A 72089-nucleotide genomic window follows, 5' to 3' on the forward strand; every position below is an offset into this window, starting at 1 on the left:
CTTGAACTGATCATACAATGGCTTGTATGTAATTTTCATTTCATCAACAGGTTCAAGTTTGTATGGGGTTTCACCCTCATAACCAATGCCGACTCTTTTGTTTCCAGACACAGCATATATCATAGAAGCTAGCTGACTTCTGCCAATACTTCTAGATAAGAACTTCCTGAAACTTAAATCATATTCTTTCAGAATATGGTTTAGACTAGGAGTGGATTTTTCTGAATTAGAAGGAGATCCAACATTATTGGATAATTTTAAAAGTTTTTCTTTTAATTCAGAATTTTCCAACTCAAGCTTCTTTGTTTCAAATTCAAATAGCTTTTTCAGCTTCTTGTATTTGATACTAATCTGAGACTTGAGTTCCAGAAGTTCAGTTAGACCGGAAACTAACTCATCTCTAGTAAGTTCAGAAAATACCTCTTCAGAATCTGATTCTGATGTAGATTCTGATTCGTCATCTTCTGTCGCCATCAGCGCACAGTTGGCCTGCTCATCTTCTGAATCATCTTCTGACTCATCCCAGGTTGCCATAAGACCTTTCTTCTTATGAAACTTCTTCTTGGGATTCTCCTTCTGAAGATTTGGACATTCATTCCTGAAGTGTCCTGGTTCATTGCATTCATAGCACATGACCTTCTTCTTGTCAGATCTTCTGTCATCAGAAGATTCTCCATGTTCAAATCTCTTTGAACTTCTGAAGCCTCTGAACTTCCTTTGCTTGCTCTTCCAGAGTTGATTTACCCTTCTGGAAATCATGGACAGTTCATCTTCTTCTTCAGATTCTGATTCTTCAGGATCTTCTTCTTTGGCCTGAAAAGCGTTAGTGCATTTCTTGATATTAGATTTTAATGCAATAGATTTACCTTTCTTTTGAGGCTCATTTGCATCCAGCTCAATCTCATGGCTTCTCAAGGCACTGATCAGCTCTTCCAGAGAAACTTCATTCAGATTCTTTGCAATCTTGAATGCAGTCACCATAGGACCCCATCTTCTGGGTAAGCTTCTGATGATCTTCTTCACATGATCAGCCTTGGTGTATCCTTTGTCAAGAACTCTCAATCCAGCAGTCAGAGTTTGAAATCTCGAAAACATTTTTTCAATGTCTTCATCATCCTCCATCTTGAAGGCTTCATACTTCTGGATTAAGGCTAGAGCTTTAGTCTCCTTGACTTGAGCATTTCCTTCATGAGTCATTTTCAAGGACTCATATATATCATAGGCCGTTTCCCTGTTAGATATCTTCTCATACTCAGCATGAGAGATAGCATTCAGCAAAACAGTTCTGCATTTATGATGATTCCTGAAAAGCTTTTTCTGATCATCATCCATTTCTTGCCTTGTTAGCTTTACGCCTCTGGCATTTACAGGATGTTTGTAACCATCCATCAGAAGATCCCATAGATCACCATCTAGACCCAGAAAGTAACTTTCCAGTTTATCTTTCCAGTATTCAAAGTTTTCACCATCAAATACCGGCGGTCTAGTATAACCATTGTTACCGTTGTATTGCTCAGCAGAGCCAGATGTAGATGCAGGTGTAGGTGTAGACTTTTCACTTTCATCAACCATCTTTTACTGAAGCGTTTTTCTCTTCCTGAATCTTTTCTAAACACGGTTAAGTGCTTGCACCTTAGAACCGGCGCTCTGATGCCAATTGAAGGATAGAAAAACACTTAGAAAGGGGGGGATTGAATAAGTGTGACTTTAAATCTTGGACGATAAAAATAAATTGCACAATTATTTTTATCCTGGTTCGCTGTTAACGAAGCTACTCCAGTCCACCCCCGCAGAGATGATTTACCTCAACCTGAGGATTTAATCCACTAATCGCACGGATTACAATGGTTTTCCACTTAGTCCGCAACTAAGTCTTCCAGAGTCTTCTGATCACACACTGATCACTCCAGGAACAACTGCTTAGATACCCTCTAAGACTTTTCTAGAGTCTACTGATCAACACGATCACTCTAGGCTTAGTTCACTCCTAAGACTTCCCTAGAGTATTCTGATCAACACGATCACTCTAGTTCCTTACAACTTAATGTAATTCTAAGAGTATTACAAATGCTTCTTAAAAGCGATAATCACAACTGTGATATTTCTCTTAATCGTTTAAGCTTAATCTCACTAAAATATTACAACAGCAATGTAGTGAGTTGATGAAGATTCTGAGCTTTGATTTGAACAGCGTTTCAGCAAGTTTGATATAAGTTGTTTTGGTGCAGAATCGTTAACCTTGCTTCTCATCAGAACTTCATATTTATAGGCGTTGAGAAGATGACCGTTGAGTGCATTTAATGCTTTGCGTGTTCCGTACAGCATTGCATTTAATGTTATACGCTTTTGTCAACTACCTCGAGCCTTGTTCACGCTGTGTCTACTGACGTTGCCTTTAGTAGCTTTAACGTTCCTTTTGTCAGTCAGCGTAGTCTGCCACGTGTACTTCCTTCTGATCTGATGTTTGTGAATACGACGTTTGAATATCATCAGAGTCAAAACAGCTTGGTGCATAGCATCTTCTGATCTTCTGATCTTGAAGTGCTTCTGTTGCGTGATACCATCTTCTGATCTTCAGTGCTTCTGATCTCATGTTCTTCTGATGCTTCCATAGACCCATGTTCTGATTCTGCTTCGACCATCTTCTGATGTCTTGCCAGACCATGTTCTGATGTTGCATGCTGAACCATTTGAGACACAACTTCTGAGCGCTGAATTATGCGTACTCTTTATATATATTTCCTGAAAGGGAAATTGCATTGGATTAGAGTACCATATTATCTTAAGCAAAATTCATATTATTGTTATCATCAAAACTAAGATAATTGATAAGAACAAATCTTGTTCTAACAATTACATCCATCATGTTCAAATTAAGCCCTTCATGTGTTTCAAGACTAATTAATGATCAAAAATCGATTAAATCCACTACAGGTGAATATGTTTTTATCAAAATCAATCTTAGGTCTTTGTGAAAATCATTGAGCAATAAATCAAACTTTATATCATTCTTATTTTTCTTTTTCACAAAAACTCATTTATATCCAATTAGTTTCACACCTTGAGGTGTTCGGACTACATGTCCAAAAGTGAGTCACTTGTAAAGTGAGTTTAATTCTTCTTCAATTGAATAGATTTATTTTGGCCAATTCTCACTTAGTCTACAATCTTTAATAGACTTTTACTCATGATCCTCGTTATCATTGATCACATTTAGCGCTATATTGTATACAAAGACATTGTCAATATTGACTTTATTTGGTTATCTCAATTTCGGTTCCATTCCATTTCATCCATGACATAATTTATCGAGATCTCTTTATTTCATATTTCAAGTACTTGATTTGTTCTTCTGGAACTGAAAATTAAATTAGGTCAAAGTGCTCTTAGCATTTTCATATCCTCACTTGGGTCATCTTTAGTTTCTTTTCTTAGTAGAGGACTTTTAACATTAGAACCGACTTTCATACCACGCTTCAGGTGCAACAACAACTCATTTGCAATATTATATTATCCAATAGGAGAATCCACTTTGAGTGGAGTATTATCAGTTGATAATTTATTTCATAAACCTTGCAAATGAATAATATTTTGAACTTTGGGTTCATATTGATTTGTACGAGGATCAAGTCAACAATTTATTTTAAATTGTTCATTTGAACTTCTTGTTCATGATTTCAGCTGCTTATTTCCTCCCCCTAATATTGGGAAAATTAATTTATCAAGTGATAATCAACCTACTGGCTGCAATCAAGTATTTGATTATTTTCTCAAATTATATCCTCAAAATTGAGAGTCATTATATTTTTCCAATATTCTTTCATGACTCGTCTTAATATATTATATTGGAGCAATTGGAATATACACAACACATCCAAATGTTCACAAATATTAGAAGTATTAGAATAAATTAGGGAGGACTAAGATATAGTATCTTGTTGGCTTGATGCGAATAAATATCTTAATATCATACTTTGGGTGTTTCAAATATATAATTTAGAATTGATGATCTCATAAGTATCAACCATATAATTAACTTTAGACGTCTAAAGAATGGATCTTCGGGTCCATTTTCTTTTTATGAATATATATTATATGATATTCAATATCAATTTTAATAATATATGTTATACTTATACAAGATTTTTTTTAAAAAAATCCAGAAAACAAGATCTTAGTCTAATTAGTTGAGAAAATAATTTCACAAACTTCTGGTTGTGAGTAGAGACATATGCATGATATTTTAGTCGATGCAACAATTAATGTCATAAAATCGTAATTTCTCAAATTTTTATTTTCCTTTAGAAACACACAAAAATTGTCTGAATTGAAGAAACTTCTGGTTCTTCAATACAAATTATTCGCATCATATTAAATCCGAGATGACCCAACCGGTTTTACCAACGACACATTTAAGTGTAATTTGTAAACTACTGGTTTACAATGACATGTGCTTAAATTGTACTAATATAAGTGTAGTACAAGCCCGAGGGAAAAGCCGATAGCTTTTCTACTATACATTTTATGTCCAAATTCATTTGTGTAATACATTTTATGACGAAAAAATATTTGGCAAGACATAAAAAGAACACACAAAAAGAAAATATAAAGGATTACTTTCGTGTGCCTTTAAGATGGACTAACAAATGTCATCCATACACTATACTTGTAAAAAGAAAAGAATAGTATAATTAAGATTTATATGAAAAATCTAAGCACTATTATAACAACTTTAAAATATGTAGAAACTTTAGACTATTGATATATTCTTTAATAGATTGCAATGTTTTAATTCTTTTGTTAAAATATCAATATTTAGAAATAATATGAATAAAGAAATTGTATCACCAAGACTTTGTTTAATATGAGGTATTACAATTGAGTACATAAATTAAACACTGATCATCCTAATTTTGGAGCATCAAGAACTATATCTAATTTGTGTAATGATTGGTAATATATTCAAAACCAATATAATAGTATCCCATGATTAATAATTTTAATCATACACACGCATATGCACATATTAACATATAATTATCAAAATTATACAAAATCATATCATCATATAATTATGTTGTTTTACTATCCTTCAGGGATGTTTGATAAGATCTTCAGTAACTATATAAATAATTTGTTATATATAATGATCGAAGACATATAACCATCCTGCTGGGATGCATTAAAATTATTTGTGTTATTCTTCTGGAATAACAATCTTTTTATGAGCATATTACAAATTATAAATTTTTAGATCGATACAACAACAAAAATTTATGAAATCCTTCAGGGATATTTTAATATTACTCTTGCAATATTTTTGGGATGCATGAAGATCACAATTGATATTATTCTGAGAGTTTCGTTTTACTTAGAAAATTACAATATTTGCAATCCTTCATAGATGTATACCATTAAATTATGAAAGAAAATTGGATCATTTTTATGAAATTTTATTTCTCAAAAATGTAGATTACAAATCTTTACATCATCAATAAAAGAAAAATAAAATTTCTTTGTGAAATCCTTCTAGGATACTTCACTATTATTGATTCAATCATCTAGAATTCGATAATATAGGGGATGCAATTATTTTTCAAATTTGTAACATAACAGATGCAATCGTTCTGGGATATGTTATTAGTATAGATGCAATCCTTCTGGGATTCATTAATATCATGAAGAAATCACAATTTTTTATATAGTTCTTCAGGAACTCAATCACATTTTGTAGTTCTTCAGGAACTCAATCACAAATCTTTTACTAATAAAAATAATAATATTTATAATTCTTCTAGGATTTAATAATATTATAGATGCGGCATTTTAAAGGTGATTAAAAGTTGAATTCTTCTGGAATTCATCAATTATTGATAAACACAATAATCGATTAAACTCAATCTTTGAATAATAATTTAGAGATAGTTTAATATTAATCTTTAGTTCAACAAATATCACATCACAAACTATTTCCATAAACAACGGTCGAGAAAAATTATTCTTTGTGCAATCCTTCAGGGATACTTAAATATTAAAATAACACTTTTATGTGTTAAAATTCAATTCCGGGCAAACATATAGAAATGCCTTAATGTTAAATTCTTCCGGAATTTAACAAGAATGATCAAAGAAATCTAATATTATTGTACAAGGTAAATCAATTTCTCTACAAAATATATATAAAAAAATAAACATATTTATATGAAGGAAAAAAAACAGTAACAAAAACATGAATTATATTATATTGGTTCAAATATATTAAGATTAGAAAAATAACGTAGAACCTGACTATATCATCACCCGCGTTGTAGAGTATCGTGCTGATAACGTGTTATGAAATTAACCAAAACAATATAGAGATAAAGGAGAGATGAATGAGAGAAAAAGTAATATTGTATTATCATCTTCTTTCAAGTTACCTTAACATTGCAACATGATCCATATTTATAGTACATGACCAATAACAACCATTAACTCAAGGAATACACAAAAGTTAGGAACTTAATTTATAGGAGTTAAGGAATATAGAAAGATTGAGGAAAATGAACATCCACATCTATTTACTATTATTCATAACAATTTTTTATTTTTTTTTAAAACTAAAAATTAAGGGACACAAATGTAATTTAAGTTTTAAATTAATTATATTTTCATGAAAAATGATGACTGCCAATTCTCTCTTTCTCTTTCTTGTTTCTCTACTCTTGCAACATTTTAGGTTCTCTTGCTCTAATATTGCTTTTGAAGTTCCAGATTATACTTTCTACTCATTACATCACGTTCTCTACTAAAAAAGGTATTCTTGTAATGATTTTTTTTTTTATTTTTCCTTTTCACGATTTAGCATGTGTATATGTAATATGTATAAGTAGTAGTTCTGATATTATTTTGTTTACTTTCTTTCTATTTGATTCAAAAAGTTTGTATTTGTTTATTGTTTATAGTAACTTTTAATTGTTTTTGGTATAATTATTTGTTTTAAATACTACTTGCTATTCAGATTTGAGCTGAAATTATTATGCCATTTGAAGAAAGAAATGAGGTCATTTATTGGTCTTTGGAACTTCTTACAGAGAATAATTTAGTACATGAAAATGATGAAAAAAATATATTCTATGACCTTTCAAGAGCCACAACAGGGACCTTTGCCTCAAGTTAAATGAATTGATGATTTTGATCTTTATCAAGGAAAGGTATTTAGTAGTGATGACGAGGCTTACAGCTTTTACGGGGTTTGCACGAAAAAATAGGTTTTTAATTAGACGTCATCATGTTTACATATCTATTAAGAATCTGATGATAATCCCTTAGGTATTTATAAAAGAGAGTTTGTTTGTCATCGTGCTGGTACTATTAACCAACATAAAGATAATGAAATGGAAGTTCAAAGGAAATGAAAGTCGTCAAGATGTAATTGTACTACAAAATAGTTGGTGGCTAAAACAACAATTAACTCTGAGAAAAAGTGGGTGGTGAAATATTTTAATAATAATCATAACCATAAGTTATTAGATGATAAAGAGGTTTAATTTCTTCCTACTTATCGAAACATTCCAATTAATGATCAAAACCGCATTCTTTTGTTGTCAAAAGCTGGTTGCTATGTAAGTTTGATAACAAGAGTGTTTGAATTAGAGAATGGAGTAAATGCAGGAAATTTACCATTTTTGGAGAAAGATATTAGAAATTTTATTCAATCTCAAAGTGGTATTGGTAAAGAATGTGATGCTTCAAATGTTCTCAAAATATGTAAAAATTTGAAAGACATAGATGATGCATTTGAATTTGAATTTTCAATAGATGAAAATAACAAATTGGAGCATATTATTTGGGCATTTGGTGATTCAATTCGAGCATATGAAGCGTTTGGAGATGTGGTTGTTTTTTATACCATCTATCGAATAAATCGTTTTGACATGCCACTTGGAATATGGGCCGAAGTCGATAATCATGGAAATTCCATTTTTTTTGGATGCGTTATATTGCGAGATGAGAAGATTTCTTCTTTTACATGGGCTATAAAGGTATGTTCTTATATATGTGAGGTTATCATTTCTCAATTTCTAAATTTTAGTTTTTAGTAAGTTAATTTATATGTTCTTTATTATTTTCAGAATTTTATTAGTTTTGTCAAAGGAAAATATCCACAAACAATTCTTACAGATCAAGATCTTGCAATGAAAGAAGCTATTGTAATGAAATTACCAAACACAAAACATGCATTTTGCATATGGCATATCCTGTCAAAGTTATCAACTTGGTTTTCTTTTCCGTTAGGGTCGAGATATAATGATTTTAAATATGAGTTTCATCGACTATACCATTTAGGATGTATAGATGATTTTGAGAGGGAATGGAAATTGATGGTTGCAAAGTTTGATCTTAGCAAGGATAACTATATTAACTTCTTTATTTTCATCGCAAATTTTGGGCACTTGCTTATTTGAAGGGATTCTTTTTTGCTGGAATGACAACAAATGGACGTTCAGAATCTATAAATTCATATATAAAAAGATTATTGGGTGCCACAGATTTTATAAATTAAGTTAGTTCATTTAATTGAGTAAATTCATTTTTCTCAAATATCTTTTCTATCTATTGGTTTTAATTTAGTCCCAATTAATATGTTTTTGTGTAGGTTGGAGTTGCTGTCAAAATTAGAAATCAAGCTAAAGAAGAAGCAAGAATGCGCCAAAAGTACCATAATCCTCATATTAGAATATGTTTTCCTATTGAGGAACATGCTGCATCTATACTCACACCTTATGCTTTTAGGTTACTCCAACAAGAGATTGAGTTTTCAAAAAATATGTAGCAACCAAAATTAACAACAAAACATACAATGTGAGGCATCACACCATAACTGAAGGAGGTCATTTTGTAAGTTGATTAGGAAACAATGAATTAATCCATTGTTCTTGCAAGGAATTTGAGTTTTCTGGAATATTATGCAGACATGCTATTTGAGTGCTTGTGATGAAAAATTATTTTTGCCTCCCTTCAAAGTATCTTTCTCTTCGTTGGAGACAATAAAGTTCATTGGTCCTAAAATATAATCATATTCTTAACTGCAATGACAACTCTACTGTTAAGTTTCAGTCAATAATTCATTGTCTAGAAGTTGAATCCTTATAGTAGATTGCACGAATGCGAGAGGTACATAATTCTGTTTGTGAATCTAGAGTGTGTGTTTCGGCTGACAGCATTATACATGAAGAGAAGTGATTCCAGGGTAATAGGTTCTATTTCTCAAGACCACACTTTCGTTACCACCAATCTGTCCCAAGATCATCCTAAACTAAGCTATAATCTTATATGCCATGAAATCTGGCAAGAAATCTTACCTCCCATATTGTTACAACATACAATTATAGTCCCTCGTACATAAAGGTGTGGTTAGAAAAGACAAAGGCGATTGAACTTGTAAACAGAAACTGGGAGGATTCATACAAATAACTTTCGTGCTTCTTGGTTGCGCTTCACACTTATACTCCCTACACTGTTCTGTTACAGAGACATTGCCAACGTATGCCCCAAACAGAACTTATGTCCATGGAAATAGTATATTTCATCAATTGTTTTGGGAATTTCATCCTTGCATTAAAGGATTTGCATTCTACAAACTAATTATTCAAATAGATGGAACTTGGTTGTACGAGAAATATAAAGGAACGCTATTGATGGTAGTCACACAAGATGGATAAACTGCTGGTGGTTGGAGTTTCTTTCTCAAGAATCTTCGAACACATTTTGCTCCCCAACTTAGTATGATTTCTATTTAATTTCCAAAAGGAATGCTTTTATTGAGAGTGCATACAAGAATCCGGCTAACGGTTGGCACGACCCCACTTTTGCGCATGTCTACTGCATTAGACATATTGCATAAAATTTCATGCGGGAGATCAAAGACAAGATTCGTCGAAAAACTCTTGTGAACGTGGGTATGCATTAAATCAACCATCATTCCAACACTATCGCCGCGAGATCAGATTGTCAAATCTGGATGCGGGCAAGTGTTAGGAGTGAATTAGTAGTGTTTTCATTTGTCAAATTAACTACCTTTTGAGCTAGAAGTGAACATATCTTGTGCTTTTTAAGGATTTTATAGTTAGAATTGAACTTGAGAGGTTCAATGCTAATTGTAGAACAACTTGCGTCACTTTGGGTGTTATTTGTGCAGATATTGAAGTTAAGAAGCAAAGACGAAGAAACACGCAGGCGTAGAGGCTCTGAAGAAGAGAAATCACAAAGAAGTGGGATAAAGTAAAGGCCGGGCCGCACCAATCATGGGCGAGACGCGCCAAACCCTCTGACTTGGGTTCGCGTCGCGCCAGTACGTGCCGAGCCGCGACAGCTGCGTTACAAGGACAAATTGTTATAAATAGAAGCCCTAATCCTCATAAGAGAGAGATCTTTGGTGAGCGAAATTCAGAGAGCAATCTTATCCCAGAGTAGAAGACAACTTCCGACGGAGAATTCAACATCAATTGAAGACATTCCCTTGATAAAGATGAATCCTTCCATGAAATCTTGTGTGTTCTTCATGGATATGGAGAGCTAAACCCTATTGTGTTGAGTTTAAGGTAGTAGTTAACCTATGAAGATGCAATTACTTTGATTAATTCCTGTGAACAATTGTTTAAGTTTTATTATCAATGAAAAACCTTGCTTTTATTTTATATCATTGTTGAACTATCAATCGAGAGATAGGGTTTATACTTTCGCCCTAGGTTTTTACATTGACTTGTTGATTAATACTCATAGATGAGGTTTTGAAGAATTTTTCATAAATCATCGTTATTCATTCCCTTTATCTTTATAGTTATTCTGAGAGATCGAATATCATACCGGTAGAGGTGGTTCTAGATTTATCATTAGACATAATATCAGTTTTGAGGATGAATGAAGATAATAACTTAGATAATGTTCACATGTGGATTAATTGATTATTGTATATGAATAGGTTGATGAACCCTAGAACTCAACATATTCATTCACCATTGTTATTCAATCTTTAAGCTTTTATTCATTTAAATCTTATTTTATTAATTGCAATTCGAGATCACATAATCAAACCAATACTTTTCATGACTCATTATAAAGTAACTATAGAACGGCAGCAATATTACTCAGTCTCTGTGGATACGATATATTAGAAAATATTTACCCTAAAATACTTTCAACAGTAGGTGGGTTGATAATCTTGCCAAAGAAAAATGGTTGAGGGCATATGACAGTGGACAATGATGGGGCCACTTGACAATAAATATTGTGGAATTGATGAAAGGTGTTTTCAAAGGAATCAGAAACATTCTCATAACCTCTTTGGTGTGATCAACCTATTTTAGGATGGCTTCGTTGTTCGCGAAAAAAGGTGAAAGATGGAGTGCAGTGTTACAATAAGGGCTATTGTTCAGTGAAAGCTTCATAAAATTTATGAAGGAACAAACTGCCAAACCAACATCCATCATGTTATAATTTTCGGTTGTTTTAACCGCACTTTCAGTGTCAAAAAAACAATTGTGAGGGGTTGCCAAGACAAGAGTATCGGGTCCTACTACCAGATGATTGGTGCGGTTGCGATAATTTTCAAGCCTTCCGCATGCCTTGCTCCTATATCATAGCGGCATGTCCATATGCTCATCGAGATTCCTTAACATTGCTATCTCCTATTTACAAGGCTGAAACGTTGCTCGGGGTATACAACAATGCATTTCCAGTGATAGTAAAAGAGAATTATTGGCCTATGTATGAAGGGGAAGTAGTTTGGCACAATGATAGAATGCGACAGAAGAAAAATGCCTGCCCTAACAACACACGTATTAGAATCGAAATGGATGCGGCTAAAAAATTGGAAAGGAAGTGTAGTTATGTTATCAGGTCGAACACAACTGAAATAATTGTCCCAATATGGAACAAGCTCCGCAACCTAATAATTGTATGTACTCTTTTTAATATATATTTAGAAATCAACTGAATTTTATTTATTCCTTAAACATATTTGTTATAACTAAACAAACACAAACATGACTAAAACAACAACACAGACAATTACTAAAATTATTTTAAATGGAAAAATATCTAAGATATCACAACCGTTAAAACAATATCATCTGATCCATGCATTATAGTACAGACATCATTGTCATTTTTACTTCATCCCACCAACGTTTTAGTGCTCTAGTCACAATTGAGGTGGTTGTTCTATGCATCTGAATTATTCTATTAATTTCACCATCTTCAAACTCCTCGCTTAAACAACAGATCAAGGACCTCTTAAGATGGTCCATATAATAGATATTCCAAAATTTTATTTTAATCGGGGGTTTCACAGCGGAGAAACATACATATTCATCCTTTTTTTTAAATACTATTAAATGTCATGAAGAAGAAATGAGAGAGAAAGTGAGAAAATGTGTGGATAATGGTGGATGAATGAAGGTTTTATTTATAGAAAATATCATAACACATAGGAGTCATCCCATATGGCTCATCTACACAGACATTGCACATAGGTGCCATATGAGGCGGCACCTTCTTTTTTATGTGCATATAGGCTCCATGAGGGTGGTGTGTGCTAAAAAACACATAGACGCTATGAGGGGTGACGCCTCCTTTTATGCTAGATTTTAAATATGGTTATTTGGGTAAATTTTTTAAAATTAGTTATTTGGATAATTAATTTTAAAATGTTAGTTATTTGAAAAGAAAAAAAACTACCAAAAGTCTCTTAGTTATTTTCTCTTCCAAACTCCAAGTGTTATTATAGTCATTATGCCAAAAACAAGTGTTAATAGCATTTTTATTTGGGTTAATAGTAGTTTATCCCCCTGTAATATGAGTGTGTTTCGGTTTACCCCCCACCGTTGCCAAAGGCTTAACTCAGTACCCGTGCGAACATACGGATATTCATACCAGAATCCGTGCGAACACACGAGTTATTATATTTTTGTACAATTAAAGAAAATAAAAGTAAATATATTTAAAATAATGTATGAATTCAAACAAAAGAAAAAATGTTGTTTTTTAATTATTTATGTATATATATTTTTTATTTTGAAATTATTTTTAATTTAAGATACAATTTTTTTAGATAACATATGGAAAATTGACATATATGTATATTATTGATGTAAACAATTTTATTTTTATTTTAAAAATATGTCTTCCTTTTAAAAATAATAAATTATTTTGGTAAAACTATTTTGTTTTTCTTATTTACATTTTTATTAAATTTTAAAAACAAATTCAAAAGTAGGATGAAAACTCCTTCGGAACAAATTCAGAAGTTGTTTTCATATGTTTTTCTTAGCAAATAGTCTCACAAAACTTATTTTTCTAAGTAAGCTAATATAACTCAATGCAAACAAACTTTTCATATCATTGATCTTTTAGTTATTTTTGTCTATATAAACATTAATTGAATAACTAGTTTATATATGTTAAAAAAACAGGTTTTTAAGTAGGCTAACAGACTAATCAGACCTTTGAAAAGGTTAGACTCAGACTAAAAAATAAGCCAATGACAAACTATAGGCCAGACTCAGGCTTTTAAATTTTTAACCGATCAGGTTTAAGTTTGGCAAAGCCTAACTCGACCCAACCTATTTTCACCCTTAGTTATAACTTATTATAACTTTTTAACAACAAAATGTTAACGCCTGGAAACAAAACCTAATGAATCTCAACATTTAAAAATTATTTTTAAAAACAAAATAAATGAACAAAAACCAAAATTTCGACAAATTACGAGTGAGATATTTAAACCTATAATAAATATATAAGTCACTATGCATATTTTTCCGATATTTCATTTTATCAAGTCTCTAGTTATTTTCTTTTTAAAATTCCAAGTGTTATTATAATCATTATCAACACTCCAAATGTTATTACAATCATTATTCCAAAAACTAGTGTTAATGGCATTTTTATTTCAATAGCGCTTTAAAGACCTTGCTCACATAGATTAGCTAGATTATAGTGTTGTAGCTAGGACTGTTTTTGGGACTAAAGAACCGAGAACCGGACCGAGAACTGGACCGATAGAACTGGTACATTGGATCAACCAAACATATGCTTGGATCGGTCATGGATAAATATGTAATCCGTTTCCCGAATGAAGAACCGGGCCATTTATTCAATGAGTACCCGAGACTGTTAATATAAATTTTGTTTTCAGATTTTACATTCACTTTTTCCCACTCCTTCAATTCTGCTCCCCATGTCTCTTGCCCTACTTCCTCCGGCGACCTCCTCTTCCCCTCTCTCTGCCCGATGATGACGTTAAACTTAAACCTAATCCCTTCAGTGTACGTGTTCTTCTTCTTCTTCGTTCGTGGTTGTTGTTGAGTGCTTATTGAATATATCTATTTTAGAGGCTTCCATAAACTTGTAATGTTTTCAAAAAAAATTATTTGTTATTTTTGTTATAGTCTGTTTCATCTTTACCATGTATGCATGTTTGAGTTGAATCATTTGATGAATCATTTATTACCAATAATTTTTTTGACCTAAACTGTTTTCTTACTTTGTGAGTTGTTGAGAGTTGTGACCAAAATAATAAAATTTGTTTGTGAGGCTTTGTAAATGCATGTTACAATTTTGACGTTTCACATTTGATTAGTAATAATAAAATATTAGGGTTTGTTGTTGCTGAGTTTTGATCATAATTAAAGGGTCGGCTAGGGTTTTGAATTTTGATTTTGAATAATTGTCTGCCATCTGTTAAAAAATTCTGAGGGCTTGTGTAGCTGAGTTTTGTTCTTATTTCATATTATAATTTATATTATTGTTTGATTGATTGATTGATTTTTGTTCCATGTCTTTTCAAGATTCCTCATTGAATCCTCCAAGAAGTCCAACCATGGATCTACTTGATATTGATATGTTGCTTGGTGACATTGGGGGAAGAGGAGACAACAGATGGAGGTAACTTAGAGATTGGTGAGATGATTGATTTGGAGCTTCCAACTGATACCACTACTCAAACTACCCCCACTGATAATACTATCACTCAAAATACCCCCACTCAAAATACTACAAACACAGGTAAGGTTGATGTGCATAAGGTATATCCTTATGCACGGTGCATAGGTCTCGTACTAGTAATATTTAAATTGTTCCGAGTAATATTTTAGTTAGAAACGAGTAATAATATCATATTCCATGAATAATATATGCATTATTTGTACACATCTATTAATTATGAGTAATTATTAATTGTGAGTAATGAGTACACTATTCTGAGTAAAATTTACACCATTCTGAGTAATATCGAATTTTAACTATTTTGGGTAATATATTCATTGTTCTCAGTAATATTTATACTATTTTGAGTAATTTGTATATTATTTTGAGTAATAAATATAATACTTTGAGTAATATAAACAATATTTTAGTATTTATGCACCGTGCATAAGGATATACCTTATGCACATCAACACATCCCCTACAAACACTTATGGATCAACCCCTCAAGTTGACCAAGATCAGAGTTCTCTGAGTCAGAGAAATACTTTTGGTAAAGCTCCTCGTCCCAAAAAGTCTGCTATTCATACTGAAATGATTCTTGTTGAAGGTCCTGATGGCATTAAGAAGTGGAAGTGCAGATGGTGTGGTAAGCTCTACACATATGATACAAAATGGAAAAGTACATCTAATGGTAAGAAACATTTAGAATCTTGTATTCAAAGAATGCTGAGTTTGAAAGGTAATAATGACAAAGAGGTTGCACAGTCTACGTTAGACATAGGTGACACTAGTACTCCTAGATTGGCAACCTGGACATATAATCATGCTAGGGTTAGAGAAATTGCAGCACATATGATTCTAGGTCGTGAATTTCCTTTTTCTGTTATGGAAGGTGTTATATTTAATGAGTTTCTTAAGGAGATTCATCCATGGTACAAAAAGATTACTAGGCAACAGGTTAAGTTTGACTGTGAGACTTTTTATGAGGCTGAAAGAGTTAAGATGAAAAGTTCTATGGCTTTAATTAACAGGGTCAGTCTTACCACTGACTTATGGTGGTCTGGTGAACAGAGGATAGGTTATATGACTGTGACAAGTCATTTTATTGATTCAAAATGGCAGCTTCATAAAAGAGTTTAATCTTTTAAGAATGTGCCACCACCATATTCTGGGGAGGTTTTGTGTAGGGAGTTGATAAAGGTAATGGATGATTGGGGAATAAGGGATAAGGTAGCTTCTATTTCTGTTGATAATGCTAGTGCCAATGATAATTGCATTGCTAGATTGAAGAGGGATTATTCTGGTAGGAGAAATTTACCCTTAAATGGTAAATTGTTTCATGTAAGGTGTTGTGCACACATTTTACATTTGTTGGTGCAGGATGGTCTTGATATGATTAAGGTGACTGATGATAAGATAAGAAATGGTGTCAAATACTTACTGAATTCTGAAACAAGATGCAAAGCATTCAAAAAGTTTGTTGACGAGTTGTAACTTGAAGGCAGAATGCAAGTATTGGATACCAAGACAAGGTGGAACTCAACTTGGTTGATGTTGTCCACTACATACCACTACAGAGATGTTTGGCCTAGATATACTGAGGAAAATGGTGCATTTCTTAGTTTTTTTCCTGAGGCAAATGATTGGGAAGATGCTCATGATATTTGCAAGTTTTTGGAGGTTTTTGCTGATGTGGCATCAATTATAAGTGGCACCTCTTACCCTACTGCTAATATGTTTTTGGCTGAGCTTTACAGGATGAAGGTTCTACTTGATAAACCTTCATGTATCTAATCTAATCCTCATCTGCAGGTGCTTGCTAATGAAATGAAGTTGAAATATGACAAGTATTGGTCAGAATCTAATACATTGATATCTATTGGTGCAGTCCTTGATCCAAGGTATGAACATTTATGCCTATGATGATATTTGTTTGATATGATTCATTAATATCTAAGGCTTATTATGTTGCATATTAATTCAATTAAGTTGCCTTGTTAGTTGTGATTTAATAGTGACTATGATGAATTCTATTTGATGCCTATTCTGTTTGGTCTGCTTTGTTAGTTGACATCAATTATCTAAGGCCTATTTTGTTACCTGCTTGTTCATTTTTTAACTGAGGCCTATGATGATTTATGATTTGCCTGTTTCATTGGTCTACTTCATTTTTAACTGAGGCCTATGATGATTTCTGATTTGTCTGTTTCATTGATATGATTCATTTTAACTGAGGCCTATGAGTTGTGGCTTAATAGTGCATATTGATTCAATTAAGTTGCCTTGTTAGTTGTGATTTAATAGTGCCTATGATGAATTCTATTTGATGCCTATTCTGTTTGGTCTGCTTTGTTAGTTGACATCAATTATCTGGGGCCTATTTTGTTACCTGCTTGTGCACTTACTTGTTTCTGATGCCTATTTTGTTTGGTCTGCTTCATTTTTAACGGAGGCCTATGATGATTTCTGATTTGTCTGTTTCATTGATATGATTCATTTTAACTAAGGCCTGTGAGTTGTGGCTTAATAGTACATATTGATTCAATTAAGTTTCCTTGTTAGTTGTGATTTAATAGTGCCTATGATGAATTCTATTTGATGCCTATTCTGTTTGTTCTGCTTTGTTAGTTGACATCAATTATCTGAGGCCTATTTTGTTACCTACTTGTGCACTTACTTGTTTCTGATGCATATTCTGTTACCTCCTTCTATATTGCCTTACCTATGATGAAAATTAATTATGAGGCTATTATTTGTTGCCTTGTGAATTATTCTGAGGCCATTATATGTTACCTTATACTCTAATTTATGCAATAGGTATAAGATGATCTTCATCAAATGGGTATACCCCTTCTTGTATCCCAATCCTACTCAAGCAACTGCCTATGAACAAGAGTTGTCTAACAACTTAAGTTCTCTCTTCCAATTGTATCAAGATACCTATGGAACGAATGATGAGGTTATCCCTGTTGTATCTGAAAGTCCAGAAGTATGATCTACTTCTAGATTGGGAAGGAGGAATTTTGAGAGGTTTTTAGAAACTGTTGTGGGTAATAATAATTAAAAATCTGATCTTGAATTATATCTTGAGGATCCTCCTTTGAAAGTTCCCCCTAAATCTAAATTTGATGTTTTAACATGGTGGATGGGGAATGAAGCCAAGTATCCTGTTCTTAGTAAATTAGCAAAGGATATCCTAACTGTCCAGTTACAACTGTTGCTTCAGAAGCAACTTTTAGTGCTGGGAAAAAGGTTATTGATCCGAAACGATAATCTATGAAAACTAAGACAGTTGAAATGGTGCTTTGTGGAGGTGAATGGGTGAAGGAGAAATATGGAATTAAGATAGGCTGCACTGCTTCAATTGTAAGTAAATTTTTCATGTCTTCTTTCATTTGTAATACATGTTGATTATTATTCTATCTAACTAACTAATACATTTTACATTTGTATTGTAGCTTGAGGAACCACAAGATGAACCTTTGACATATCATTTTGGTGAGGATCCAGGTGTCGCTTCTTCTATAACTGCAACTTGAAGATCTGATAATACAATGTCAATGATGAGATTCTCCTGAGGCATAATTAAAACAATGTAATGATCTTTTGTATGTTTTTGAAACTTAAGTTTGTTAACAACTTTTTTGATACACTTTTGTTGTTATGGTCTTATCTTATGGACATGGTTAGGGCTGTTTTTTTGTTAAGTCACATGGTGTTGTAATATTTAACAAGAATACAAGATTATGCACAATTTTCAATTTTCAGATTTTCAATTTTCAAAAACAATTCTGAATTTTCAACTTTTTTCCACTTATTTTTCGGATGGTCCGGTTATCCAACCGAAATCATCGGACCAGTCCCAGTTCTCAACTCACTAGTAAGTTAAATTCGGTCCGGTCTCGATTTATCCGAATGGACCGGATTGGTTTCGGTCCAATAAATAACCCCATTACTGTTGTGGTCCGGTCCCGGTTTATCCAATTAGGATTTCGGTCTATTCTTCGAGATATCAAATATCTAGACCGGACCGAACCGAAAACAATACTAGTTGTAGCACCTATTATATTAAACTCTTTCAGTCTCATTTTTTTAATCACTTTTTGGTTGCCATCTGCTTGTCCAAAAGTGATTAACAAAATGGACAAAAGTGATTAACAAAAGGAAAGACGGCAGGGTACTTGACCAAAACTTTGAAAATGTTGGCGTTAGGCCTACTTTTAATTATTATACTTGTTGAGGAAGCTAGTAGATGTTGGTTAAGTCAAAAATATTTTAATTACATATAAAAAGTCAAATTATTTTTTTCAGAACAACTTATTCAACTTTGGACCAGTATATGAGAATTAGCTACTCCAAATGAGCTATTTATTAACTTTCTTAAAATAATAAATCAAATATTATATATACACAATTGCAAATATTAATATATTTTCTGAGTTAATTTTGAAAATAAGTCGAAAGAAATCTCTATTATTTTATAGATGATATGAAACTGAATAAAATAATATAAGAAAGAAAAAGAAGAAGAGAGTATATTCTATTATTAATATTCTGAGTGTAAGAGATTCTGATACAATATAAGTTATATTTATAAGACATATGTATTAAATGGAAAATCAACCTAAAATCTCTTAATTGATGGACATCCATAATCATACAAAAGAAAATCTCCATATTCATCTTCTCTTTCTCTCCTTATATTATTTTATTCAGTTTCGTAACACGTTATCAGCAAAAATAAAATGATACTAATTACATATTCATGTTCTCTTTCTCTCTTATATTATTCAATTAACTATTAAATGACCCCCAAAAACTCAAATATTTATATTTTTTATTGATTAAAAATAAAATGATACTAATTACCACTTTACAATAGTCTCTGATTAGATTTATTGCACATAGAGTCTACCTATTACTTATTTTCTATAATATTAACTTGAAAATCAGCCCTCAAATTTAAACCTTACGGCAACTAAGAAAACTATGGTTATCTAATTTTATATCCACTAGTCTTAGTATTTGCCAAACTAAAATTTATTTATATATATACATGTTCACTGCATTCATATCAGATCATTCCAATAACAAGAACCTTTCTCACATTTATATTTCTCAATAGTTCTGTCTTGTATTGTTTGTAGCAATGGCAACAAATTCTCTGAAGTCTACTTTGATAACAATTTTCATCTTTGCCATGGCTCTTTCTCCAACTTTACCATGTGATGCTGTGCGTGATTTAGTAGCAGGTAAAGCACCCTGTGTCCGGTTTTGAAACTTTGAATTGACCATGGCCTCATTATATGATTTTTTTTCTAAGATAATTAACTAACACATGAAGTTTATTTTGGTGTGCAGTTAATAAGGTGATATGTGTTCAGTGTGTGTGTTGCACTCCACCACCACCAGGAACTTGCTGCAAGAAGTGCTGTGCTTCTTCTTCTCCACTTCAAACTCAGACCATTGGGCAATCTCCATAGTAGAGAAATTAAATCACATGCCTTGTTATATATTATAACACCATATACACTTCTTAATTATACTATCTATTAGGATTTCATCTCTTTTTCTTTTCTCGAATAAGAAGAGTCTCTTATGTAATTATGTATAATATTTGTGTAAGAATTATCATCTTAATGTTGTTGAATTTCATATAAGAGATTGGATCTTTAAAGTTATAAATTGGTGAATGAGGACTTTGTGACTTTGTTTAGATTGACATTTCAAAATAAATAAATAAATAATCATGAGAGATTCAAATATACTTTTGGCATATTTCTTAATTTTATGTTAAATTATTTACCTTTTTAGTTTTTAGTTTTTAGTTTTTAGTTTTTACCTTAATTATTTTTTAATATTTTAAAATAAGTATATTTTAAATTTTATTATTTTAAATATATTATATAAAAATCTTATAAAAATAATATATATTATTTTGAATATTATATAAAAAGTAAAAAATCTTTGTTTTTGAAAATTAATGTTTTGTTGAGTTTTTTTTTTACAAACAAAATTTTAAAATATTTAAATATATTCTAAAAATATTTAAATATGTTCTAAAAATATTTAAACACGCTTTAAAACATTGAAACATATTTTTATTATGTATTTTTTAATTTAAATGAGATTAAATATTTTACAAGATCAAATTGACCTGATGGTTAAGCAGCATAGTCATTATGTGAATGTCTCTAGATTCGAATTCCAATAAATTCTTTATATATTTAAAAATATTTAAAAATTAATTATTTAAAAAAATATTTAATACAAAATATTTCTAAATAGACGGAGTCTCATATATCACTTAACGAAATGTGCATCCCATACACGCATACGACGCAACATTCCACTAACTTATATTTTTCTCGAGTTCATGGTATAGAGCTTTTTCTCATTCAAATATATATATATATATATATATATATATATATATATATATATATATATATATATATATATATATATATATATATATATATATATATATATATATATATATATATATATATAAACAAAAAATAGAAATAAATAAAACAAAAATAAATAAATAAACAAAAAACAAACAACTCTAAAATTAAAGGATAGGTTTGACTCTCTACAGGTAATTTCTTCAGCAGAGTCGTCAGTTGTCGTGCTGTGAAAAATACCTAAATGCATCGCACACTCTACATATAACAGAGTCGCCACCGAAGTTTTTATTTGAAGGTAAACATCGATAAAATTCTTAAAGAGGACAAAACAGAGTCATCGCAACCAGTTTAAAATTCGGGAATCGGTTATGCAAGGGGAATGTATTAGACACCCTCACGTTCGTTGTACTCAAAGAGAAGCTAGGGTTAAGTTGTTTGCTTAAGAAAATGTTTGCATTGTTCATTTATTTTATTTATTTACAAAAGAAAAGGAAAAAAGATTTCTTTATTATTGGGCTCGCCGGTGTTTCGAAACTGTGATTTCTTTATTATCGAGCTCGCCAGTGTTTTGAAACTCTGTATCTACGTAGCTGATTAGAAAATGTTTGTGGGTTAGTTGATTTTAATTCAAAGCATCATAGTTGATTAGAAAATGTTTGTGGGTTAGTTGATTTTAATTTATAAAAAATATTTCATCGCACGGGGGTGTCATACCCCAAAATTTGCCCACACTTTTCAAAAATTCGAAACAATTTAAAAAATTGGGTTTGATAAAAATTTAGAGTTCATTTACATTGATATCCTATTTTTATAAATATTCGATTTAAAGTCTATTTTAAAATATAACCATTTACCCTTAAATTGTTATATTTTAATAGATAGAAGATGTTTGCCTATGCTTCATATATTTTCCATTGGCTTTTTATTTCAAATAAATAATATAGCTCAATTGGTAAGGATGAAAGTTTCCTTTAGGTTGGATCATTTCCTTTTTAGGATTGACTTAACCTAATTCTCATTCTATAAATAGGGCACTCTCCACCCTCTCTTTTCACTAACAATCACCCAACTTTCTATCCAACAAGAATCAACCATTTTCTAACCCTTATCAACAATGACTAACCTTTTTCTCATATTTGTTTTCAAACATTTTTTTAGAACTTTTCTTTTCGAAACTTTTTTTGGCCAATAATTTTCATATGAGACCCCCTTCATAATTATAAGTTGTTTGTTTCTCAAATGATTGAATGAACATTTTTATAATTTCATACAATTTAACATTTAGAAATTGTCCCAGTTTGAATAAACCTATCTCTTATATCTATAGGTGATTAATTTTATTATTATTATGGTACATAATGATTCTTTTGTTATTCACATGTAAAGTATTGTGTTTTATTGTGCTGACTGGTTAATATACTAGTGCGTCATTGTTATTACTAGAGTTCACGCACTATTTCTTCACAGTATTTTGTAATCTCTAATTCAATATCACTAACACAGACATAAACCAATCACTATCCTTTTATCACCTCAAACCAAACTTCAAACTTTAAACTAACAATCCTAATACGGCGCTAACAATTTCATTCACGAAAAACTCTCAATCTCATACATCTGGTTTTTTACCGTAAACCAATTCCACTCACATTCATAACTTTTCAAATATACACTACTCTCCAGCCTTCATTCGACATTCACCTTCACCTCGCATACAATTAACCCTTCATTCGACATTCACCTTGATTTTACTACAACACACAAACTTGTAAATAAAGACTCTATCAACTAGTTTTGCCCTCATAAATAATCCTCACAACAGTACACCACTTATAAGCCATGTATAACATTCATCACGTTTGTTAGTTTTTGTTTACAGATAAAGAAGAAGATAACAGAGGTCGATTCAGAGTCCAAATGACGAATTATTCCCATCGCGTTCAGCAACGATTCACGCACAATTCTTCAGCCCACCTTCGGCCGTCCGATCCACCATTCTCTGAATGAATCACGTCAACAACAACAACGCATTGCCGCTCCGACTCAAATCTCGTTCGAACAACAAGCGAACACCTCTCAGCAAAGTTTCTGTGCAGCTTTCACGCAAACACTGAAACAACAACAAACAGTAGGAGATCAGCGTCACCATCACATGTATCAACGCGGAGAAGAGAACACAGCCACCGACGCAGCATTCTTCAACATCATCATTTCAATCCGAATCAGAAGCAACAACACAGCTGAACCGATTGGATCTTTCAATTGCGGTATCTTCGATTTCTCCATTTGTTTTTCTTCCAATTTCAGCAGATGTAATTCCTTGTTTGTGGTGTTTGCTTGCTGTCCGTGATGCTTTGATTAGGAATTTGTTGTTCTTCATTTTTTGGTGGTTATTCTCTTGCACTTAAATTGTTGGTTTGTTATGGTTTGATTTAAGAAATGAAGGTAAAAGCATAAGAGCAGAGAGTGAGATATGGAGAGTGGCATCGGTTGAGAAAGATAGAGAAATTGAAATCTGAGAAAGTAACAGGGACCAATTGAATAGAACAGGGGGCGGATGTTCCATTGTTTTTGGATTTAGGGCTTTAATTAGTCATTGGGCTGGGATTTTGTATGTGAAGCCTGATCCAACTGCTTGATACACACCCATCCTGCGAAGATACCCCTCCCTTGGCTGATTTTAGTTAGTATTTGGGCCTGCATGGGTCCAGCGCCCTTTCCTTATTTTCACCCCATCTTCATTTTTTCTAAAACCCATTTATAGTTTTTATTTTGTTTATTGTAAATTTTTAACTCATGACATAAATATTTTTGTAATTAGATTTTATATTAAAAAAAATATTTTAAAGTTTAGATTAATTAGTTTTGTTAATTGATGCTTATTTCGTTTTAGAATTTAATATGTTTTTGGTTTTCTCTTAAATAATTTTTGTTCACACTTTGCCATTTTCATGCATTATTCTATACTTTGTGACTAACACTTTCTTGTTTATACAAGGTACCACCATCTTCGAAGACTCCTATTTTGTAGACATTTATAAGTTTTTCGCGCATATTATCTTTTATTTTAATTGTTATTTTTGGGTTTGTAATAATTTTTATCCCCACATTTCATTACCTGTAAATCCCCCTCCCCGAAGCCCTGTAATAGCGTAGATTTATTTTTCGCACTTTTACTTTCCGCACCCTTATAAATTGTATATACACTGCTTAGATGTATGACTAATAGGATTGTATGGCAAGACTAATCAAGCAATCTTAGGTCACCTAAATCTCAGATAAAATATTCGAATCTAAATCAATTGCACTCACTCACCTCTAGGGTACGCCTCTCTTGGTTGCCTTCGATTATAAGGTCATGTCCATCGAAATGTAGAGGTACCCATTAGCAAAGGTCCCTCGATACAAAATCGTCACTAAGTCCCTCGATGACCCTCGATTGTTGCCTACGAAAAAGTGACGACCATCCCTTCAAATTTGCTAAAGGTATCTCTACCTGTTGCCTACGAAAAAGTGACGACCATCCCTTCAAATTTGCTAAAGGTATCTCTACCTGTTGCCCTCAACGACCTTCGATGACCCTTCGATTGTCCCGAACACGTCTAATATAAACAAGGATTACCTACTTATATATAGTATGGATAGTCCTAGGAACTTTAAAAAGCATAGAAAAGACCAACTATTAGGGTAGTACTCTTAGATTGCTTGCTCAAATATAAATTCTTTTTCACACCTCTGTCAAAAACAAAGGCTACGCTTTTAAGCTAAAGTCCTTTTCTCTTCAAAAATCTCTTTTTCAAACAAATAATAAAAAAACATGAGCTAAGCAAACTAAGAGCCCACAGAGAACTGTGGATGAAAAGGGTGCTTACACCTTCCCTTTTCGTAACTTACCCCCCGAGCCCATTTCTTCTAAAGGTCTTTTTCTGTTCTTTTTACCTTTCCTGAAATTGGACAAAATAAAAGTCGGTGGCGACTCTTGCTCACCGCAACATTTTGCTTGCGAAATAAAAAGTCAGTTCTCCCACCGTGTTACAGGGGGCAAAAAGGTGGATTTGACATACGGGAGCGTAAAAGACAAATTGAGTGTGTTTGAGTTTATATTAAGCGTGGAAGAGAATAATCTAGCCAACAGAGCATGCGCTAAGCCTTTGATTACTCAAACGAATGAATGTATATTCACCCAATTTTAATTCGTATTTATGAAAAATGTTTGTGAGTAATCACTCAGACAGCGTACGCTAAACCCCTCGATTACTCAGAAATGTATGAATGTACATCTACCTCTTTCAATTGTTGGCAAAAACATTACTCCCTCCATTTCAAAATGAATGTCGTTTTAGAGAAAAAAAATTGTTTCAAAATAAATGTCATTCTCACTTTTTAATGTAGAAATTATTGGTATTTTTTCAATTGTGTCCTTTAATTTTTATTTTGTACACTAATTCTGTAGATGTTTTCAAGTTGGCTGCATTTTATGGTAAAACATTGTGTGTCTTATGGATGTCTTGACTGATGTCATGACATACTTTGATGTGCTGTGCAGAATATGTTTGAGTTGCTAATACTAGTTTTCCGTTGGATGTCATGCTGGATGTCATGACATCGGTATCTGACAGCATGGACTGTTATGTTTTTCTGGTACAAGTTATGTTATGTTTCCTTATTTATCCCAGGCTATATTTTGGGAAATTAACAATTATGTGTTGATTGTATATCAGTAAGAGACCAAGTAATTGGCTATGCTTTTAGCACCTTGAATTGTGGAAATTAGTTTCAAATTGTGGAGATATTCTAGGAGCTAATGATTGAAGTCCTAACTTTAAGGAGAGTATCTTGGAATGTTTTTAGCAAGCTGCCTTGGAGAATATCATGGAGTTCTTTTAGCAACAGTTTGTTTTGATTTGGTTCCCAACGATATATTAAGCTTCTAAATTATCGTGGAGCTCTTTTAGCAACAGTTTTTTTTGATTTGGTTCCCAATGATATATTAAGCTTCTAAATTTGGTTGTTGAGATATTTTAGGAAACTTGATATTATTTCCAAGATTTAAGGAGTTATTTTCTACAATAATGAGCTTATGGATTTACAAGATATTGTGCAGAGAGTTAAAAAGCCCATGGACAGCTAAAGCCTATAAAAAGAGACCAAGACCTAGGGAGATGTAGATTTTTTGAATTTGTAGGTTTTGTATTAAAATTAGGATTGCAGTTTTGAGAGTATCTTGTGCAGATTGTAAGTCACCCGTGTATTGTTTGTGATCATGAGGTTGACATATTGTTACTTAATAGTTTGTTAAGTTATTGTTCTTCTCGAAGCTTTTAAGTAAGAGAAGTATTGTTCATGGATGAAGCCTTTAGGTAAATCTGAGTATTGATCTTATTATGTTTTGAGAAGCTAGCCAGTTTAGAAAGATGTAGTCTTTAGGGTTAGCCGTGTAAGTGAACCACCCGGTTTGTGGGATGGTCACTAATTTGTGCCTCAAAGCCTGTAGGCAAGAGGTTTATTTTACTCACCCAGAAGCTGTGAAGCAATGAGTGCAGTTCTGTTCTTGGAGGAAGCTTTGAAGCAACTTCAAGTTGTATTTATTTGTGTGCTTAGAATGTTGGTGAAGGGATGTTGATACAGTGACTGAGTTGTCAACTACTAGACATCATTGTAATGATTGGGAGTGAGTGGTTTCTCATATCTAGGGAGAACCTAGGTAGAAGGGTCATTGGGTAATGATTAAGTGAGAAGTTGTAAACGGGGGAGTTTAGCTTTGAATTGATACTACTAATAGTGGACTTCATCCCTGGCTTGATAGTCCCCAGAGTAGGTTGGTTGAACCGAACTGGGTGAACAATTCTGTGTGTTATTTATTTTCTGCACTGTTATTTGTATTCCTACCTTGTCTGTTTTTATAATGTCAGATCAAATGTCATGACATCCATATATGACATCTGAGTTCTGTCTTACCAGAATTTCAAATTCCAATATATTAATAAGTTTAATGTAGTAAAAATTGCAATGTTTTATAATCCTATTATTACATTCCTTAATCTGTGTGCAAAAACCTTAAACAACACTCATTTTGAAACGAAGGCAATAATATTAGTTTGATTAAAAACATTGAAGTGATTACCATCAAATCTAAGATTTTGAAATTCGATGGTAATTATAAGGATTTTTTTTTTGTTACTAGCATGTAATTTTTTATGGTGTTGTGATTTTATGATTTTAAATTGGCGCCAGACCCTTCCCCTCCCTCATTCTTCACTTTTCATATTCTTCAACTCTTACTCTCTCAACCCCGAAAATTAAACTTTCCCAATAGTTCATTTCTTTCTTCCGAGTTCGGCCGACATTGTCAACATCAACTATAAACACATTCCATCAAGTTCAAAACTCTATTTAATCGGTAAGTTTTCGACTTTTTAAGTTATTTTAGAGTATTTGTATAATCGAGTTAGAATTCAATATTTAGGTGTAGAAATAATTGGATAGTTATAGAAATATAGTTTAGAGACAATGTAAGTGTTATTTGATGTGTAAAACGGATAATCAAGCCACAAAAATTAAGCTTTTGAGTGATTGAACAATGGCCTTACTCCATTGTTGAGTTTCTGAGTTTCAGAACCTTCCGTAGATGCATCTACAGAAGAGATAAAAGTTAGTGCATTCCATAGATGCATCGACGGAAGCACCATAGTTTTTTGAAACTAAGGTACTTCGGTAGATGCATCTACGAAAGAGTGTTTTTTCCCTTTCTTGTTTATTTATAAATATATAGTATCTAACTCGATGTTATTTGTATCAAAATGCATACATTATGGCCCATGGCCCGGATAGGGATATACATAGGAGGACTGCACAACACGTATCCGTGCGGCGTGAACGGGTGTGTGTACTATCTTAGGTCACTGATAGAGCTGTCGTTGTAGCAAATGCACCTATTACACCCCTTCCAACCATGCCTTCTCCATCTGTCCCAATTAATGGGCTTTCTACGTTCGTTCCACTTGAAGGGCCTTCCTCAGCTACTATTACACCACAGAGGCCTCGGGATGATGCTGAGGGTTCCTCACAAATGCCACCCCCTACAGACGTTGTCGTGGCAGTACTTCTACTTTTACTCCTATGCTTGTGCCAGTGACGGCCGATGCAGGATCTACTGTGCCACCCCTTGAGCTGCATGAGGATGATCCGGTGTTGGATCCTATCTGGTACCCGGGGGCCCTATAGACGCATCCTTGTTGACAGGGTATGCAGATCATGCAGCCATGCGTATCTGGGAGGGAGCAGTAAATTTTCTTTTGTTATTACTTATTACTTTTTTTCTTCAGTTTCTGAATTTGCTTATTAATAACCGTGTTTTTTTAAAATTTCAAGAGAGGGATCCCTAGAGGTTCTACAACCACGGCCGGAAGATTTCCGCTCTCGCGCAGCCTGACCAGCCGTGGTTCTAGGATGTACTAGCAGCATCTGGCCTGAGGGACCTCTGTCAGGTGGGCTACGGGACGATACTTAATGAGCTAATGATGGCATTTGCAGAGAGATGGCATCCAGAGACATCCTCATTTCATCTTCCTCACGGTGAGATTACCATCGCTCTTGATGATGTTGTATGCCTCCTGCATCTACCTATCAGGGGTACCCTCTTAGGTCACGGTAGTCTGACGAAGGAGGAGGCGATGGAGATGCTGATTGCTGAGCTGAGGTTGATCCTGATGACGCACTGCAGGAGGTGGAGAGGACACGCGGGACCCACGTCAGGTTTGGCTTCTTGCAGTGGAACTATGATGAGGAGCTTGTTGCGATAGAGGAGGTTATTGGTGACGAGGTAGAGGCGGATATACATAGAGACCGGGCACTGAGATATTACTTCCTATATTTGATAGGCACTCAGCTCTTGTAGACACGAGCTCGTCGTACACAGACTTTGTCTACTTGACGTACTTATCAGATACAACACGTATCCATGAGTATAACTAGGGAGCATTTGTACTGACGTACAACTACTATAGACTCTGATAGGGATGCCTGTGAAAGGCAATGACGGTGGCAGACAGCTGTATCCTTTTGATGGTAACAATCTTATACCCTTCTACTTATTATATATTTGTGATAGTACATTAAAATAACCGTGTTTTTTCCAGGCTTGGATACTACAACACTTCCTAAACATTATTGGCTGGGGAGAGGTGCCTACCTTCACTGAGCTCATGTCACGTGTCAGTGTATTCAGCCCCCTCAGAGGGAACCAGGTGCCGAATCCTTACAGGCGCGCACTTGATCGCATAGCTACCGAGAACATATGTTATGACTGTTATGCTGAGCACTGTGAGACGGTTCTGTTTGATGAAATAACATTATATTCTGGATGTTTGGCCTCTAGCTGGACCATTGTTGTAGGTTATCTTTCGGAGCGTGTCATGCGTTTGTTTGGCTACGCACATACGATACCTCGCGACCCTACTGTCTCCGCTTCTATCGCCATAACCCGTCGGCAGTTAGATGAGGTCTTTGCAGACTAGGAGCGTCACATGGTTCATGAGGAGGCTCGGGCGACAAGAGCGGAGAGCAACTGGAGCTGCATTGAGGGGTACATCACCTGGTACTACATAGTGTCACACCCGTACATGCTTCCCGTTGCACCTGGAGATCCGCCCAGACCAGTCCACGAGGAGATTATGTGGGCTCATCAGGCTGAGTTGGATCACACTCAGGATCTTCTTCCTCGGTGTCGTCAGATAGCTGACACGGGCCTGGTACCAATTGCAGATGGTTTATATCCTGAGGGGTCTGAGCAGAGGCGTGTGATAGATGTTAAGGTGAGGCATTTATGTACCATAGACATCGTGCCAGGACTGGTGGGGCACTTAACGCTAGAGGCAGAGCCAGCAGAGTACATGGTGGATGTAGAGGCGGAGGCAGGGGCAGAGGTAGAGGAGAGGCGCAAGATGATGTTCGACACACACAGTAGTGATGCATGTGGTTTTTTATCTCTGTATTTCTATTTCATTTATGTATGTTACTTTGATGATGTATTCGACATTATGACTGACATTATTTATACGATGTATTTTTTTGTCTACCATTTACTATTGCCTTTAAAATGAATTACTTTAATAGCAGACTGTTGTAATAAAAATTGAGTGTTGGAGTTGAATGAACATGATTTGAAACAAATAGCAGACTGTTTTGTAGGTACATCTACAGAATATTCCGTTTTCAACATATTCCGTAGATGCATCTACGGAAGGATTGCTGAAATGAAATAAGTTGATTTTAGCTATACAATATTATCTTTTTAACGCTTCCGTAGATGCATCTACGGAACGAAACACATTTTTTTCAAAAAAATGTGCTTCCGGAAGTGCATCTACGGAAGCAGGGGACAAAATTGAAAATTTGTGTGGTGGCTAAGAGATTCATGAGGCCTATTGAAAAATTGTCTTGTAAATTTCCCTTAACGTAACACTTTGATGATTTCTTTTTATTTTATTGAAACATCATCTCTATTATATAGCTATAATGATGAAACAAAATTCAAGGTATAAAATGTTGTTTAGAATTCATTAAAAGATATATATATATATATATATATATATATATATATATATATATATATATATATATTCATAATTCATTAATGCACAAATAACACTCTTTTCCATGGAGAAATAATATGATTTGCTCATATTTTATGTTTATTTATTTTTTTTTGGAACACTATATACTTTATTGCTTTCCAAAAAATCACTGATTACACGCCGATCGCCAATGATCCAGGCCTCCACTAAATCAATATTACATCTAGTCAATAACTCTTAGGTAATTACTATCAATATGTTTGCTCAATTTCCTCTTGATACTACATCTATGAACGATGTTCCTCTTGATGTGATCTATCAAATCTTGTCTAACTTCAGTATGCTTGAATATGATAGTGTTGCGTAAATTCTAGCTTTCAAAGACAGTTTCAACCGTTGTTATCTTCAATATATTTCTTCTACACCCTATGCCCATAGTTTGATTGGTCAGCCAAAGTTTTTCATTTTTTCAATCTCCAGGGTTCCAGTGATATCCAATCCACTTCATTATTCTGCCCATATATCTTTAGTGCCCTTGCACTCAAATAAAAGATGATCATGTGTTTCATTTTGTGAGCAGAAAACACACTTGCCATCATGTGTGATCCCAAATTTGACCATTCTATCTTTAGTGCTCAATCTGTCCATCAGTGCCATCCACAAAGTAAAAACTGCTTGTGCCATACACTTCCATCTCTTATGTTGTTTTTCTCCTCGTAGACATTTGTACATCTCAGCTGTTTTGTATTTACCTATTTGAATCACATTAGCCCGGTATTCAGTTTTCATCCAGTTTGCATCATTGTATCCCTGGATTTCATCACTTTTTTAGCAGCCATGATGCAGTTGTTTAAGGTCTCTAAGTCATAGCATTATGCTCTTTGATGTAATATGTATTCATCCACTCACCCAAAGTTTATCATCTTTGGCTTGAAGATTCCATAGTAGTTTGTCAATGGTTGTTTGGTTCCATTCCACCAACAATGTAATCTTCAACCCACCTGCAGATTTTGGATTACAAATGGTATCTTAAGCAACTGGCGATATTTTCTTCGTTTCAGCGGTGTTACTCCACAGGAAATTACAACAAATTGTTTCAATGCTTTTTAGAATGCATTTGGGGAATACATGTTTCCAGTATGCTATGACTGCAAATAACACACTTCTAATGAGTTGTTATCTGCCTGTGTAGCTCAAAATCTCGGTTGTCCTGTGTTTCACCTTCTTCACAATTTTATCAATCAAGGTTCTGCATTGATGGACATTAAGGGACTCTCAAGTATTTGAATGGGAGTGTGCCAACTTTATATATTGTTATTTGTATCATCTTCATCCGCACATTATCATGTATTCCTCCAAAAACCATCTTGCACTTAGTAGGGTTAGCACATAGGCAGGTATCAGCTGTGAACTTATATAATTCTATCATCATCAGTTTTATTGATTCACTGTCTCCCCTGCTAAATAAAAGCAAATCGTCAGCAAAATAAATGTTTATGATTCCAAGCTTTTCGCATTTTAGGTGATAGTTAAAATTAGGTTGCTTTTGCAGTTTCTTCAGACACCTATGCATATACTCCATTACCAACACAAATAACAAAAGTGATAGTGTATCACCAAGTCTGAGGCCTCTCTTGGCCTGTAAGAAGTCACTTTGGTTGCCATTGATTGAATATCTTTAGGAAACTGATGTTACACAAATCATAATCCAAGTAATGAATTTATGAGGGAAATTCATTTCTCTTAAAATCTCCTATAATGGCCCCCATTCCACATTGTCATAAGCTTTCTGGGAAACTAACGTTACACAAATCATAATCCAAGTAATGAATTTATGAGGGAAATTTATTTCTCTCAAAATCTCCTATAATGCCCCCCATTCCACATTGTCATAAGCTTTCTGCAAGTCCATCTATAATATAAGAAAATTTATGGCTCTGGAAAAGATGAAATTAACCTTTCTTCTTTATCCTCCACCTCACTGGTTTGGGGGTAAATTGTGTCCAAAATTTACTTTTTCTAACCAATGTGTACTTTTGGTTTCAATTTAATTTTAGTTACATAGAGTTGTTCTCTTTTTCACATGTTTGTTTAGCTGGTAGTTGAAATGAGACAATAAATCACTTTTCCAAAGTACACATACTTTGAAAACCAAAATTTTGGTCTTCCCACTTCCCCGTGCGTGTACCAGAGCTTTCTATGCATTTTGAAAAATTGAAACCTAATTTCACTATCTTATGGAACTGTGCCACTTTTCTTTCACCTGCTAATGTCACTTCCTGAACCACGGGTCTGTACGACGAAACACATTTGGACCCTATTTTTTTTTATATCACATCTTCATTGTTTTAGAGCATAGTGTCTCTGCCTTCAAGAACTTCTACTGCTTCTTCTCTCCTCTTTGCTTCCTTGAACGATTTTCGAAACAAAAGAAATGGCGAGACCATTTGAGGAACTGAAACACATTAACGACTCAAAGGAGCTGTGGAAAATTGCTGTTCGAATCCATCACAAATGGACCGTTGTTTCGAAGAACAAGGAACATTTTGAGATGATACTATGCGATAAAGAGGTAAGTTTTATTTATGTTGCTGTTGTGACCCATCTATTTTATTGGTTCGTTGATTCATTTTACAGTTGTGACTCTGTGTTGTGGGTTTTTTTTTACAAGTTCATGGTTTTTGAAGAAGATGGTTTAGAAACGGTTCTTTTAAAACTTGCAGCGATAAACATAGTTCATGGTTTTCTTTATGAAGATTTATGTTCCGGTAGTTATTTCATTTAACATGTTGTTTTGTTTGTGGTTTATAAAATATGGTTAATGCTTTCATGGATTTTAGGGTATTTCGGGTTCATGGTGAATGAACATGATGGTATAAAAATGCTTTATTTTAGAAGTTTAATTTCTTAACATAGAAAATGGTTTTTAGGTTTATGTGTCATGTTTTTTCTTTCTGGTATAACTAATAGTTTTATATAACTGGGTTTAACTAATAGTTTTCAAACAATATACCATATTTGGAAGTAAACATTCTGTATTGGAACCATTTTCAAACCTGTCATGAATCCTCTGTTTGCAATGGTTTATGGTTTATGTTTGATTTTGAAACTATGGTTTATGTTTGATTTTGAAAGACTTCATTTTTTGCATTTCAGGGATGTGATATTCAATGTAGAGTTCCTACTATGTATAAACAAGCTTTTGATTCGGTGTTGATGGTCAATAGCACATATACAATATCTAACTTCCAGGTATCCTTGAATGATATGTTGTTCAAACCTACCGAACACAAATTCCTGTTGACTTTCACTGGTGGCACTTCTGTAACTGACATAAACAAGCATGACATACCTCCTAAACCCCTGAACTTCACACCTTTTGCTGAAATTCTAACTGGGAAATGGAAGAAGGATGTTTTAATAGGTCTGCATTATTTTTCCTCCTTTTACTAATCCATTTTTAAGCATTCAAATATAAATATTATATATGGTATTTCATGATTTCCTCAGATGTCATAGGAATGGTCTCGGAAATTGGCTACACCCAGATTCAAGCTGGAAACAAGAAGCAACAGATAAATTTGGTCTTGAAGGATTTATGGTAAGTATGCAATATATGTTTTTCATACCATCTTTGCAATTCTGTAATTTGACATTATGTTCTTTATATGTGTAGCAATAACATCCTTAATTGTACATTGTGGGAAGGATACGCTATGCAGTTTCATGAATTCCAAAAACAAAGAAAAGATCTTTCTTCACCAACTGTTATTGTTTTGCAATTCGCTAAAGTAAAAGAGGAAGGTCTCTTGTCTTTTCTTTTTCTTGATCGCCATGTTTAGCTATCCATTGTCCATATCGTGACCCTTCATTTAACCAATTTATCTTACATTACATGTTTCATTATTCGTAGGAAAATATCCTGTGTGTGTTTCAAACACATTTAATGTAACTATGTTGCACATCAATGATGACCTTCCTGAAATTAAGGAATTCTTTAACAGGTTTGTCACTATAGCATATAACTTATTTCTCTTTTCATGCCAACTGCAAATCTATACCATGTTTTCTATTTCTTAATCATGTATTCTTCTTTTCTGGTAGTATCCCAAAACTTGGATTGGGAGATACATCCATGTCTCAACTGTCTCAGACATCTGGAAGTTCACAGATGACCCCGTACGACAAGTTTATGCATAAGGCTGTCGTTCTCCCACTGTGTGATATAATAAAGCTAAATACTGTGCGTGCTATCCCACTGATACACTTTCATTTTTTTATGGCACTCATGATTTTAATTTTTCTAACTAGCCAATCTCATTATATGCATTCTTTCCCATCTGTCAATATGTTCATGTACTAGACCACACAATGTGTCACCGTTGGTAAAATCAAACAACTAAAAGCTGCACAAGGGGGTTGGTATTACCTCGCATGCCATGCTTGTCCAAAGTTTGCCAAAGGAGATCAACCGCCTTATGTTTGTGGTGCCGGACATGCTACGGAAACTGAGATTTTAAGGTTGCATCTATTTATTCATATAACAGATTATTTACTTGCTCCTACTTCATCATGATGTTATTTATTAAACATTCATTACACTTGCATAGGTATAGAATTCTCATTGATGTTATCAACAATGGATGTCGAGCTACATTTGTTCTATGGGACCGGGAGTGCACAGAACTACTGGAAGTTACAGCAGCTCAGATGCGTAACACCCTTCTTGAGGTGGGATTTTATGAGTTTTTTCAATCGTTATTTTTTATGTATTTTGCAAGTATGTTGCAAGTATGCTAATACTTTGCTATTTCGTATAGGCTGGTGTAACAAACCCATTGGAATATCCTGTAGCACTGGATCGTTTAGTTGGGCTGAAGTTGGGATTTAAGGTCAAATGGCAACCTGATTGGGATAACGGGACAGTTGTTTCTATATACAGGGATGAAGCTGTCATGTTGAAGCTTTTGCACTCATTTGGACAAGAAACGGTATTCCTTAACAAAAGGATGCCATTATTAACAAATGTTTTTATGTTATGATCCTACTTAAAATACCAAATATTTTCTTGAAAACTTCAATTCTTTCAAATTCTAATTATTATAATTATAGGAATATATCAAATAATGTGTAAATATAAAATACCCTTTTTTTATTCTTCATCTACTTTTTTAACATATAATAACTTCTTTCCAACTTCAACCATTTCTTAGATTTTTTCACTTTAGAATTATTTAAAAGACAATTTGTTTCTTACCCAACAATGCGTATCAAAGACCTGAACCCGTGCGTAGGCACGGGTTTCCCGCTAGTTTTAATAGTACACCTAGGTGAGATATGCTTCCTAGTGTATCCTCTTAGTAGGTCATGGGCAATAATAATATTGTCTTGTATTACTTTTCCTGGTATTAAGGTTGATTGGCTCTCATCCACTATTGTGTTGATGACTCTACTCAGTCTAGTGGTTAAAAATTCTAAGATAATTTTGTATATTGTAGTACCGCAAACAATATGCCTCATTTCCTTCATGGTCTTTGCATTGGATTTTATGGGTATAAGAATAACTATGGCACAATTTACTACTGTATATAGTCTCTCATGATCAAAAAATTCATGCACAACTGCTTTAACATCCTTACACACCACATTCTCTGTTGGGCTAATGTACCTACCAACTCTCTGTAAAACGTCAGGACTTCGTTTTCAATATTATTATCTCCCATAATGGCATTTCCACTATTGTCTTCAAGTTTGTGTATTCATACACTTTTTTCCCCTTACAATAGCATGGAAGAATGCATTGTTTCCATCTCCTAACTTGAGCCATTTAACCTTTACTTTATTTATTAATAACTTGTAGAAGACCTGTGCGTCCGCACGGGTAAGTCCATTATTATTTTAGATCATTTTGATAAGATTTGATTGTTATAAATATATAATTATAATTATTATAAAATGTCTAATAACAGCAAATATTTAATAATAAATATGTAGCAAATCATTAACATGATAAATCCAATATACCTAGTCATTATTAATATTTACAAATATCACTAATAACTATAAATATTTAAAAATATTTGGTTGGTTAAAATAAATAAATAAAAGGTATTGTAGTGATAATGACCCGTTAAAATAATGAGCTTCAATGATAAATTCACAAGAGCGGGTAAAATTTACAAATATTTATTTGAGACACTATAAAATATATTTAAATATACATATAAATTTAAAATAAATTATTTAATTATAAAATGAAAAATGATCATATAAATTAAATTGTATTAAATAATTAAACAAAAAGAAGAAGAAAATAGATACATGAGATGAATAAAAAAAATTGATATTTGAAAATAAAAAATTTGCTTCTCAAGTAAGGAAAAATTGTTCATTGAAATAAATCACATATTATGCTGATAGTGACCCGTGAGATTGAACATTTTATTATCCTATTCTTTGATAGTTACAAATGTTGGAATTAGACTCTCAAACCTTTGAGTAATTCCTTATCGTTGAAGATGACAATGAAGAAAATAAGAACAAAAGTAGGATTAGGGTTTACGGAAATTAAAAGAGAAGAAGAAAGTATTTTCTGCAGAGTTTCTCTCTGCCCACAATATGTGGAAATTCTGTTATTCACTTGCAACTGCAACTTCTGTGAATACAGGTTAATGACTTGATTACAAATAATGAGGGTTACTCCCTATTTATAGATTTAGGTTAGCTTTCTCCCTAAGCCAAAGCCCAAAATACCTATTTTGGAACTAAATCAAATCTAATATATTTTAAATCTAAATCAAATCCATCTAGATCTAAAACAAATTTATGTGTAACAAACTGTTACACACTATTTGTGTAACAAACTGTTACACACTTCGACACAAAATCAAATCTTTTCGACACAAGGAATTATAATTTAACACACCACCTAATTCATTGTGTCTAAGATATCTATGTTCATCATAGCTCTTAGTCTCTTGAACACTTTGACTTGCAATCTGATTCTCTGTTCTGCAGTGTTCCAACTTCATCTTCTGTTGTGACCATCAACAACATCTCTTCTTCTTCTTCTTCTTCTTTTGCAAACTTTGCGTCACTTTCTTGATTCTTATTCTTTTTTGGACAAGCTGTCGAATAGTGACCATACTTCTGACAGTTGAAACATTGAATGTGACTCTTGTCAGGCTTTCGACCACCACCTCTTCCTCTACATGCAGCACCACCTCTTTGGTTGCCTTGATGTGAGGGTTTTCTCTGATTTGACCAATTTCCTTCTTGTTGATTTCGAACAGTTGAATTGTTGTAGACACCTCTACCTTTATTTCCAGTCCAGCTTCCTTTACCTTTCTTTTTGTTTGTTGACTGAGCCTGCAAAGCCACATCGCTCTTCGACTTGCCTACAGCTCTTTCAGCCATTCTTTGTTCATGAGATTCAAGCGTCCCTTGAAGCTCTTCTTTTGTCAACTTTGACAAGTCCTTCGACTCTTCTATGGCTACCACGATGTGGTCGAACTTAGGGGCCAAAGATCTCAAAATCTTTGAGACAACGGCTCTTGTTGTTAATACTTCTCCACATCTTGATTTGATTCACTAGTTTCGTAACCCTAGTGAAGAAATCAGTTATGCTTTCACTATCTTCCATCTGAAGTAATTCATATGTTCTCTTATGAGTTTGTAACCTCACCTCTTTCACCTTTTCTGCACCTCCAAAAGATTTTTCAAGAATCTCCCAAGCTTCTTTTGAAGATTCTATATCACTGACCTTTTCAAAATTATCTGGACTCAGACATTGATGGATTATGAAGAGAGCTTTATAATCTTTCTTCTTCAATTCTTTATGTGCAGTCTTTTCTTCCTCCTCCGCACCTTCTGCAAGCGGTTCTACCCCTTCTTTTACAAGATCCCAAAGATATCGACAACAGAATACAACTTTCATCTGCTTGCACCAATTCTCTTAGTGATCTCCTTTTAGAATTGGTAGTGTTGCTGGAAAATGCCCATTCGGATGATTCATTGCCATCGCCATTCTTCTTGCCTTGAATCGATTAACCGAAGCTCTAGATACCAGATGTTGGAATTAGACTCTCAAACCTTTGAGTAATTCCTTATCGTTGAAGATGACAATGAAGAAAATAAGAACAAAAGTAGGATTAGGATTTACGGAAATTAAAAGAGAAGAAGAAAGTATTTTCTGCAGAGTTTCTCTCTGCCCACAATCTGTGGAAATTTTGTTATTCACTTGCAACTGCAACTTCTGTGGATACAGGTTAATGACTTGATTACAAATAATGAGGGTTACTCCCTATTTATAGATTTAGGTTAGCTTTCTCCCTAAGCCAAAGCCCAAAACTACAAAAGCCCAAAATACCTATTTTGGAACTAAATCAAATCTAATATATTTTAAATCTAAATCAAATTTATCTAGATCTAAAACAAATTTATGTGTAACAAACTGTTACACACTTCGACACAAAATCAAATCTTTTCGACACAAGGAATTATAATTTAACAACAAATAACTAATTATTTCATTTATAAAGTTGTCTATAGAATAATTATCCAAGTGTTAAAATAGGTAATTAAATTCTATTAGAGATTGCTAATTACAACACTGTATAAAGTTTGTTTTCCCATTGCATTGAAACTTAAATCCTGATAATTGCAAATTAATTGGATTATTGGATACTTGAGTATATACATGATGCTAGCATACAGTATATCCATGTTGCTAGAAGAAAGGCTGTTCCGGATACTTGAGGTATTTAAAACTTTTTATATTATGTGTTGTTTTGTCTATCCAAATCTACAAATGTTTATTTACAAAGGCCGTTCATCCGTGATCATTCATGCTGCTTTAAATACTTTTCTGCCAGCTTTCATATATACAAAAGATGGGCATTATATATACTCATAGATGATGAATTACAATATCTTGAATATATATATATATATATATATATATATATATATATATATATATATATATATATATATATATATATATATATATATATATATATATATATATATATATATATATATATATATAAACTGGTGGGTCATAATTTATAATTTAACTGAACAATTATTCTTTATTGATAGATCACAAAGGACACTTTCAGAAAACTTACAAAAGTGATTAAAACATTAAAACATAGAGTCCCCTATTTCACAAAGTACAATTATAAAATGCATAGTTTAGAACACTTATTTATAGGTTGATACTCTTGAATCTGCATAGGAAAATCACATAACAGCCGAAAACAAATGAAAGTGGTGCATTAGTTTAGAACTGCTGACATAATCATTGCAGAAACATCCATGAAACTAAACCAGCACAATATTAATTCAGCTAGTTTCAACTCAAGCCAAACCTCCACCTAAATAACAAATTCTATCATGTAAAAACATAGTTGTGATGGATTATGTGAAGAAAAAATCAATACATTCAAATACAATATATAAATCATGTGAAGGATATGGGATTTTCGAAGAAACGGGTTCATAATTCCTTTGTATTGGATAGAAACGCTTCAACTTCTTCAGCTTAGAACTTGATAATGATTCTGCGGATACGACTGACAAACTTGCAGCGACATTGAACTATCGTTAGTCGAGAAATTAAATTGTATTTTTTATCATAATTAATTTTCTTATAAAATTAAAAAAAGCTTTGTTTATAATATTAAAATTAATTATAAAATAATATTAAAAAAATAAAATAGAATTAGCAAGTTGATTGTCTCCTTCCATTTTGGATTAATCATACTTCCTTCACATGGACAATACATTCAAATTGTCTAGACCAAAATCCATTCACATTACTAAATATAACATTGTTAACTATAACTAATATAATAATCTTGTCAGGGTGAGTTTTCCTAAAATTCAATTCACTTTGAGACAAACCATTAACAATTTGGTTTTCCTTCCTGAACAAAAGCATAAACAGTCATAATGCTATTCAATGGAAACAAACAAATTTCATAACAATGAACTCATAAAGAATGATATATAAGTTTGTCTTTCATTGACAAGTCCGCTTATGTAGCAAGTGTAAATCATGTGAAGGATATGGGATTTTCGAAGAAACGGGTTCATAATTCCTTTGTATTGGATAGAAACGCTTCAACTTCTTCAGCTTAGAACTTGATAATGATTCTGCGGATACGACTGACAAACTTGCAGCGACATTGAACTATCGTTAGTCGAGAAATTAAATTGTATTTTTTATCATAATTAATTTTCTTATAAAATTAAAAAAAGCTTTATTTATAATATTAAAATTAATTATAAAATAATATTAAAAAAATAAAATAGAATTAGCAAGTTGATTGTCTCCTTCCATTTTGGATTAATCATACTTCCTTCACATGGACAATACATTCAAATTGTCTAGACCAAAATCCATTCACATTACTAAATATAACATTGTTAACTATAACTAATATAATAATCTTGTCAGGGTGAGTTTTCCTAAAATTCAATTCACTTTGAGACAAACCATTAACAATTTGGTTTTCCTTCCTGAACAAAAGCATAAACAGTCATAATGCTATTCAATGGAAACAAACAAATGTCATAACAATGAACTCATAAAGAATGATATATAAGTTTGTCTTTCATTGACAAGTCCGCTTATGTAGCAAGTGTAACCTGCCATAGGTCCATGTCATGGCTCTAGATTCAACATTAGAAAAGATAATAGACAAGATGGAAAAAGTCATGCATTACCTCTCAAGACTAAAATCAGTTATTTTTAGCATTACATCTGCGTTGTGGCTTGAAAGCAAGATGTTCTGATTCCACAACAATAACACCCAATGTGAACAAAATTTTCAGGTATAAATATCTGATAGTTGCAAACAACAAACTAAATGTCATGAAAACATGCATTTAAGTTTTACCTCAAGTTGCTAGTCTCTATGAATGATGCCATAAGAGTGTAGTACTTTTAGAGCAGAGCCTATATAACAAAATTCAACTGAACCAGTGTTAACTTTTAAACAGAGCTTAAATATAATTCCAGTATTAAGAAGTGTATGTAAGAGTTTACTTGAATACACTTAATACAACCATTCATATCAATGTTTGGAAACTTTCACAACAATAACTTAAAAGTAAAGACATAATTAAACTCACTCAAATAACTTATCAAATTAGAACTAAAAAAACACCCCTTTGACATTATTTTCTTTCACCAAGAATAACTGAGAAAAGAGACTGTTTAAGGCTCCTTTTATAAATATTGGTCTCTCCAAGTGAGCCAAGTGACCAGCCTCATTTATCTCTTGAAATGTTGCATTATTTCCAAGCTTACTGTAATATGTATCAAACACTTAAATAGTATATAAATTGCATATAAACTTTAAGAATGGTTTCAAATAATTAAAATTTTGTGATCAAAATTTCTTACTCTATCATCTACAGTTGAGTATGCCAACCCTTAAAATTCCTGCAAACATGAAATCAAGAAATGTCAACCTACTAATGTTGAAGCATATTAATATTTTAAACTTAAGGAACAATGGTAATCTATTACATTCAAAATAGAAAGTTAAAAAACAAAAGGCACTTCTAGTAAAGAGCAGACTTGACTCAGTTATAAAATGTCAAACCAATATAGCTAGAGAAAACTGAAACATTGTTTTTTTCATATCGTCACTATATCAATTCCGAAACATCACCTCCGAAATCTAAAGAATGTGCAGGAAGTTCTTTCACAATTTCGAAACTTTGTTCTAAAGTATACAATACCGGAAAAAGTAGATGATATAAATGTCACAAATGACTCAGCCAAACAAAATAACATAATGAAAAGAAATAGAAAGTATTAAATAGAAATACTGACCATTTGAGATAGGAGAGTACCAAGCCTTCAAAACCCTAAGAGAACCCTTATCCATCCCAAACCTGTGAACTTTGACAAGAAAAAAGTGAATTTCATGGTGAGAATACAAAGAGATATAAAGTATTAAATAGAAATACTGACCATTTGAGATAGGAGAGTACCAAGCCTTAAAAACCACAACCCCGTAATCTGGGTCGACGAGAGAGATAAAGAGAACGAATATGGCATTGGCTGGTAATGGTGCTATATAGAAAAGAGAAGGGGCTGCGGCGGTTAGGGTTGGGGGAGAAAAAAAGGAGACGTGAAGGGGCTGTATGAGAGAAAAGGTGTTGAAACATGAAAGCCAATTGGGAAATAAGGACCAATAGGAGCATAACACTTGTTTAGACAATAGAAAAGTGGTAGTGTAATTTTGTTAGTTACCAAATTATCCTTTTTTTGTGTGTAAACATTTTTTTAACAAAGGACATTTTTGTCAGATTGGTCAATCTAATAATATTGGGTAGATAGTAGATAGTAGACTTTTCTTCTATCTCATTTACTTTAATGATCTCTGTTGTCCAGTATTTGACTCTCTCTCTCTCTATGTTGTCTTTTTTAAACACATCTCTTGTCAAGTCCTCTTCAGCTTTTGCCAACTGCTCACTATTGGATTGAATTTTCTTCATCCCTACAGTAGGTTTCTCATATTTTTCCCGACTTTGTAAATGGGTATATCCTCTCCATGTTGATTCCACTTGGTCCTCACTTTCTCCAGGAATTCTAGGCAGTCAACAACATAATTCAAGAATTTGAATTGCCTTATATGTCTTATCATATGGTTGGATCCCATGAGATGAACTCTTAGAGGACATGATTTGAGATATGAGGGGGAAGTACATGAATATCACAATTAGGAAATTGAGTGAACCACTCCTTGTTGCATATAGCATGATCAATTCTTGAATATATCACATCCTCTTTTTGCCTATTGGACCAATACCCTCATTTTTCTGTTATAATTTTTTATATTAAACTCTTATGATTCTTTATTATAATTTAATTAGTACCACAAGAAAGCAGATATGAAAATGAAATAGCCATTCTTTTGTTAGAAATCATGCAAGTAGAGCTGTCAATATGGGCTACCCGGCCCATATGGGCTTCGGGCTTTTTAGGGTCGGGCCCAAAAAACTCATTTTTAAATTGACTCTAATTTTACTACCCAGGCCCGGCCCTGTCTGGGCTGCGGGCTACCCGGGGCCCTAAATGGGCTTCGGCCCTAAACGGGCCCATTTCTATTAAAAATTAAAATTTTCTCCTTATTTTTGTAAGTAACCATATAATTGCATGCAAGAATACATTATATATATATTAAATTTTATATCCAAAATTATAATTTATAAATAATCCATATAAGTTAATAATTAAAATGTAAAACAACACATTAACTTAATTTAAACTATCCAAAATACATCACAAATTATATAATGTAGCACAAATAATTAAATAACTTGTTCCAACAAATTTTAAGTTATAAATATTCATGTCAATTATAATTTTATGATAATTATAACAAGAAAATGTTATAAATTTTTATAATAATTATAATTAGGAAAGGATAAATTTTAATTATATTAAAAATATTTAATTTTTTCGGGCCGGTGGGCTACCCATAGCCCATATGGGCCGGCCCATATTTTTTAGGGCTTTTTAGGGCCGGGCTAAATAAGGCCCGGATCTAAATGGGCTCGATAAATGAGGCCCGGGCCCTAAAAATTTTCGGGCCAAATGGGCCGGCCCATGGGCTTCTGCCCATTTTGACAGCTCTACATGCAAGGACAGATAATATTCCATTTTTGAAACAAACAATATTCCATTTTTAATCTCCACATTTTATAAAAGAGAGTACTTTTATTTCTTTAAAAATTAATGATAAAATAGAATAAAAATATTAATTATTTTTAATTTACTTTAAAAATAATAATATTTTTTTATGGAAACTAAACACACACAGTCTTCTCACTATTCTAAACAAAAAATTTCCTTTTAAATTTATTAAATAATTTATGAATCTGATGTAGATATCGAGTCAAGATACATTAAATTAAGGGTTAGTACCACTTTTCACCCCTGTAATATAGACGAAATTTGGTTTACCCCCACATAATATTATTTTTTTACTTTTTCTCTATAATATATATTTTTTGGATTACCCTCTAAGCGTCCAAATTAAACACCAAATCTAGAGGAAAATCAAACCAAAAAAAATATTACAGGGGTAAACTTTATATTTATGGAGCAAAAGACATAGTATTTTTATATTTCAAGGAAGTGTTAAAAAAATAAAATTTTACAAAGGAAAAGCCAATTTTTGCCTATATTATAAAGGTGTTTTGTATATTTAACTCTTAAATTAATGAATGATAATAATATTTGCTTATTATAAGAGTATTTAGTATGTACCTCATTCTTTTGATTGTAAACAGAGAGCAAATCAGGAATAATTTGCATCTTGTTAGTAAAGTGCACAATTCCAAGTAACCCTTTCAATTGATGTAATGAAACAATGATGGCAGCACCATCCATGAAACCAACCAATGTTGGCTTTGATAGAATGACAATTACAAAACCCAACCTTAACATAGTCAAAATTAGGGGTGGCAAAACGGACCCGGCCCGCGGAGAAAGCCCGTTTTACCCGCACTTTTTCGCGGGGCGGGGGGAGATTTTAGGCCCGCTCTCTTTAGTGTGCCTGCCCCGCCCCGCCCCGTTTTTTTGCGGGCTTTTGCCGACATGAGCTTTTTCACACAATTTTACTATTCTTAGGCCTAAAAGGTTCAATACCCGCGGGCTTTCCCCGGCCCGCCTTCACTTTTTTGCGGGTCGGGGCAAGGTTTTAGACCCGCACTCTCTAATATGTCCGCCCCACACCGTTTTTTCACGGGCTTTTGCGGGGCGGGCCTAAACGGGGCGGGCATGCCCGTTTGCCACCCCTAGTCAAAATCAAACATTCATTCAATTTTTAAGGAAAAAAAACACATTAAAATAATATAAAAATATTCTCAAATTGACCAAAATTGAACCTTAATATGCCTAGGGAAGCTTGGAATAAACCAACAACAAAAGTTGCAGTGAAAGCCAAATTGACCAACAAAAGTTGCAGTAATTCTGCCAATTGAAACACTTTCACTCACCTAAGGTTGTCAGAATCGAAATTTACCTTGATTCGTTTTACTTGGGTAAAATCGAAACGTAATATCGAAATATAAAATTATAGAATTTATCATATGTTAAAAGAATATTAAATTTATATACACGACACACACAGACAAACACGCGTGCGCGCATGTACACGCACCCACACTCATGTTAAAATAATATTTAAATGTATATACGCGACACACATACACACAAAATACACGCAAGCGGGCACACGCACGTACGTGTGTGTAATATTGTAAATGCATCAATAATTAAAAATTGTAAATTAATTATAAAGCAAAAATATAGTATATTGTCATAATGAAGTATAATATTTTTAAACTTGTATCAAACTACATAAATTATCCACCAAATTATAAAAAGTAACATCCAAAAGATTATCCAAAAAACAAGAATTTCATATGTTTTTCAAGTTCAAAAAAATAAGTGTTTTCATCTTCATCTTCAACTTAACCAAATGTTCAATTCTTTTATAACATCATCTTCATTAGTATATTCATGTTTAACTTGATTAAATTCATCTCTAGATGGTAAAAGTTCTTCATTAATATAACCAATATATGAATATGAATAAAATTAAAAAGCGTGAAAGAAGTTTTAATGGGGCAAAATATAAAATATGCTTTTTAAAATTTTAACAAAAAAAGGTAAAATTAGATTAAAGAGTAAAATCAGACGATTTTAAACAGTTTCACATATTTCAGAGTGATTTAAATCATTAAAATCGTCTCATAATATGATTTCACATTAAAAGGTTTTTACCTGCGATTTAACAAGAAATGCTGACCTAGAAACGTGAAATCTATAGAGTTTAAGTTTTAAATCACGATTTTAACAATCTTGCACTCAACATTGATCCCATAACCAATGATGCAATTGAAACTCGTCCAACACCAACATGTCTTGAACTTCCAAGCAAAGCATATATCAATGGAGGCACAAAACTTAATCTGAAATCATATTCAATTTTTTTCATCATAATCATTTCATTAAAAAATGAATGTAAAAAAACTTGTAATATTTTAAGAAACGGTTTTATAAAATCCATTTTCAAAAATGAATATAAAAAAATCCATAAAAATGAATATAAAAAATTGTAAAATTTTAAGAAACAGTTTTATAAAATCCATTTTCGAAAATACAAAGAAAAAATTCATTTTTTTAAAGTTGAAACAAACTGGCCCATAATAGACACATGGTTTCATACTCTGAAATCAAACACGACAATGTTAATAATAAAAACAAATTAATACATCATATATCTTGGTGTTTGGTGTGTTATCAGACACCGTGACATGCAACCGTTACATGGGGAATGGAGAGGCTTGCAATGGTGAGGCCGGAGACGATATCGGAGCGGAGGAGTTTGAGATTATAGTTGGAGCCCGATTGAAAAATGGGGAACAAGAATTGAAGAGTAAGAAGAAAATTGGTGAAAGATGATTGATTTTTTTTTTGGAGAATAATAATACTTTATTCATTGACCAAAAACATTACACACAGAGCGATCTGAAGATCCAGCTTACCAATTACTAAAGATACAAAAAAGACATTAACATAATCCTATGGCATCATCAAATTTCCTATGTAAGTTCTAAGCTTGGCCTTATTCCAATCCTGAAAGACAATGTTGTCCATGATTTTGAGTCCAATATCTTGAATGTTAATGCTTCTACCAAAACATCTAGCATTCCGTAAGCACCAAGTTTCATATATAGTTTCAGCTATGGCCCCCATGATAATCTCTACCTTTTTTACTTTCTTTTTTCACATGGTAATTAGCCATTGCATTTCATCATCCCATCCATGGGGTGTGTGATCAATCTAGATCCATTTCAGGACATCAGTCCAAATATGCTTCGTGCCTGAGCATTTGAAGAACAAGTGGTGTATCGTTTCTAGCTCATTACAAAAGCTACAGTTTCTATTGTCTATCATTCCAAAACAATGTAACCTATCTTTAGTTTCAAGGCATTTATGACATTCCAACCAAAGAATAAACAAATCACGAGGCCGGGCAAAGTTACCTCTGAACAGGTTGTACCAAGGAGCTTCACTTTGGGTTGCCCACAAACTCTTGTATATCCCTCTGGTGGAGTATTTTCCTATTGTCATTATTTTATTCCACACTTGCAGTTGCCTGACTTCATCTCTATATTTTAATATAGCCTTTATAATCCAAGAACAGTTTGATCTAGGAGTCATTATCATTATGTCTAGCTTTTTCACATAATAGTTATAGATCTACTAGATCCATAGGCTATCTGTCTTGTTGTTTAAATTCCATAACAGTTTCAAAATACAAGCTTTGTTCCAGTCTTCCATAGCTATAATATTCAGACATCCATTATTCTTGGGGGTACAAACCTTATACCAAGCTATCAGAGCTTTCCTAGATATTTGCTTACAGCCAGTCCATATAAATGTGCGCCAGATGGCTTCAACCTTTATGACAACAATCTTTGGCAGTAGTATGCACTGCATCCAATACCCTACAATTGCAAAAAGTACATTGTTAATAAGTTGTTTCCTTCCTGCAAATCTTAGTAGACGGGAGCTCCAATGTTTTATCCTTGAGATTATTTTTTCCACCAGAATCAAGCAATGCCCAATAGACAATTTTCTGCTGGTTAATGGGATGCCAAGGTATCTGAAAGGCAGAGGACCTTCCTTGAATTCAGTTATGTCTTGAATTGCATTTTTGGTTTGTTGGTCAACATTACCAAAATATACCATACACATAGCTGGATTGACCTTCAGCCTGTTGATTTGGAGAAATTGTTGAAGGCTTTCATAACCATTTGCACATATTGAGTGTCACCTCTTGAGAAGAACAATAAATCATCTGCAAAGCTCTGATTTATTATGTGCAGTTTCTCACATCTTGAATGGAAATTGTAATTAGTCTTTTTTTTCCAGTTTGTTCAAGACCCTATGCATATACTTTATTACAAGGACAAAGAGAAGAGAGGAGATGGGGTCACCCTTCCTCAGCCCCCTTTTAGCTATCAACAACTTGGTTGGTTCCTCATTTACCAAATATCTGTGAGACACGGTTCTAACAGTTAGCATGATCCATTTTATAAATATGTGTGGGATACTTAGTTCCTTGAGAATAACTTCTAAAGCATTCCAATCCACTCTGTCGTAGGCTTTTTGAAGGTCCATTTGCGTCATGCATCTAGGAACTCCACTCTTAATTCCATACCCTTTAATAAGCTCATAGGCTATTAATATGTGGTCATGGATGTGTTGACCTGGTATGAAGGCAGCCTGGCTCTTGTGTTTGAAGCTACTAAATATTCCCCCAGTCTGGCAGTGAGAATTCTAGATATGATTTTGTAAATGACAATATAGCCAGAAATAGGCCTGAATTCTTTGACAATTTTAGCATTGTTGGTTTTAGGTATCAAGGTGACAAGAGTACAATTTATAGCTCTATAGAGTTTCTCCTTATAAAAAATTCGTTGACAGCTTTTATGACATCATATTTGGTGGTATCCCATGTTGCTTTAAAAAATTTGAAACCAAAGTCATCTATACCAGGTGATGATATATCACTTATGCCCTTCAAACTCTTCACAATCTCCTCTTCACTAATAGGACCAGTTAGGAACTCACTCTGGTCAATTGTGACTTGCTTGCCAAACATCATAGCCTCAACATCTATGTTCATCATATCAGTATCTGCAGTACCAACCATGTTAATGTAAAATTGCAGGATTTCCTCTCCTATCTCTTTCTGTTCAGAAATCATAGTACCTGTTTCAGTCATCATGTTACTGATATAGTTATGTTTTCTTTTGGCTTTGAGTGATGCATGAAAATATGCATTGTTGTCATCTCCTAATCTTAACCACTCAATCTTGGATTTTTGCCTAAGTTACACTCGCTCAATAACTTAATTTCGAATATTTTTTTAAAAAAATCAATCGTTGGATTGAAACATACTATCATATAGATCATACCTATAAAATTTAAAATTAATCTATAATGGTTTACTATGTCGTTGAGTTACATCAAAATTTACATTATACTAATGTTCATTTTGACGTTAATCTTTTAATATCTTGATGGTATATGAAATCATTATAGATTAATCTCAAACTTTATATGTGTGATCTATATGATATCATCTAACGATTGATTTTTTTTATAAAAAAAATATCTGAAATGAAGTTATTGAGCGAGTGTAACTTGTGGTGTAACTCTTCGGGTGTAATTTGATCATTCCTAATAGAGGAGGGATATATTTACTCCAGGATTAAGTTATATATATATATATATATATATATATATATATATATATATATATATATATATATATATATATATATATATATATATATATATATATATATATATATATATATATATATATATATATATATATATATATATATATATATATATATCATACATAATAATAAAGCAAAATGAGTTTATTGGCAAATTTGACAAGTGGCGCATTTCTAGACCTCTTACTATTTTAATTATTTCTACTTAAAGAAATGTTACTATTATTGTTAATTTATTAATTAAATAATTTTATTTTATTTTTCAAATTATTATTCATTCCCTATGTTCTTGGATAACACGTAATTTTTCAATTTCACTTTTAATTGGTTTATGACCACATAATTACCCATTAGCTTTTCCCAATTTATTATTGTTAATTTATTCATTAAATAATTCAATTTTATTTTTAAATTATTATTGATTCTCTATACTCTTGGATAACACATTATTTTTCAATTTTTCTTTTAATTGGTTTATGACCATAGAATACCCATTAGCTTTTCTCAAAATATTGGTCGCCTACGACAAACCCTATTTTTCTTCATCAATTTCTTCCCCTTATTCAATGTATCTTTTTCAATCCTTTCAACGGTCCATTCATTCCGCCCAATGTTCTTCGACGCTTCTGCTTCTACGGGTTTCACGATTCAATCCCTTTAATGGTAATTATTTATCTCCAAATTCCTAAATTGTGCTTAATCAATATTGTTTCTTTCTTATTTTTGTGTCAGTCTATAAATATGAACAATTCCTTTTGTTGATTTCTGCTGATTTCAATTATATAAAGATGACAAAAAATTTCTCCCAGTTCACACTGCTTTTCAATCGTTCATCTATGTTATATTTACAATTTTCCCACTCTATTAGTGTTGTTATCTATCTAAACACTAAACACATTAACCTTAATTTTTTCAATTTTATTTCTGTAACCTTTTCGCTTTTCTTTCGTTTTTCCAACCCCTTTGTTAGTTACTCTGTTTTATTTTTTCTATCATTGTTGTTGCTGCTGAATTTTTAATTTTCCTTTTCATTTTTGTTGGATAGTGCAAAGGGAAGAAATATTTGGATCCTTTCGATATGACACTTCTATTTTTTGGTGGAGAGGTAATATCGCATCTATATAGATACTTTGTGTTTTCTCTTGAAAGCCCTGGCTTGATATTTCTTAGGATGTTTGTGGTTAGTTTATCTTGATATATTGCTGATGCTTTTCCTTTAAGATTTACAAAGTCCCAGTAGCCGACGTTGAAGCACTGAAGTCACCTTTGACGGGTCTTATTGTTGAAATCAAATTGTTAGAATTATATTAAAAGTAAATGTCAGATTTTGTGGCTATTTTATTTCATGTTCATGTGGAAGAAGACATCTTGAATGAACCTCTTTTTTGTCGGCTATTTTTTCGTTGTTGAACCTCTTTTTTGTTGTTTATGATAAAAACGATGCTGGTATGTTGCTTCAATAAAATGTCGTAAATGTTGTCATCGATATCAGGGGAGTTCAGCTGCTGGTTCCACACTAGCTGTTGTCATGTAATAAATAGTTTTACCATTTTGTTTGGATCTATTTTATGTATATACTGAATTATAGCTGGAACATTGAAGTATGACTACTAATTTGAGATTTGTGATTTGTCTTTCTTGATCTTTATGGTGAACTGCAATCATAGAATCAAATATAACATGATTTTTTGTTCTAAATATATACTAAAGAGAGTTTATAATTGTTAGAACAAGATTTGTTCTGATCAATATTCTTAGTTTTGATGATAACAAGGATATGAATTTTGTGTGAGATAATGTGGTACTCTAATACATTGCAATTTCCATTTCAGGAAATATATAAAGAGTATGCACAAATCAGCGCTCAGAAGCTTTGTCTCAGAAGGTTCAGCATGCAACATCAGAACATGGTCTGGCAAGACATCAGAAGATGGTCAAGGCAGAATCAGAGCATGGGTCTATGGAAGCATCAGAAGAACTTGAGATCAGAAGCAGTAGCACTGATGTTCTGATGGTATCACGCTCAGAAGCACTTCAAGGTCAGAAGACAAGAAGATGCTTTGCACCAAGCTGTTTGACTCTGATGATTTTCAAACGTTGTATTCTCAAACATCAGATCAGAAGAAAGTACAAGTGGCAGGCTACGCTGACTGACAAAAGGAACGTTGGAAGCTATTAAAGGCAACGTCAGTAGACACAGCGTGAACAAGGCTCGAGGTAGTTGACAAAAGCGTGAAACATTAAATGCAATGTTGTACGGAATACGCAAAGCATTAAATGCACCCAACGGTCATCTTCTTAAGCGCCTATAAATATGAAGTTCTGATGAGAAGCAAGTACAACAACTCTGAACCAAATTTTGTGAATATTAACTTGCTGAAACGCTGTTCAATTAAAAGCTCAGAAACTTCATCTTCATCAAAGCTCACTACATTGCTGTTGTAATATATTAGTGAGATTAAGCTTAAACTTTAAGAGAAATATCACAGTTGTGATTATAGCTTTTTAGAAGCATTTGTAATACTCTTAGAATTGATTACATTAATTTGTAAGTAACTAGAGTGATCAAGTGTTGATCAGAATACTCTAGGAAGTCTTAGCTTGTGTCTAAGCAGTTGTATTTAGAGTGATCACGTGATGGTCAGGATACTCTAAGAAAGTCTTAGCTTGTGTCTAAGCATTTGTTCCTAGAGTGATCAGGTTGTGATCAGGATACTCTAGAAGACTTAGTCGTGGGCTAAGTGGAAAACCATTGTAATCTGTTATGATTAGTGGATTAAATCCTTAGGTGAGGTAAATCACTCCGTGGGGGTGGACTGGAGTAGTTTAGTTAACAACGAACCAGGATAAAAATAACTGTGCAATTTATTTTTATCGTTCAAGTTTTTAAGACTACACTTATTCAAACCCCCCCCCCTTTCTAAGTGTTTTTCTATCCTTCAATTGGCATCAGAGCGCCGGTTCTAAGGTGCAAGCACTTAACCGTGTTTAGAAAAGATTCAGGAAGAGAAAAACGCTTCAGTAAAAGATGGCTGGTGAAACTCAAACATCTACATCTGGCTCAGCTGAGCAATACTACAATGGTAATGGTAACAATGGTTACACCAGACCACCAATATTCGATGGTGAAAACTTTGAGTATTGGAAAGATAAATTAGAAAGTTACTTTCGTGGTCTGGATGCTGATCTATGGGATCTTCTGTTGGATGGTTACAAACATCCTGTTAAAGCTACTGGTGTAAGGCTCACGAGAAGCGAAATGAATGATGATCAAAAGAAAGATTTCAAGAATCATCACAAATGCATGACTGTTTTGCTGAATGCTATCTCTCATGCTGAGTATGAGAAGATATCTAACAGGGAAACGGCCCATGACATATATGAGTCCTTGAAGATGACTCATGAAGGAAATGCTCAAGTCAAGGAGACCAAAGCTCTTGCACTAATCCAGAAGTATGAAGCCTTCAAGATGGAGGATGATGAAGACATTGAAAAGATGTTTTCAAGATTTCAAACTCTGACTGCTGGATTGAGAGTTCTCGACAAAGGCTACACCAAGGCTGATCATGTAAAGAAGATCATCAGAAGTTTTCCCAGAAGATGGGGCCCAATGGTGACTGCATTCAAGATTGCGAAGAATCTGAATGAAGTTTCTTTGGAAGAGCTGATCAGTGCCCTGAGGAGCCATGAGATTGAACTTGACGCTAATGAACCTCAGAAGAAAGGTAAGTCTATTGCTTTAAAATCTAATGTTAAAAAATGCACTAACGCTTTTCAGGCTAGAGAAGAAGATCCTGAAGAATCAGAATCTGAAGAAGAAGATGAACTGTCCATGATCTCCAGAAGGGTAAACCAACTCTGGAAGAGCAAGCAAAGGAAGTTCAGAGGCTTCAGAAGTTCAAAGAAATTTGAACGAGGAGAATCTTCTGGTGACAGAAGATCTGACAAGAAGAAGGTTGTCTGCTATGAGTGCAATGAGCCTGGACATTACAAGAATGAGTGTCCGAAACTTCAGAAGGAGAATCCCAAGAAGAAGTTTCATAAGAAGAAAGGTCTTATGGCAACATGGGATGATTCTGAATCAGAATCAGGATCAGACTCTGAAGAAGAGCAGGCAAACTTTGCGCTGATGGCGACAGAAGATGATGGATCAGAATCTACATCAGAATCAGATTCTGAAGAGGTATTTTCTGAACTATCTAGAGAAGAGTTAGTTTCCAGTCTAACAGAGCTTCTTGAATTAAAAGCTCATCTTAGTATCAAATACAAAAAGCTGAAAAAAGCAATTTGAATTTGAAACTAAGAAGCTTGAGTTGGAAAATTCTGAATTAAAAGAAAAAGTTTTAAAATTATCCAATAATGTTGGATCTCCTTCTGATTCAGAAAAATCTACTCCCAGTCTGAATCATATTCTGAAAGAATATGATTTAAGTTTCAGGAAGTTCTTATCTAGAAGTATTGGCAGAAGTCAGCTAGCTTCTATGATATATGCTGTGTCTGGGAACAAGAGAGTTGGCATTGGTTATGAGGGTGAAATCCCATACAAGCTTGAATCTGTGGATGATATGAAAATATCATACAAGCCTCTGTATAACCAATTTAAATTTGGCCACTCCCATGATATTAAGCACACATCACATGCACAAAGTTTTCACACAACACACACCAAGAAGCATGTGACACAACCTAAGAAATATCATGGAACTCAGAATAAGAAGTATCATACTGTTCCTCCTGCTAAATATTTTGCTAAACCCAAGTTCAATCAGAACTTGAGGAGAACTAACAAGAAAGGACCCAAGAGGATGTGGGTACCTAAGGAAAAGATTATTCCTATTGCAGATATCCTTGGCTGCAAAGAAGGAAAAGCACAACATGTCATGGTACCTGGACTCTGGATGCTCGCGACACATGACAGGAAGAAGGTCTATGTTCCAAGACCTGGTGCTTAAATCTGCTGGAGAAGTGAAATTCGGAGGAGATCAGAAGGGCAAAATTATTGGCTCAGGATCTATAAAGTCTGGTAACTCTCCTTCTATTTCTAATGTTCTTCTAGTAGATGGATTAGCTCATAACTTATTGTCCATAAGTCAATTGAGTGACAATGGTTATGACATAATCTTTAATCAAAAGTCTTGCAAGGCTGTAAGTCAGAAGGATGGCTCAATCCTATTTACAGGCAAGAGAAAGAACAACATTTATAAGACAGATCTTCAGGATCTTAAGAATCAGAAGGTGACTTGTCTTATGTCTGTTTCTGAAGAGCAATGGGTCTGGCACAGAAGATTAGGACATGCTAGTTTGAGAAAGATTTCTCAGATTAACAAACTAAATCTGGTCAGAGGACTCCCCAATCTGAAATTCAAATCAGATGCTCTTTGTGAAGCATGTCAGAAGGGAAAGTTCTCCAGACCTGCATTCAAGTCTAAGAATGTTGTTTCTTCCTCAAGGCCGTTAGAACTCTTACACATTGATCTGTTTGGCCCAGTCAAAACAGCATCTGTCAGAGGGAAGAAATATGGATTAGTCATCGTTGATGATTATAGCCGCTGGACGTGGATAAAGTTCTTGAAACACAAGGATGAGTCTCATTCAGTGTTCTTTGAATTCTGCACTCAGATTCAATCTGAGAAAGAGTGTAAAATCATAAAGGTCAGAAGTGATCATGGTGGCGAATTTGAGAACAGATTCTTTGAGGAGTTCTTCAAAGAAAATGGTATTGCCCATGATTTCTCTTGCCCCAGAACTCCACAGCAAAATGGAGTTGTAGAGCGAAAGAATAGGACTCTACAAGAAATGGCCAGAACCATGATCAATGAAACCAATATGGCTAAGCATTTTTGGGCAGAAGCAATTAACACTGCATGCTATATTCAGAATAGAATCTCTATCAGAGCTATTCTAAATAAGACTCCTTATGAATTGTGGAAGAACAGAAAGCCCAACGTTTCATATTTCCATCCTTTTGGATGTGTATGTTTTATTCTGAATACTAAAGATCATCTTGGTAAGTTTGATTCCAAAGCACAAAAATGTTTCCTTCTTGGATATTCTGAACGCTCTAAAGGCTACAGAGTATACAATACTGAAACATTGATTGTAGAAGAATCAATCAATATCAGGTTTGATGATAAGCTTGGTCTTGAAAAACCAAAGCAGTTTGAGAATTTTGCAGATTTTTATATTGATATATCAGAAGTTGAAGAATCAAGAAGCAAAGCTGCAGAAGCTGGCAGTCTCAGAAGCAATGGATCAGAAGATCAAGTTGCTGCATCTTTAGAGAATCTTAGGATTTCTGAAGAACCAACTATCAGAAGATCACCTAGACTTGCCTCAGCTCATTCAGAAGATGTGATCCTTGGAAAGAAAGATGATCCCATCAGAACAAGGGCATTCCTTAAGAACAATGCAGAATGTCAATTAGGTCTTGTTTCTTTGATCGAGACAACTTCTGTTGATCAAGCTCTAGAAGATCCAGACTGGATAATTGCCATGTAAGAAGAACTAAATCAGTTTACAAGGAATGATGTATGGGACTTGGTTCCTAGACCAAAAGGATTTAACATCATCGGTACTAAATGGGTTTTCAGAAACAAGCTAAGTGAGAAAGGTGAAGTGGTAAGAAACAAAGCCAGACTGGTTGCTCAGGGTTATAGTCAGCAAGAAGGGATTGATTATACAGAAACCTTTGCACCAGTGGCCAGGTTAGAATCTATTCGTCTATTAATTTCTTTTGCCACTCAACACAACATCACTCTTTATCAGATGGATGTCAAGAGTGCCTTCTTAAATGGTTATATAGATGAAGAAGTTTATGTTCCCCAACCTCCTGGTTTTGAAGACTCCATGTCTCCAAATCATGTTTTCAAATTAAAGAAATCATTATACGGATTGAAACAAGCTCCCAGAGCTTGGTATGAACGTTTGAGTTCTTTCCTTCTGGAAAATGATTTCACTAGAGGAAAAGTGGACACTACTCTCTTTTGTAAAACATTTAAAAGGGATATTTTAATTTGTCAAATATATGTTGATGATATTATCTTTGGAACATCTAATGCTACACTTGGAAAGGAGTTTGCTGAGTCTATGCAGGCTGAATTTGAAATGAGCATGATGGGGGAACTCAAGTATTTCCTTGGGATTCAAATCAACCAAACTTCCGATGGAACCTATGTTCATCAAACGAAGTATGTGAAAGAACTTCTGAAGAAGTTTAATCTTTCTGAAAGCAAAGAAGCCAAAACTCGTATGCATCCAACATGTGTACTGGGTAAGGATGAGGTAAGTAAGAAGGTAGATCAGAAGTTGTACAGAGTTTACAGAAGATCTAAAGACTACAACTTAGTAGGATTCTGTGATGCTGACTATGTTGGAGATAGAATAGAAAGAAAGAGCACTTCTGGAAGTTGTCAATTTCTTGGAAGTCATCTGATCTCATGGTACAGCAAGAAGCAAGCTACTATTGCCCTCTCAACAACAGAAGCAGAATATGTTGCTGCTGCTGGTTGTAGCACACAAATGCTTTGGATGAGAAGTCAGCTGGAAGATTATCAGATATATGAGAGTAACATTCCTATTTTCTGTGATAATACTTCTGCTATATGTTTATCTAAGAATCCTATTTTACATTCAAAAGCTAAACATATTGAGATTAAACATCATTTCATAAGGGACTATGTTCAGAAGGGTGTTATATCTTTAAACTTTGTGGATACAGACCATCAATGGGCTGATATCTTTACAAAACCCCTTGCTGAAGATAGGTTTAAGTTCATTCTGAAGAATATCAGTATGGATTTATGCCCAGAATGAGAAGATGAGAAGATCTTATGTATGAGTATCTTCTGAAATGAAATTGGATTTTTTTATAAGAAGTTCTGATTGAAATCAATTAGAAATTGTGATTCAGTTATTACTAACGTTTCATTGTCTAAGTTGATTCAGAATCTCTTTAAAAGCAAAACAGCTGTAACTGGCTATCCAGATGGTAAACACGTGTTCACTATTTCTGGACAAGCGTGCGTGCAGTTGAGGGGGCGTCTACTTAGGTAACTGTGTAAATCTCGTCTTTTGTCATTATTATCTCTCCTCTCGTCATGTTACATTAAATGCCATTCATCATTTCTTTTATTGTCCTTCTTTTCTTTTTTATATTCCTCGAACGTTTCCCTCTTCATTTTGTCACTGGAGGATCTTACGCAGAGAATCAGATGCTCTGTTTTTAGAACTTCAGGAAGCCTGTATAGAAGCTGCCCCACGGCCTCGTGGAATTCTGAGAAGCTATGAAGACTTCTGGTTTGTTCGTCTCAGAGGAAGACATCTTTTGGAAGAGAAGCCCTTTTTGGATGAATTGGAACAAGCAAGGCTGGCTGCTGCATTAGAAGCTAATCCATGCAGGGATATTGTTATCTGGATTCCTGATTATCCTGTTCTTCTTGGAGATTTCAAGACCCTCTTTGACTTTCTGAGGGAAAACCCTTCTGAGAAAGACCCAAGCTTGGTCATTCCAGAAGTTGTTGACCCACCAGAAGTTGAAGGTCCTTCTGCTCCCAGGAATCTTGCTGCCATTCTTTAGGCACTTGAGAATGGAGATTCGGAAATTCCTGCTGCAGAATATGGAGATGCTTCTATGCAAGAAGCAGATGTAGAAGATCATGTTGCTGAATCAGTTCCTGTTGAGGAAATCCCTGCAAATGATCTATCTATGGAAGCTACAGATCACAATGCTATTCCTGTGGTTAGAAGCAGTGAAGCTTCTTCTGATGAATCTTCTCGTCTTGCAAGGACTCTGGAAGATATTCAGAAGAAACAGGATGAGCAAAGCTCAGTCAATGCTGAGTTTAGAGCTTTCATGGAGAGGCAAGATGGATACAACAATGTGGTTCAAGAGATGCTGGCTAAGATCCTGTCAAGGCTAGGGCCGTCTTAGATTGAGTCTATGTTGTTTTTTGCTTTTTTGCTTTTGCTGCATCTGTTTTTGTGCATCTTGTCTTCCTTCTCTTCGTGTACTTCTGTACCTGTTGTTTGAACTTCAATGAAATCATCCTTTTTCCTCCATGTGTTTCTTTTTGTTTGTATCTGAATCTTTTCTGTTTTTTGATGATATGACAAAAAGGGGGAGAAAATATATGATAAATGATCTGATTAATATTATCAATTACCGAGTAAAAAGGCTCCACATTTACTAACAGAACTTACAAAGTTCTATGTTTTTAAGTTGTGTTGTTGCAGGAATCAAAGATTCAAGATCAACATAAGAAGCAACAAAATGAATCAAGCTCTTGGATTCTTGAAGCAAGCTGAGTGCTAGGAAGCTTCAGAATCAGAAGCAAGAAGGAAGAATGATCAGAAACAGCTCTTGGATTCTTGAAGCAAGCTGAGTGCTAGGAAGCTTCAGAATCAGAAGCAAGAAGGAAGAATGATCAGAAATTCTGATAATAGAATATGATCCAAATCATTGTCTATTTGCTCTGATACATTGTCTATTGGATCTGATATATTCTATATGGCTTATATGGCTCTGATACATATTTTGTGTTCTGATACACATTTTATGTTCTAACTCATTCATGCTGACTTTTGTCGTTTAGTTTTGTTCTGTAACATTTCAGGATGTAGAGATGCTCTGATGATGCTCTGGTACATTCAACAATGTTCTGATACAATCTAGCATGAAGTGATGTAAGAAGAAATTCAAAGCTCTGAAGCTATCCGAGGGAAGCAGAAATCAGAAGCTGTGAATGTTCTAAAGATCCAGAAAACTCAAGTTCTGAAGCTGTCCTAAATGGAAGCATGAATCAGAAGCTGTGAATGTTCTGAAGATCAAAGAACTTCAAGTTCTGAAGCTGTCCTAAATGGAAGCAGGAATCAGAAGCTGTGAATGTTCTGAAGATCAAAGAAATTCAAGTTCTGAAGCTGTCCTAAATGGAAGCAGGAATCAGAAGCTGTGAGTGTTCTAGGGATCTAAAGAAATTCAAGTTCTGAAGCTGTCCAATGGAAGCAGAAGTCAGAAGCTATGAATTATCAGAAGACAGAAGCTTATGTGATCGTCTCTACCGAAATAATCAGGGAAGTCTTTTATTATTAAAGTTCTTCGAGTATTTATTTCAGAGGGAGATTATTCATCTCAGGGGGAGATTGTTAATCTCAGGGGGAGACATATTCACATGCTTATGCTATAGCTGTGTAATTTGTCTTTAGCCGTCTGCTCTTTCTGATCGCAAATTCATATCATTTATATATGTTTTTGTCATCATCAAAAAGGGGGAGATTGTTAGAACAAGATTTGTTCTGATCAATATTCTTAGTTTTGATGATAACAAGGATATGAATTTTGTGTGAGATAATGTGGTACTCTAATACATTGCAATTTCCATTTCAGGAAATATATAAAGAGTATGCACAAATCAGCGCTCAGAAGCTTTGTCTCAGAAGGTTCAGCATGCAACATCAGAACATGGTCTGGCAAGACATCAGAAGATGGTCAAGGCAGAATCAGAACATGGGTCTATGGAAGCATCAGAAGAACTTGAGATCAGAAGCAGTAGCACTGAAGTTCTGATGGTATCACACTCAGAAGCACTTCAAGGTCAGAAGACAAGAAGATGCTTTGCACCAAGCTGTTTGACTCTGATGATTTTCAAACGTTGTATTCTCAAACATCAGATCAGAAGAAAGTACAAGTGGCAGGCTACGCTGACTGACAAAAGGAACGTTGGAAGCTATTAAAGGCAACGTTAGTAGACACAGCGTGAACAAGGCTCGAGGTAGTTGACAAAAGCGTGAAACATTAAATGCAATGCTGTACGGAATACGCAAAGCATTAAATGCACCCAACGGTCATCTTCTCAAGCGCCTATAAATATGAAGTTCTGATGAGAAGCAAGTACAACAACTCTGAACCAAATTCTGTGAATATTAACTTGCTGAAACGCTGTTCAATTAAAAACTCAGAAACTTCATCTTCATCAAAGCTCACTACATTGCTGTTGTAATATATTAGTGAGATTAAGCTTAAACTTTAAGAGAAATATCACTGTTGTGATTATAGCTTTTCAGAAGCATTTGTAATACTCTTAGAATTGATTACATTAATTTGTAAGTAACTAGAGTGATCAAGTGTTGATCAAAATACTCTAGGAAGTCTTAGCTTGTGTCTAAGCAGTTGTATTTAGAGTGATCACGTGGTGGTCAGGATACTCTAAGAAAGTCTTAGCTTGTGTCTAAGCATTTGTTCCTAGAGTGATCAGGTTGTGATCAGGATACTCTAGAAGACTTAGTCGTGGGCTAAGTGGAAAACCATTGTAATCTGTTACGATTAGTGGATTAAATCCTCAGGTGAGGTAAATCACTCCGCGGGGGTGGACTCGAGTAGTTTAGTTAACAACGAACCAGGATAAAAATAACTGTGCAATTTATTTTTATCGTTCAAGTTTTTAAGACTACACTTATTCAAACCCCCCCCCCCTTTCTAAGTGTTTTTCTATCCTTCAATAATGTGTTTAGTATCATGTGTGTTATGAAACTTTTCTTATTGCAGGTGTTGCATTTGAAGATCGTAATATCGCTATGAGTGATTATGTTAATACTAAAGTGAAGTGTGAAGCATTTGGAGCACTAGATCTTGAATGGTTAATATTCTGATTGTTATTATTGATTATTGATAGATTATTATTATTAATTTGGTAGTTGATTTTTATTTCTCAATTAATAACCTTATTTATAGATAAAGCTATTTTTAGGATGATATGTATGTCAGTTTGAGGAAGTTTTGATTAAGAGGGAAATTCTATAGAAGGTCTAAGAAATCTAATGGATTAAAGGAGATGGCTACTCAATTTACAAGGTATTATTATGAATCATAAACAATTTTTTGTTTCTAATTTCAGCATCATTTAAGCTTTACCTATTTTTCCACTAGCAGATGGCACAACTTGCAAAGGATTGCACAAATTGAGATCCGAAAGGATGTCCAAGAATGAGTGTTGTTGTGGTTTCACTTACGAAACTAAATTATACTATTGATGATGAAACTATGATGCAATACAGTCGCATCAACTCCGTTGAGTGTTAATGGTATACATAAGTGCGAAGGAACTGTCCTTGGTACTTCACGAGGTGGACATGACACCAATAATATTGTGGACAGTATTCAAGATCGCAGAATTAATGAGGTTTGTGTTTCTTTCTATTTACCGACATAGCTTTTATTTTTCTTTTTATTTCGTGGTTGCGTGTGCGAGTTTCTACTTTCTATTATCACCTTGATCCTTTCATTTATTTATGATTCTACATAATGTTAACAATACAGAGACTTTAGAGTCACCTTGGTCTTTTGATCAATATATACAAGGCTTGGTTTTCTAATTGTTAAATTCCTTAAATTGCATCAATGATGAGATTTTGGCTGAGGAATCAGATTACAGTTTTCCTCTTAATTACATAGAGTATCAGTCGAGCTTTCTGTGAGTCTATACTGATATTTCCTGGATTATTGTTGGTGTTTTCGAGAAAGGTTTCTGCAGAAGTCACGTGCATGGTGTTTCAACTTTGGCTTTCTTGCTGCCTTGAAGTCGCGTGCAGAAGTCGAGAAAGGTATTGAAATATGTTATTTTTTTTAATAAGGAATAAAAATAATAGAGATATTTTGTGTAATACTGATGCTTGGAAGAATTTTGCAGGTACGGGCATTTACAAAACACGTATGATGTATCTTGAGCTGCGAGGTATACGGCAGCCGGTTCCATGGAAAAATCTCATTCGTGGGAATTTGGCAAGTCCCCGTGCGATTTTCATTCTATGGATGACATGCCATAGCCGCCTACATACGAAGGATTGCCTCCAGAAATTTGGGATGACAATTGATGGGAAATGTCTTTTCTGTGGAGAACCGGAATCCTGTGAACATCTGTTTTTTGTTTGTGTTACTACCAAAAACCTATGGCAACATGTGTTAGGCTGGATGCATCTAAACCATACACCGCAGGGATGGCACAATGAGTTACAATGGATCAGCGAGCATACTAATGGGACGCGAAATTATGCTAAAATTCTCAAGATGTGTCTTGCAGAAGTTGTTTATTATGTTTGGATCAAGAGAAATAGGAGAGTGTTTAATGCCCCTAATGTGGAGCCGTTACTTGTCCAGGATGTTTTGGAGAGGATAAAAGGCAGGGTGCATCAAACCAGCAAATTCAAAGTGTTTGTTGATACATTTAGTTAGCCTTAGTTTGTAACTTAGGCTTTGTCTCCTTGATACTTAGACCCTTGGGTCAGTGTGTGCTTCAACTGATTTTTAGGAATATATATATCCTATTTGCTCCAAAAAAAATAAAAAAAATAAAAAAATATGAGATATTTATAAAGACCAAAAACATATTTAATCTTTAATATTATTAATTAAAATTTATACAATTAAAATAATATATACATGATTAAATATGTGAGAAATTAAAATTTATTTATAATTTTAGTTTATGATTTGATATAAATGAATAATAAAGTACTAAAATAATTTTAATCAACTATATTACATAATTGTTTTAATTTAAGTTTGTAATTTAATAATATTAATAATAAAATCAAAGAAGTTTTTTTTATCTTCTATATATTACAACTTTTGTTTTTAATTTCTCTAAAAGTTTCCTTAAAATATGATACTCTAAATATTTTATTACTATATTTCAAGTTACAAGTTTGAAATGATTATTTATATGACGTTATTATTAACGTTAAATAACGAATCTTTAATTAATATTTTTATAATTTCAAATATATATTCAAAGATATTTTTTTATTGGTCAATTATAAATCTTAAATAAATCTTTCTTTTAATAAATCTTAAATAAATTATAAATACTTTTTATTCGTCAATTATTCAAAAGTAGTTTCTTATTGATTAATCAGTTAAAAACGAATATTTAGCATAGGTGTATAAACAAAATATGATTTTAAATTATTATTCAATTATTCAAAATATTTCTTTCAATGGAACGAACCATGATTATATATATATATATATATATATATATATATATATATATATATATATATATATATATATATATATATATATATATATATATATATATATATATATATATATATATATATATATATATATATATATATATATATATATATATATATATATATATATATATATATATATATATATATATATATATATATATATATATATATATATATATATATATATATATATATATATATATATATATATTTCATTACATATATATCTAATTTTTTAAGGTCATGTTTTTTTGAATTAATACAATTTCTCTTTAAAAATTAATAAAAAAATTCTACACTATAAAATTAATTAATATTTAGATCACAAGCACGAATTTGACATATTTTGTTTATTATTTTTAATAGTATATTTTTTATCTATTTTTTTTAATCATTACTTTATAATAACGTTGCGCGACCAGCTGTCCTCCAAATAGATTTGATGTTTTTTTATCTTTTGATTTCCTTCTCCTGCAAGCTTTTCCAGTATCAATACATATTTATTAAACTCTTTTATGTAATTAAAAGATTTATAATATAGTTTTAATTATTATTTAATTGATAATACTCATATTTAATTTTATGGGAGACATTTAAACGGGAATAAGTTACAAATATTTTTTATAAACATGAAAAAGTTTGCTGTTGATACAATTATTATTATAAACGGTAATAAGTTATAAATATTTTTATAAACGGAAAAAAGTCAACTAATGATACAATTATTTTTATAAACGGGAATAAGTTACAAATATTTTATAAACGGAAAAAAGTCAATTGTTGATACAGTTATTTAACAAGTTAATTTTTTTTAGAACTTAATAAATTATTAATAAATTATAAATGCCCAAATTATTTTATAATTTACAAATAAATTTAGTTAAATAATTTTTTTATATTATTAATAACAATGACATTTTATCTATACAATAATACTATAAGTAAAATTTTGTAAATTAAAATGAGATTTTTTACTTAGAAAATATTTAACCCGTGCCTCGCACGGGTCTAAGTACTAGTATATATATATATATATATATATATATATATATTAAAATTAACTAATTAATATTTAATTTGAAGAAAAAAAAAGCATGGATTGTTTAATAATATTGAAACAACACGTATAAACGTGAGATGATCCAATAGAGACCACTTGTTATATAAAACTCATCTTAAGTTTGTTTTTATAAAAGGGAAATCATCATTCCATCCTTATATCAATATACCACACTTTTGTAAATTCAATTTTTGTCCTCTTCTAACATTTAAAAATGCATCTTCGAATGCCCTCAAAACTACATCAAGACCCTCTATTCAAACAGTCCGAAGATGTATTTTTGTATTTTATTTAAGTGTGTTTAGAGATGCATCTCCCAAATATCTCCACACTCATTTAAGTTATTCTATTACTCATGCAACTGGTTTTGAAAAAGATTCAGTGACATTCTCGAAGAAGCATCTCCTTGTAATGTCGAAAGGTTGATAAAACATCATCTTGCATGAGCTTTTTCTTTATGTCAAAGTAAGCTTCCATTGAAGAAAAAAAACTTTGAAAAAACTTTATCATTCTCAATCATCGTTTCATCCCCAAAGTATCTTGTAATTCATCAGTTCAAACGGAGCAAAACAAGCTGGAATTGCAGGTAAAAATCATTCTTTGCATCTCTTATTACTTGCATTAATCCATTTTCTTTACACATACCATAATGTTTACATATCCTCATCTTGCTTTTGTGTATTTTAGTGGCACAACAACCCCCCCCACCACAATTTTGAATCTGCGAGAACATATTTTGCGTCGATCTGAAAATTAAACTGAATACTCTCCAGAAATATCTAGAAAATTGAAGAGTTGTCAAGCTCGAGTACCGTTCACCCTCGATAGACAACGGAAGTGCTCGAACTGAAGACGAATGATGATTTGAAGGTAATGTGGAATACATTTTATCAATACTCAACAAAAGGCCTGTTTGAAGTGGATGCAATGATTCAAAGATCAGACAATGATGTTATAAAAATATTGCAACATTCCCAATTACCTGTTTTTAATAACACGTAATGTTAAATTTATGTAATATTTACCTATGTAATGTTTATTTTGGAGTTAATTTAAGTTATTTGAATTTCATTTTTTCATAGTTATTTTTGCTTTGATCTACCCGACACAATTCTGGAGATGCATATCTAAATTGCTAATTTTGGAGATGCATATCCGAATTAACATTTTATTCATACGGAGATGCATATCCGGTTCAATATTTTAAAGAATAAGTGGACATTAAAATTGTTAGCTGTGTGGAAGTAGACATAAGGGTGGAATGAAGATTTCCCTTATAAAATGACATTGAAGATGTTATTATTTACTATTTGAAAAAAAACTAACTTCGAACATCATTTATACTACATTTTATGGCAGATTGATCTCTATACGATTCTTCATCAGAACTTCAATCTAATCTAAAACTTGATCAATTCAAACTCGAAATTATTTCATAATATTAATCTTTTGTAGTATTTTTATCATATATATACTTGTGTTATACGTCATCAAAATTTGAACGAGTTGATTCAATCCAAACTATATAAATGAAATCAAATTTATTTATTTATTTATTTATTTATTTTGAAAGTCAATCTCAATATGCTATTTCAATCTTTAGATTAAATTACGTTATACCTCAAAATGGATCCAAACAATGTCACAAACACCTCATTCACCAATTTATAACTTTATGAGAATGATTCTTACAAAAATATTATATTATCATAATAAGCCATGTGATTTCTTTACCATGGAGATTGCCCAGTGGCCTCAGTTTAACATGCAGAAGAATTTGACTAACAACAGAACTCAGATGAAGATTAAAATGAAAAGCATCATTGAATAGTTAAGCTGAATCAATAATAACATCTTGTATCAGATTGAGTGTGTAACAAGTTTTCAAGTTCACATATGGCACGACACTTGCTTCTTTTAGTGTTTCTACTTTCTTTGACTTTTCCTTTCATCGTTCATGCTCAGAACAACCAATCAGGTTTGGCACTCTCATCTCATAACATTAGTATGAAATCGAGATATGACTCGCATGTATCATGAGATACTGATAATCATGCTTCGTGTTCTTAGAAATTTGTTTTACTCTTTTGCAGGATTCATTAGTATTGACTGTGGACTAGTGGATGAACCAAGCTACACAGATGAAACTACTTCCATCTATTACACTTGGGATGTTAATTTCACAGATACTGGTGTAAGCCGCAGTATATCGTCAAAATACAAGGCTTCCCTTGAAAGACAGTTCTGGAATGTTAGAAGCTTCCCAGAAGGAACCAGGAACTGCTACACCCTTTTTGTTTCACAAGGAAGTAGCAAGAAATACTTAGTCAGGGCCAGTTTTGTGTATGGTAATTATGATGGAAAAGACTCTCTTCCTGAATTCGATGTTTACCATGGAGCCAAACGGTGGGAATCTGTGGTGTTTGAGGATTCATCGAGTGTAGTAACTAAGGAAATAATTTATGCTGCTTCCTCAGATTATGTTCATGTTTGTTTGTTCAATATTGGAAAGGGTACACCTTTTATTTCAGTTTTAGAGGTTAGAGTTCTTAACAGTGATGCTTATCTTGCTAACTCTTTGGAGCTTTTGGCAAGGTTTGATGTAGGCTCACAGGGTGGTCCAAAAATCAGGTGAGTCATCTCAAAACGATGCGTGATTTTTTCTATACTACTATTGTTAATATAATGATCATTTATGTGTAACGCTATTTCCTTTTCCAAAGATATCCAGATGATATTTATGACAGAATATGGACACCTTATAATTCAACTGACTGGAAAATGATAGATACTTCACTCACCTTAGACCAAAGAGCACCTTCGTTCAATTTCTTACTACTACCACCCTCAACTGTCACGAGAACAGCATCAATTCCAGAAAATGACAGTGACAATATCGAGTTTTACTTCCTTCCCAAGTATAATGCCTCCAGATATTACGTGTATTTGTACTTCACTGAAATCCAGAAACTCGAGGCAAATCAAATTAGAGAGTTCAACATTTTTGTAAATGGGAAGCTTTTAAATAATGATCCAGTCAACCCTTTGTACCTGCAGAACCTGTATTATGTATCAATTATAAGTGTAAATATGTTGGAACTTTGGTTTAATAAGACTAGCAGATCAACTCTTCCACCACTCTTTAATGCGATCGAGATATACACGACAAAGGACTTCTTACAATCAGAAACATATCAAACAGACGGTATGTAATGTAGTTAGATACACCGATTTTATTCTCAAATTTTCAACTTGAGAATAAATTGAAGACCCTGCACATCAATATTTATGTGCATTATTCTTAAAATCTTATTAGTATTCAAAGTACCGTGTTTAATGTTTTCTCCTGACCAAGTTTTGTATATGAAAACAGTTGATGCTATCCTAAATGTGAAGTCAATTTACGAGATCAAGAGAAAATGGCAGGGAGATCCTTGTGTTCCTGTGTCTTTTTTGTGGGATGGTCTAAACTGCAGCTATGTTGGATCTGATTCGCCAAGGATCATATACTTGTAAGTTATAGATATAGGTATAGTTTTAACTTCATTTTTATAGTCTAATGTTCAATGATATTAACGAACCTTCATAATCGTGTTTTTAGGAACTTAACTTCCAGCAGCTTAATTGGAACTATAGCTCTTGCCATATCCAATCTAAAGTCGATCGAATATTTGTAAGTCCTTCAATCTATGATATTCAAGTAGCAAGATATATAAATTATCACAAAAATGAAGTTAGTTCATAAAGTTGAGTAAAACATTTTGTTCAAATTTTAGGGATTTGTCAAATAACAGTTTGACTGGGGCTGTGCCTGATTTCCTATCTCAGCTACGCTTCTTGCGAGTTTTGTAAGTCAACTGTCTTCACTTCGGTAAATTCTCTAGAGTAGTGAAGCTTTAATGAGGCTAAGTTCACCTAAATGAACTTGATTTTTCAATTAACTTTAATGCTTCAGTTGTTTAAAGGATCATCGTAAGAATGCGTGTATAAATTGTAACTTTAGTGATGTATTTATTGAAGAAACCTGGAAGGAAATAAGCTATCAGGAGCAATTCCAATAGAACTTCTTGTGCATCCAGAGAATAGTATGCTCAAATTCAAGTATGTTCCATTTCAAGTTTTACTTTTAAGTAATACTCTTTTTCTTTTATGATTCAGTTTTCACGCCACTAGCTACTGATATCAAATATCAAATACATAACATTATTTATTTCTTACTGTAAATGCAAGTTTTGGTGGAAATCCAAATCTTTGCTCCTTTGGTTCATGCAACAAGGGGAATGGAAATAAGGTTGGGGTTCCATTAGTAGCATCACTCGGAGGAGCTTTCACGATACTAGCAGTAGCAATAATTTCTTTTCGCATATACTACAAGAGGCACCAAGGTACATGTTTTTTTTCTATTGACTACGCTAGCCGTGTCTCAAATTTAGACTCGAATATAAACAATGAAATGATAAACAGTACTTTTTCTTCCATTTCGATAATGACTGTGTTTGCTTCGTCCCAGTTTCCCATCGTCTGAGCAAGGTGGGAAGAATAAAGCAGGAACTAGAGTCAAAGAAACAAGAATTTACCTATGAAGAAGTATTAAGCATTACCAGAAACTTTGAAAAGGTTGTGGGAAAAGGAGCATCTGGAACAGTCTACCATGGCTGGATTGATGATGATACTGAGGTAGCTGTCAAAATGCTATCTTCCTCATCAGCTCAAGGATATCTGCAATTTCAAGCAGAGGTAGTATGATTAACTAACTTGCAAATTTCATCATGCTTGTGTGTGTATAAATATAGTTAACAAGTTTTATCCTTTTGTGACACACAGGCCAAACTTTTTGCTATAGTTCATCATAAATACTTGACTGGTCTTATAGGGTATTGTGATGATGGCACCAACATGGCTCTAATTTATGAGTATATGGCTAATGGAGACTTAGCCAAGCACTTATCAGGTATAGTGACAGTTATATTATATACCCATTGATAATATAAACAGAAGAACTTGTAGAAAGCATGATAGAAATAGAAGGAAAATGAGAGAAAGATAGGTTCAACATATTGGTATTTATAACTGTAAAGAGTCTCACTTGGACAATATATGGCCTGAACATGTGTTTATAAGCAGGGGCAATCGTCACCTTACAAGAAAGTTTTGTAAGGTTGAGTTAAGCCCAACAACAATTCTTCTAATGATATCAGAGTCTTGTTTAAGATCTGTTGGGTCACCTACTATTAAGTTTTCGTTATCAGGCCACCCACCATGTATGTTCACGCTCCAAATGTCCAGTCCTAAGTGTGAGAGAGTATGTTAAGAGTCCCACTTCCAAGCCTGAATTATCGGGCCACCCACCATGTATGTTCATGCTTCAAATGTCCAGTCCTAAGTGTGAGAGAGTATGTTAAGAGTCCCACTTCCAAGCCCGAATTATCGGGCCACCCACCATGTATATTCACGCTCCAAATGTCCAGTACTAATTGTGAGAGAGTATGTTAAGAGTCCCACTTCTAAGCCGGGTGTGTTTATAAGTGGGGCAATCCTCACATTCCAAGCGGGTTTTGTAATTAAGTTACAACAATAAGGCCTTGTTTGCCTTTTAGCTATAAATCTCTTAGATCACCTAGCTATTACTCTATTAATTGAAACTAATGCTTCCAAGTTTTTGTGAATATCTACCATCTGCATAAAACTTCTAAATAGTCAAAGGATGTCAAAATAACAAACAAACTAGATAAAGCCTAAACCAAATGCCAAAATTGATGTCTTTTTTCCCTGGTAATGTTTTTCTTGTCTAAGTTTTTTCATGAATGCGGATAAAACAAAAATATAATGAGTTGGAATCAACGACTTATGATTTTCTTGTCTAAGTTTGTTTTATTATTACAGATAAAAATGAAAATATATTGAGTTGGAATCAACGACTTCAAATTGCAACGGAAGCTGCAGAAGGTGAGTAGCAATCCTTTTGGCCATTAGTTTCATGATTTTCATCAACCAACCAACATATATATTTCATAAAGAGTTACATTTTATGCCACAAATCTTAACTTGATTTGAACATTCAACGGTAGGATTGGAGTATCTGCATCATGGGTGCAACCCACCAATTGTTCACAGAGATGTTAAATCTAAAAACATCTTACTAAATGAAAAACTCCAAGGTAAATTAGCTGATTTTGGGTTGTCAAAGATCTTTCCTAATGAAGGTGACACTCATGTCTTCACCGTTGTTGCTGGCACACTTGGATACCTTGACCCGGAGTAAGTTACTATGATCTCTATCTTAAAATACAAGCATTAATTGAAACATCATTTTAAAACATAAATACATTGATAAACAAATCAATACACTACTTAAGTTTTTTAATGTTAAATTGTCAAGTGAAACTTATAGATTAAGTTGAAATTTTTTATTTTGCAGGTACAATAGACTAAGCAAGCTGAGAGAAAAAAGTGATGTTTTCAGCTTTGGGGTAGTTTTGCTTGAGATAATAACAGGACAACCTGCCATAATCAAAACTAAAGAAAAAATCCATATTATCCAATGGGTTGGTTCCATGCTGGTGGAAAGAGAGGTAAAGGATATTGTAGATCCCAGATTACAAGGAAAGTTTGATATTTCCTCTGCAACAAAAGCTTTGGATACCGCAATGGCTTGTGTAGCAGCAACTTCCATGAATAGGCCAACCA

General features: G+C 33.3%; 2 protein-coding genes, 1 long non-coding RNA gene and 1 pseudogene across 5 annotated transcripts in view; all 4 read left to right on the plus strand.

The window, feature by feature from the left end:
* The first annotated feature begins 7115 nt into the window (after window positions 1-7115).
* On the plus strand, window positions 7116-9135 carry LOC131632462 (protein FAR1-RELATED SEQUENCE 11-like; annotated as a pseudogene).
* A 24257-nt stretch (window positions 9136-33392) lies between these two features.
* On the plus strand, window positions 33393-34800 carry LOC131632447 (uncharacterized). The gene is made up of 4 exons (XM_058903192.1): window positions 33393-33530; window positions 34115-34382; window positions 34469-34559; window positions 34635-34800. Exons 1-4 carry the CDS (start codon window positions 33393-33395, stop codon window positions 34798-34800), a joined length of 663 nt encoding a protein of 220 aa, XP_058759175.1.
* Window positions 34801-50813: 16013 nt separating this feature from the next.
* LOC131632446 (uncharacterized) lies at window positions 50814-62884 on the plus strand. Of its 3 annotated transcripts, XR_009293020.1 has the most exons (7): window positions 50819-50974; window positions 51357-51416; window positions 51533-51841; window positions 61851-61941; window positions 62053-62156; window positions 62235-62484; window positions 62826-62884. It is a non-coding gene; the product is annotated as an uncharacterized LOC131632446 (long non-coding RNA). The 3 variants fall into 3 exon arrangements; XR_009293021.1 differs by lacking the exon at window positions 62826-62884 and having other exon boundaries at window positions 50814-50974; window positions 62037-62156; window positions 62235-62818; XR_009293019.1 differs by lacking the exon at window positions 62826-62884 and having other exon boundaries at window positions 50816-50974; window positions 62235-62818.
* Window positions 62885-67059: 4175 nt separating this feature from the next.
* Window positions 67060-72089, plus strand: part of LOC131632444 (putative leucine-rich repeat receptor-like protein kinase At2g19210) — a 5692-nt gene continuing 662 nt past the window's right edge. The window contains exons 1-13 of the mRNA XM_058903190.1: window positions 67060-67380; window positions 67496-68033; window positions 68126-68607; window positions 68776-68914; window positions 69004-69075; window positions 69179-69250; window positions 69423-69503; window positions 69633-69787; window positions 69913-70139; window positions 70227-70353; window positions 71286-71348; window positions 71471-71660; window positions 71821-72089. The exon at window positions 71821-72089 is cut by the window's right edge and continues 662 nt beyond it. Of these exons, the coding sequence (XP_058759173.1) occupies window positions 67299-67380; window positions 67496-68033; window positions 68126-68607; window positions 68776-68914; window positions 69004-69075; window positions 69179-69250; window positions 69423-69503; window positions 69633-69787; window positions 69913-70139; window positions 70227-70353; window positions 71286-71348; window positions 71471-71660; window positions 71821-72089 (2497 nt within the window). The 5' untranslated portion in view covers window positions 67060-67298. The remainder of the gene's footprint in view (window positions 67381-67495; window positions 68034-68125; window positions 68608-68775; window positions 68915-69003; window positions 69076-69178; window positions 69251-69422; window positions 69504-69632; window positions 69788-69912; window positions 70140-70226; window positions 70354-71285; window positions 71349-71470; window positions 71661-71820) is intronic.

The sequence above is a fragment of the Vicia villosa genome, unplaced genomic scaffold (assembly GCF_029867415.1).
Source record: "Vicia villosa cultivar HV-30 ecotype Madison, WI unplaced genomic scaffold, Vvil1.0 ctg.000941F_1_1, whole genome shotgun sequence".
In the NCBI taxonomy this organism is placed as follows: Eukaryota; Viridiplantae; Streptophyta; class Magnoliopsida; order Fabales; family Fabaceae; genus Vicia; species Vicia villosa.

Coding starts and splice junctions, on each gene's coding strand:
- LOC131632447 (XM_058903192.1), top strand. CDS start 33,393: ATGGCGAGACCATTTGAGGAACTGAAACACATTAACGACTCAAAGGAG. Junction 33,531..34,114: donor TGATACTATGCGATAAAGAG/GTAAGTTTTATT, acceptor TTTGCATTTCAG/GGATGTGATATTCAATGTAG. Junction 34,383..34,468: donor GAAGAAGGATGTTTTAATAG/GTCTGCATTATT, acceptor TGATTTCCTCAG/ATGTCATAGGAATGGTCTCG.